Source organism: Polypterus senegalus, chromosome 3 (genome assembly GCF_016835505.1).
Source record: "Polypterus senegalus isolate Bchr_013 chromosome 3, ASM1683550v1, whole genome shotgun sequence".
In the NCBI taxonomy this organism is placed as follows: domain Eukaryota; kingdom Metazoa; phylum Chordata; class Cladistia; order Polypteriformes; family Polypteridae; genus Polypterus; species Polypterus senegalus.
Window position 1 is genome coordinate 73,810,427 of NC_053156.1, and position 72,089 is coordinate 73,882,515.

The window sequence follows — 72,089 nt, forward strand, 5'->3', positions numbered from 1 at the left end:
AAATAAAGACATGCTATAACAGAGGTGAATTCAAATAAGGATGAAGGGTCTACATCGGAGAAAGAGAACAGAAGCCCTCCCCGCAAGAAACGTCCACTCACATATAAGAACAACGCAGCTGCACCAGGCGTAAAGGCGAAAAATGGCACCGTTTGGATGCAGCAAGAGGTCTGGCGTCATCCTGCCAGTCAGTCTGCCCCACACCTGTCCAAAGAAAATGGCACTGCTTACAGAGCTCGCCAACGTATCGGGTAAAGTCCAGTTTGTGATTATGTTTTGTGATGGTCTTTATATAAAAACATTTATATGTTACTTATATAAAATCCAGATCAAATGTTATTTACCTTGATTTATTTACGTATCTTCCTACAGCATAAAGTCACAGGTAAACTGCAGAACTTCCTGTGTTTGATCAACACAGGCATGATGAGACAGTACATGTGAACTGAAGTGACTTTAGCTGCAGGTGGAAGCTCCTATTGCACCCTACGCAACTGTGTTTGATCTTATTCAGGAAAAGATCCCAGTCGCCCCACAGGAAAACATTCAGGTCAAGCTTATGAAACCGTTTCTGGACAAAGGCAGAACTGTAACAAAAGTTGCGCCTCTTATTCAAAAAGGCATAATTCTGGGAGGAGTCGGGGTGGGGCGGCAGGCACATGCACATGTATTACATTTCACGCTGCCGTGATTTATGTAGCAGAAGAACATGGTAGTTAGCATTACCAATACCAACAAGGTTTTTCAAAGAAGTATCAGGCGTGCTAATTGATAATGTTCTGGACGTAGTAAATTCGTCATTAGATACGGGTAGTTAAACCCTTTCTTAAGAAACATAATCTTGACCCTCGGCTCTTGAAAATTTTAGACCCATCTCTAACCTGCCTTTTTAAGTAAAGTTCTGGAGAAGGCAGCCATTATGCAGTTAAATGACCATCTCAATAAACATGCTATTCTTGATAAATTTCAGTCGGGTTTTAGAACAAATCACAGCACAGAAACTGCACTCGTTAAAGTAGTAAATGACTTGCGAGTGAACGCAGACAGAGGCCATTTATCTGTTCTCATCCTCTTAGATCTGAGTGCTGCATTTGACACCATTGATCACAACATTCTTAGAAATCGCCTTAGTCAATGGGTGGGCCTCTCTAGCAGTGTCTTAAATTGGTTTGAATCCTACCTGGCAGGGAGAAAATATTTTTTTAGTTGTGGTAATTACAACTTGAAGACACATGATATCCGATAAGGCTCCACAAGGCTCTATCCTGGGTCTGCTGTTATTCTCAATCTACATGCTTCCGTTAGGTCAGATTATCTCAGGGCACAGCGTGAGCTACCACAGCTATGCTGATGACACACAGCTGTACTTATCAATGGCACCTTATGACCCGATTCTCTTGATTCACTAACACAATGTCTAACTTGTATCTCAGAATGGATGAATAGTAACTTTCTCAAGTTAAATAAACAGAAAACTGAAATCTTAGTGATTAGCAATAATGGATACAATGAGGCTATTAGAAATGAACTGGATATATTAGGATTAAAAGTCAAGACGGAGGTAAAAAGTTTAGGGGTAATTGTTGACTGTAATCTGAATTTTAAATCGCATATTAATCAGATCACTAGGACAGTATTTTTTCACTTAAGAAACATAGCTAAAGTTAGACCTCTTATATCACTGAAAGATGCTGAGAAATTAGTTCACGCATTTGTTTTCAGTCGTTTCCAGCCGTCTGGAGTTTTTTGTTTTTCTGTCCCCTGGCCATTGGACCTTACTCTTATTCGATGTTAATTAATGTTGATTTATTTAGTTTTCTTATTGTGTCTTTTATTTTTCTATTCTTTATTATGTAAAGCACTTTCATCTACTGTTTGTATGAAAATGTGCTATATAAATAAATGTTGTTGTTGTATTTGCAAATTTATCCATCTGAATTTTTTTGTGCATACACACATTTCTTTTTTGTCTGTACACCATGTTTTAGTGTAAATTCTACGCATGCCGTTATACATGAGGCCCCAGGACTCTGAACGAATCTAAATCCTATTATGTGATATAATATACTCTTGCATTTTGCTCAGTGCTTGTACTATTACTATTGTAATATTGTATTGTATTGAGGATTACTTGTGTTCTGTTCATTGTAATGTATTTACTCCATTTTTTTGACACCCACTGCATGCCCAGCCTACCTGGAAAGGTGTCTCTCTCTGAATTGCCTTTCCCAAAATGTCTTCCTTTTTTTCCCTACAGGATTTTTTTGGGAGTTTTTTCTTGTCTTCTTAGAGAGTAAAGGCTCTGAGGGATTACACGGGAACTGGTAGAAGTCTTACAGGGAAGTTGCCAAGTGACTCCATATTATGCACCTTAAGACCTCAGTGTATCATCCTCAAACTGATTCTATTGTGGAGAGGTTTAATCAGATTCTCATACAAATGTTATGCAAAGTGGTGAGGAGGTCCTACAAACCTCCACAGGTTTCTCACTTTTGAATTGTTAGTTGGGCAGGAGCCCCATGGAATATTGAGCATATTAATACTAGAATTATCAAAGCCTATGAAAAAACTTGTAATTCTGGGCCACCTTAAATCCCTTCACACCTCTCCATCAGTGTCTTTTTTTGTAAATGTGTCAATCAACACAAGCAACAAGCAGCTTACTTGATTTTTTTTATTCAGTTTTATTGAGTGTTCCTGCCCTAACTTAAAATAGGCCCTTATGTGAACACCTGCGTTAATAACTCCAGATTTATCTTTACCTTTTGTCTTACAGAGTGACGCTTTAGACACAGGTCTCGGTGCCGTGCTGAGCCAAAACATCAATGGTGTTAAACAACAAATCACTTCCCCGAGCTGGAAACTATTGGATTAGGAGACCAGGTATGGAAAGTGGTGGAAATAGAACCCTTGCCGATTAAGTGGGCTATTAAGCAGCTGAGATACTACTTCCTGGACAAAGGTACACTTCTGATAGACCATGCACTACTCCAGAGGATGGCACTTCATAAGGAGTTGAATCCACACGTCACCAGGTAGTTCTTCGAACTTCAGTCTTATCGATTCAAAGTTCACCATCATAGAGGTTTTCTCAATGCCAAAGCCAATGCTTTTTCTTGTATTCATGACCTCATGGTTCTGGCCGCTCAACCAAACAGGTATTTGCTCTGTCCTGTTACACGTGTGTGCACAGGGGACAGCTTAAGGGCCGTGGTGATTGTTATTACCCACTGTTTCAGGAATTGGCACTGTGTTCTAATGCCTTTTCTCTTCCTCCCTCTGAAGACTGGATTATTGAGAGCTGTAACATCTTTGATGTCACTTTTAGTGCCCATCCACCCGTGCCTGTCTCTTCCGGAAGTTCAGACATTTTAAAAACAGATCATTTTGGAACTTACAGCGGAAAAGAAGTTTTTGCAATTGCTGTTTGTTTTCCTTTACATTGCTGTATTCCAATTATATGGGTTCACCAGGGTGGTACCTCAGCTTTTTATCATGGTCTGTTTGTTCCCATACTCCATCTTTCCATTTCAGTATCTTCTACTACAAATTTACCTTTTAGAGGATTTACGAGGGTAAATCAAAAAGTGCTAGCAGGTTTCACTCCTTCTGCTGAAAGACACAATGTTCAGCAATGGTGTGATCCTGCAGCATAGCGTCCACCTTTCAACTGACCTTAGCTTCAACAAGACTACCAGCAGAGTGCTGTTTTGTGTTTGTTCGAGCCCATAAGCCATTGGGAATGTGGTGTATTGCATCAGCTTCTATCTGTTGTGGTTACCATGTAATTTTCAAGTTGCCTTAACTTTTTAATTTTCCCTTGTAGAGTAAGGCAACAAAATAAACAAAAAATCTGTTCTTGAAAATTTCTGCAGCAGTACATCCTTTAGTTCACCTCGACAATAACATAGCAATTACAATAAATCAGTCCAAAAACTACATGATCAGCATCTGAAAGCAAGTCAAACAACTCAAGAAAATATTTTTAGTGTCTCACTAAATGCAGCATACTATTTATTTTTGTCTGTAAATTAAGTAATGTTCCTCCTATTTGGGCTATTAGTATTGTCTTTTACGTTGTTTGGTATAAAACAGATCTGGAAAGATGCATTTGGAATATTATTTCTCAATTCTGCTGTAGACTAAATTTCTTTAATCAATAAAATAAACTATATATATAACTATAAGTATCCTTCCTTGATGGAATTGTTCTGAAATGCTGATTTTCTTTCTTTATTTTATAAAACAGCTCTAGAAAAAACTAGCAATTAATGGTTACAAATGCAATTTGTTTTTTTCTCTCCTTTACTTTTCCAAAAAATGTAGAATTATTCCTCTGACCTAATGGGAAAGCCTTTTTTTTATGAATTTATGAAATATAATTATAAATCATTTGTGAATGTATAAAAACACAAGGATACAAATTTCTAAAATTACTAATTAAATGCAAATCACCTGACACTCTGCATTAAAAGTAATGAGGTTGAATTTGTATTAAAGTATGTAAAAAATATTTCCATTCTGTATTGTTTATTAAAAGAAACACAGCTACAACATACTCATATTAAATTGTGCAAAATAAATAATTTCAACAGATCAAGTCCCAGTCACTATATGTCTAGGTTTTACAATTCTCCCCTGGGTCTTATTGATAGTTCTATGGAGCACCCAAAGTTGTTTTATCTTAACTGTTGCAACAAGTAGTATTTTTTTCTAAGCAGAATATTTTTTTAAAAATGCACTTTTGTACAAAGCAGAAGTAAATCCATAGGCAGAGCACATCACTATAGGCTAGCTAATCAGTTTAAGGTGCACTCCGTGTTAAACATTAAATGTTTTCAGGAAAATCTCGAAGACACAGAAAGCTTTCAAATGTCACTTAGGCAGTGCTGAGGCTGGCAAAAGAATCCTGGTTTCTGGAACTGAGAACCATTAGCATTATGCAAAACAGACACAGAAAAAAAGTTAAAACATATGTTCAATAGTTTACATTGTTTAACAGCAGTTTATTCATCGTAAAGTTTTATTGAAGAAGAATTACCATCAAATATTTTTCCATGTATTATTATTTTAAGGGCTTTTCTAAACCAACTATAGAAGAAAGCATAGATTAAAGGATTAAATGTTGAGTTCATATAAGCAAATAACAACAGAAACTCTATAACTAAAATGGGAGCAGAAAATGTAATGAAAGGATTAAGTGTATACCAAAAGAAAACAGGAGACCAGCAAGACAAAAATACCCCTAAAACTATTGCCAATGTTTTTGCAGCTTTTCTTTCTCTTTTTCTCAGTCCTACATCCCCATATTCTTTACTCATTTCTCTAATAGATTTGGATTGTTTTGATGCTACTAAGTAGATCTTTATGTAGATTCCAACCATTATAAGCCCCGGCATGTAAGTTGTAAATAAAGCAGAAACTAAATTTGAGACTTTATTCTGTACAAGGACACAGCTTCCTATGCAATAGTTGCTTTCATCATATAAGTTTATGGATAGTCCAACAAATATCATTCCAAATCCATACATGGCTGATAAAGACCAGCAAAAAAAAACTAATTTTGTGATGAGAACCACTGTAAATTTAGACTTGTATCTCAATGGATGACATATTGCAAAATACCGTTCAACTGAAATTATGAAAATGTGTAAAAGAGAGGTCATACAAAGCATGGTGTCAGCACTGCTGTGAAATTTACAATAAATGTCCCCAAGATACCAGCATGTTTCAACAGTTCTTATCACAGTAGGTGGCATTAAAATGCCTCCAATAAGAAGATCAGTTATTGCTAAAGACAGGATGAGATAGTTGGTTGGTGTATGAAGCTGCTTGAAATGAGAAATTGCAATGATGACAAACATGTTTCCCAACACAGTGAATACAATTATTGCCCACATAATTATATACATAATAATTCGGAAAGTCAATGGATAAATGTGTTTTATGCACGAATTTTGTAAAAATCTGTAGCAGAAGTGGGAATTTGTTAAAATTCCACTTTGATTAAAATTCACAGCCCTCATCAAACAGTATATCTGATTTCCTAATGATGGGAAATATTACGTCTTATAATCCTAAAATTAGAAATGTGCAAAGGAGTTTTTATGTTACAATAGCATAAATAATTTAGTCTTTTTGGTTATATATAATCTACTGCTACTTATATCTACTTGTAACACTCTACTGCTATGAATATTTATAATGTATGACTTGATCCTTAATACACAACATGGAATTTTAAGAGCAGAATGCAAGAAATAAAATGTATTTTTAACATCAATTTTCTTTGCTACAACACATATAATATAATCCAATTTCACTTCAAGAGCAATTTGTTACATTGCTGTATGTCCAAGTAACTGTAGTATTGATATTCTTCAGCAACTCATTCTGGAAATCTGCAAATAAAATGAATCATTATAAAGCAGCCTATATAATATGTCAGTGCTATAACTGTAACAGACTTCACAAAGACTGAGACGATAAACAAAAGATGCACTGACTGCATCAATTATGATGATTGGCAAATTCAATAATAAATATATTACTTAGTTTTCTATAAATACTTAGGTATTTATGGTTAGGAAACTAGATCTTATTATGCCACTAGAAGTAAAATTATTTGAAAATTATATAAAATCTTAAGATATATAAAAATTGGAAAAATATATTGGGAACATTTGGATCTTAACTTGCACTTTTTCTCAGTCTGCTGGGTACAATTGAGGACCCTGGTCAGCCTTACCCTGCAACAGCACATGAAAGGCAGACATCAGACTTACACTGACACTGCAATTTCAGACTATTAAGACCTTTCAACACCCAAGTGTTAAATATCTCAGTAAGCTTTGCTACACACAATGTTGTGTTTATTTTTAAGCATTGTGCTTGGTAGAGTATGAACCAGCTGATCCCAGCAAGAAAAATATTTAGGAAAATAAAAAAAATATGTCTAATCAACTCTGGATATTGTCTTACACTTTGAAACTATGGAGCAGAAAGAAACAAAATTTAGTTGACAACTCTAACTTGGATGATGAAAACAAAATGCAGTAGAACTTGATAAGACAGGGAAAATTGTTCTATGGAAGCAGTGAAGAAGAAGTGGAGGAACCTTTCAAAAATGGAAATCTATCAGAGAGTACTACCTGAATTAAACAGGTCAAATTTAAATCCAGTGACAGCCTGCTGGAAGTGGTGCTGCTGACCTTTTTAAGCTTCCTTTAAGAAGGAATTACAATAACTGTGACATATGGTTCACAAACCACTATTCTGTCAGAAATCTGTTTAAATGCAGAGTATACAAAATCAGGTACAGTACTTGCTGTTTTGTCATCAAATTGCACAACTCCTTGTAAGCTGCAGCCTTCAGTTTGAAAAGCCTTAGTCTAACGTTGGAATATGGTTTCTGATCATGACAAAATGGTTGAAATGAAATAACTTGTTTTGGTTGTTAATTAATTGCCTCATATGCCAATAAAACAAATATGTTTCTGAAACTATTAATTTTTACTAAATGAATTAATTTGCACCACCAGTTATTTTCTCCTAGAAGCATGAATCCAGATAGAAATGTTAGATATATAGTCAGAAATAGTATAATAAAGAATAGATTACTAGTTGGCAAAGATAGGAATTAGTATTTTATATTTTATTCTTAGTTTTATATAATTGAAAATAATTAGTACTTTAAGAGAAAATTCACTATTAGAATATTGTCTTTTTATATTTAAAATCAAATTTGTTAATACTCTAAATGTATAAAGTCTTTATCTCATAATATTCTCACAAACAGCACTCACCAATGTAAGTTTTCCAGAAGTATTGTGAACCTGAACTCACTTCTAGGGTTTATATACAGCATGGGTCACATGTCTCATATAACTTTGAAGGAGTAAGGAATTGTACAGTATTTCCCATAAGGAACATAATAATGCTAATAATAGCTCACAGTCTCAGGCTAGTTTCCTATCCTTCAAAATATTTAATACTCAAACCACTAAACCACATTTACTTAATAATTTTAGAAACTTGCTTTCACATAGCATTAAACAAATTGTATTAGTTAATATACAGGAACATCTTCTTACAGTACCATTAAAATGTATATGTTTAATTGGGTAGTTGCTCTTGGAAAGCTAAGGAATTTTTCATACATAACAAATAGCATATTTAATACTGCAAACACTCTTTTGTGTTGTTGCTTGCTTAAGTTTTGGGGGAATAGTTTTAAAAAAAGTATACAGAAAAATGAAAAGCTTTGTCTTAATAGAGTATACGGTAATATCTTAGATGATCTGACTAACTGTCCAGGGATTGTTCCTGCTTTGCACCCCATGTTTGCAGGGTCAGGAACTGGCTTTCCCACAGCCCTGCCCTGGATGAGAAGCTTAAGAAAATGGATGGATCACATTACTAAAAGTCTCTACAAATGCCCTTTAGCCTCTGGAGCTGTAATAACCCCCACTCTTTTCTTTTGCCCTTCTTCGAAAATAAAGCCTAAATTCATTAGTCATTCTGCAATTTTATTTTGTCCTACTGTAGTTACACTAATACATAAGACACCTGTAGTGCATTTTATCAAGGTTGATTTAAATATATATATATATATGCTTAATTTTCCACATTATTAAATCCAATTTAATGTGTTTAAAAGTATTATATGTACAATAATAATAAATGGTTTTGCTGATATTAATATTTACTTGCATCAATTCTGGTGCCCCTTCAGAGAGGTGACATTCCACGTCCCAAGAGCCAGTTTCTGTAGCCGAGGATCAGACCGCCAAGGTCCCCGCCTTCGGCCACCACCCAACTCACACTGCACCCAACCTCCTTGGCCCCTCCCATAGGTGGTGAGCCCATGGGGAGGAGGACCCACGTTACCTCTTCGGGCTGTGCCCGGCCGAGCCCCATGGGTGCAGGCCCGGCCACCAGGCGCTCTCCATCGAGCCCCACCTCCAGGCCTGGCTCCAGAGGGGGGCCCCGGTGACCCGCGTCCGGGCAAGGGAAAACGGTTTGTTGAACCGCTCTTTGTCTCATCCCTCACCTAGGACCAGTTTGCCTTGTCACCTCTCTGAAGGGGAAGGAGCCTGAGCTAGTGCGCGAGGTTGAGAGGTTCCGGCTAGATATAGTCGGACTCACCTCGACGCACAGCTTGGACTCTGGAACCAATCTTCTTGAGAGGGGCTGGACTCTCTACCACTCTGGAGTTGCCCCCGGTGAGAGGCACCGAGCAGGTGTGGGCATACTTATTGCCCCCCGACTCGGAGCCTGTGCATTGGGGTTTACCCCGTGGGCGAGAGGGTGGCCTCCCTCCGCCGGGTGGGGAAGGGTCCTGACTGTTGTTTGTGCGTATGCCAACAGCAGTTTGGAGTATCCACCCTTTTGGAGTCTCTGGAGGGTTGCTAGAGGGCATACCTTCTGGGGATTCCCTTGTTTTGCTGGGAGACTTCAATGCTCACGTGGGCAATGACAGTGAGACCTGGAAGGGCGTGATTGGGAGGAATGGCCCCCCCGATCTGAACCCGAGCGGTGTTTTGTTATTGGACTTCTGTGCTCGTCATGGATTGTCCATAACGAACACCATGTTCAAGCATAAGGGTGTTCATATGTGCACTTGGCACCAGGACACCCTAGGCCTCAGGTCGATGATCGACTTTGTGGTGTGTCGTGGACTTGCGGCCATATGTCTTGGACACTTTCGGTGAAGAGAGGCGGAGCTGTCAACTGATCACCACCTGGTGGTGAGTTGGCTTCGATGGTGGGGAAGATGCGGTCAGACCTGGTAGGCCCAAGCGTGTTGTGAGGGTCTGCTGGGAGCGGCTGGCAGAGTCCCCTGTCAGAAGTAGCTTCAACTCCCACCTCCGGCAGAACTTCAACCCGTCCGAGGGAGGTGGGGACATTGAGTCGAATGGGCCATGTTCCGTGCCTCTATTGTTGAGGCGGCTGACGGAGCTGTGGCCGCAAGGTGGTGGTGCCTGTCGTGGCGGCAATCCCGAACCCGTTGGTGGACACCGCGGTGAGGGATGCCGTCAAGCTGAAGAAGAGTCCTATAGGACTTTTTGTCCTGTGGGTCTCTGGAGGCAGCTGATAGGTACCGGCAGGCCAAGCGGAGCGGCTTCGGTTGTTGCTGAGGCAAAACTTCGGGCATGGGAGGAGTTTGGAGAGCCATGGAGAGCGACTTTGGACGGCCGAGGAGATTCTGGTCCACCGTCCGGCGTCTCAGGAGGGAAGCAGTGCAGTGTCAACACCGTATATGGTGGGGATGGTGCGCTGCTGACCTCGACTTCGGGTTGTGGGTCGGTGGGAGGAGTACTTCAAGACCTCCTCAATCCCACTAACATGCCTTCCAATGAGGAAGCAGAGCCTGGGGACTCTGAGGTGGGCTCTCCCATCTCTGGGACTGAAGTCACCGAGGTGGTCAAAAACTCCTTGGTGGCAGGGCCCGGGGTGGATGAGATCGCCGGAGTTCCTTAAGGCTCTGGATGTTGTAGGACTGTCTTGGTTGACCGTCTCTGCAACATCGCATGGACATCGGGACAGTGCCTCTGGATTGGCAGACCGGGGTGGTGGTCCCCTCTTTAAAAGGGGACGGAGGGTGTGTTCCAACTATAGAGGGATCACACTCCTCAGCCTCCCTGGAAAAGTCTATTCGGGGTTCTGGAGAGGAGGGTCCGTCGGATAGTGAACCTCGGATTCAGGAGGAACAGTGTGGTTTTAGTCCTGGTCGCGGAACAGTGGACCAGCTCTTCACCCTTAGCAGAGTCCTGGAGGGTGCATGGGAGTTTGCCCGACCGGTCTACATGTGTTTTGTGGACTTGGAAAAGGCATTCGACCGTGTCCCTCGGGAATCCTGTGGGGGTGCTCGGGAGTATGGGGTACGGACCCCTGATAAGAGCTGTTCGGTCTCTGTACAACGGTGTCAGAGCTTGGTCCGCATTGCCGGCAGTAAGTCGAGCCCGTTTCCAGTGAGAGTTGGACTCCGCCAGGGCTGCCCTTTGTCACCGATTCTGTTCATAACTTTTATGGACAGAATTTCTAGGCGCAGCCAGGGTGTTGAAGGGGTCGGTTTGGTGGACTCAGGATTGGGTCACTGCTTTTGCAGATGATGTTGTCCTGTTTGCTTCATCAGGCCGTGATCTTCAGCTCTCTCTGGATCGGTTCGCAGCTGAGTGTGAAGCGGCTGGGATGAGAATCAGCACCTCCAAATCCGAGAGCATGGTCCTCAGCCGGAAAAGGGTGGAGGGCCCTCTCAGGGTTGGGGAGAGATCCTGCCCCAAGTGGAGGAGTTCAAGTATCTCGGGGTCTTATTCACGAGTGAGGGAAGAATGGAGCGTGAGATCGACAGGCGGATCGGTGCGGCATCCGCAGTGATGCGGCTCTGCATCGGTCTGTCGTGGTGAAAAGGAGCTGAGCCGTAAGGCAAAGCTCTCAATTTACCAGTCGATCTACGCTCCTACCCTCACCTATGGTCATGAGCTATGGGTAGTGACCGAAAGAACGAGATCGCGAATACAAGCGGCTGAAATGAGTTTCCTCCGCAGGGTGTCTGGGCTTTCCCTTAAAGATAGGGTGAGAAGCTCAGTCATCCGGGAGGGGCTCAGAGTAGAGCCGCTGCTCCTCCGCATCGAGAGGAGTCAGATGAGGTGGCTCGGGCATCTGATCAGGATGCCTCCTGGACCCTCCCTGGTGAGGTGTTCCGGGCACGTCCATCCGGGAGGAGGCCCCGGGGAAGACCCAGGACACGCTGGAGGGACTATGTCTCCCGGCTGGCCTGGGAACGCATGGGATTCTCCGGAAGAGCTGGAAGAAGTGGCCGGGGAGAGGGAAGTCTGGGCCTCTCTGCTTAAGCTGCTACCCCCGCGACCCGACCTCGGATAAGCGGAAGAGGATGGATGGATGGAATTCTGGTGCCTTACAAAAATTTGACATAGATTTTGAACTAAACAGGGGAGAACATCAATGTTGTAATCTGAAACTTTTATTATCCTGAATGGATTTACACAATTTATACACTGATGTAGTGTTTTTTAAAAGTTTCTCATTAGCTTTTGATTTTAGGGTAATTTGAGGAAGATGAATATTTTTCCTGTTATTCCATCACTGTCATAGCAATTCTCCCACAATTCCCAGTTTATATGTCACTTTAAACATCTATAAAGTGTCCAAATTTTACAAACAGACATCATATTCAAAACTCTTTTTTTTTTTTGAATACCTGGTGTCGCATATATGTGCATGGCAAACAACTTCAGGGCTAATGCATCCCGTGCAAAGAGTTGTTGCTGTCTTTCAATGCCTCTCTTCTTCCTTTAACTACAGGTTAGAAGACTGACAACTCAAAGACTTTGGAGGATGTGTTAGCTATTATGTTTAAGCTCACTTAAAGTTACCAGTGTGTATATACTTATAAAAATGTGTGAAATGGGTGCTTTGGGGCAATTAGTTGTTTAATTTGCATCTCAGAATTAGCTTAACATTACTTCAGATTTCTAGGTTAGAAAAGACCAAATGTCAATTGTCAGTCGTCTCATTTTTACTAAAATTAATAAATTAGAGTTCTGAGGCCACAAGGGGAGCTCACTCCAACCACTTACTCCAAACATACACATACATGTAGTGAAGGTACACTTACCTGGTACTGTATGTGCAAATCTACGGAAATAAATTATTTAAATTGTTTGTTTTTAGCAATGACATGTGCCAATGTTATGAAGTAGGATATTGGCATGTTATCACATCATCCTTCAATGAAGTGTGTCTCGATGCCGTGGTTGCTTGCCAGCCTAAATCCAGTGATATTTACATGTAACAGTAAACAGTCTTGCAACTTTTAGAGCAGAATCAGTCTGAGGCTACAATGCCCAAATTATCAATCATATGCCTGACACAATGGTTTTTGGAATTTATATTCTGATAGCCTGTATATCATATAGAGACAAAATAAGTTTGTAATGTTGTTCCCTCTTTGTTTTAGGCATGAACTATGCTTGAAGAAACACTACATTTAATCTTAACAAAGCAGTATAGTAGAGGTGTAACTATGCACATAGTATGCCTAAAGAGTAATTAGTGCTGTAAGCTGACTGTATAATTACACAATACAATACAAAACAATTTATTTTAGTATAGCACAAAATCACTCAAGAAGTGCTGCAATGGGCCCTGCCTCTTGACAGCCCTCCAGTCTTGACTGTCTAAGAAGACAAGGAAACCCCCAAAAAAAACCCTTGTAGGGAAAAAATGGAAGAAACCTTAGGAAAAGCAGTTCAAAGAGAGACCCCGTTCCAGGTAGGTTGGGCGTGTAGTGGGTGTCAAAAAGAAGGGGGTCAATACAATACACAGAACAGAACAGAAGGAATCCTCAATACAATATAATATCCATCCATCCATCCATTATCCCACCAGCTATATCCTAACTACAGGGTCACAGGGGTCTGCAGGAGCCAATCCAAGCCAACACATGGCGCAAGGTAGGAAACAAACCCCGGGCAGGGTGCCAGCCCACCGCATACAATGTAATAGTAAAATAAAAATATTATAAGTACAGAGCAGAATTTAACAGTAGATGATATCACATAATACGATTTGGATTTGTAAAAAGTACACCCGTACTATTGGGTAAGAATAATTATTACTGAAACACCAAATATTTTGTGCATTACAAAAGTCATATCCATCGCATCTCTGAGTGATTCTGTCAGGCCATGAAATCCAGAAACTGGCATTAGTCTTTGGAATCCCAGGGACAGTTAATAAACTTTACTCTGCAGTTAGAGCTGCAATTGGAATTTCTGCCTGAATTACATGGATGTTGATTTTTGGTAATAAACATTTCTCATTACTTTCAACAACTGACATCAAGGACAAGGATGCTATCAAGGTTTTATACATGCAGGAGACCTCTTTATTGACCTTATCAAGAGTGATCAGCTCTTTCTCAAGCTTAAATGACAGCACTGTTCAACCTTGTGAATATGCCTGCTCATCTGCATCTTCCATTGATACATTGCCAGTTTTTCCAAGAAAGCTCAGCACAATAGTCAAAGGGTTCACCCTCTGAATTTCCAAACCCCCGTTTCTTTGTCAACATACAGCTTCTTCTTCAGTCAGGCAATAAAATGTTCCATAAGGATGGGACCCTTTTCATCACCAAAGACCTTATCTCAGTACTACCAGACATTCTTAGAAGAGTGGCTGAAGGCATTTATGATTGTACTTCCTGTCCATCAGGTGCACAATTAAGTCACAGAGACTCAGATTAACAAGCACCTGTATTTCAAAGAAATAGGCTCCTTAAATGAATGCTATGGATGGATACATCAGCTAAAACAGATAAACAATTTCAGATCCAAACGTCAAGGTATTGGCTGTCCTGAAACTGAAGTGAACTCAGTTTAAGAGGAAAGCAACAGAGGAGCAGACTCTTACCAAAAATGTCTGTGTGGACCTCTTATGTAAAGTGGTGAAGACAGATAATTTCCTGGTGGTTACTGAGAAAATGGCTAAGTCCATCTCTCTCTGCAGGCAGAAAGCAATTTATCAGGCATCTGCCATTAAAGATGGTCTGATTTTTTGATGCAACACAGATGAGATTGTAATCTCATATTTAAAATTTAAAGTCAGATTTTTGTTTGGCATGTTTTAAGCAGTTAGTTACAAAGTGTTTTGAATCCAGCCGAGTATAGTAGTTTTCTGCACAGAAGAAGAATACAGGTCCTTGCAATGCCATTTGAGTGACATAACGATTGATACTAAATACTAACACAGTGCATTAAATGATACATGCCTGTGTTTTGGAGGGTTGCATTCCTGGTTTAAGGCTACATTTTCTGTTAATCTCCCAAAAGTGAGTGTAGCTGGCACTAAAGACCAGTCAATAAGATCAAGCTAAAACTCAGCCTAGTGTTCTGGTAACTTTAATTATGTGACAAGAATTCAAAAGAATAATCCTATAGGATGAAGATAAACAGAAAATAAAAGACTCACATAAAATATATATTTTTGTTATATGGCAATAATAATGATAATAGCAGCACACTACTGAAAGGGCTAAATACAGAGAAGATTCAGGATTTGAACCTATTTACTCGCCAATGCTAAGTGATTCGTATTCCACTGCACCAGCTCCATGATGGAGCAGGGATACCATTGTAACATCTAGCTGAAAATGAAACACGCAAACAAACACGTATGGGAATGTCTTTTATTTTGTAACGAATGATAATTGGGCTTCAGAAACATGTCAATTGAGTAATTTCTTTTTCTTCAGTATTATTTTTGAAAAAAAAAGCATACTTGTTTTGTTACACCTTTTGTGAAAGTGTTTCTTGGATATTTGGACTTCACACATCCTACACTTCACTTCAAAATTATGTTGTTATTAATATAACATATGAATACATATTCTGTTTTAGGTGTGAGTTCAGCATTTCTTGCCTCAAATTCCCTCTCTCATTCTATATTTACACAACTCATTGTAGACATAGAACAAACATGAAATGAAGGTATTTCAAATTATGATATTTCAGTTACCCATATAATTCCTTACAAATAACCAAACAACCAAACATTTGCAAAACTAAAGCAATGTATTAGCCCAGTGAATAAGGAGCTACAAGCTTCCTGGCGTACGTCAGTAAAATTTAAGGAGTTCAGGGACATTGCCATGCTGCAAAGAAGTCTGACTGCTCTCCTGGTACTATTGCTCACATACTGAAGTGTCAGCATGGCACTGCCAGATATAAACATTTGCATGAAGAGTTGCTTGCATACTGAAATGTCTATAGGTGCAGGTGGAAGCTGCCGTTGCACTTCATGTAACTGATCTTTTCCTAAATAAGGAGTGGCATTGCACAAATACTTTGTCAGTATGCCTATGTCGAACAAACACAGAAAGCTCGGCAGTCTACTTGTGACTTTATGCCGTAGGAAGATAAATAAAAAAATATAGGTAAACAATATTTGATGTGCCATTTAAATAAACAACATATACAGTAATCCCTCGTTTATCGCAGGAGATAGGTTCCAAGGCCGGCCGCAATAACTGAATTTCCGCGAAGTAGGGACACCATATTTATTTAATAATTTAACTTGTATTTGGACGTTTTTAAACCCTCCCTGTACTGTTTACAGCCCACCCTTTACTCTATTAATAACAGGGACAACTGTTAAGCAATATGAAATCGGTAGATAAGTTTACAGTTACTGTATAGCGAAGTACACGTACCTATATATGACGTGATGATGGTGATAAATATGCAGTGCAGTAAAAATGATGACGATGAAGGTGATGGTGACTTTTACTGCGAAGCCGATGACTGTATTTTATGTCTCTTCAAACGGCGGTGCCATTTCCTGGGGCACCTCTTCCACGGTTTCCGAAAGTGTATCTGTAGTAGTAGTAGGAAATGTCTCTTTTTTGCAAGGCTGCAAAAACATTGTGATCTGCAGCTGCTACCACTGCTTCTTTTTCCGGTCGAAGAGCAGCTTGTAGGTGGTCATGACATTGTCGACCTTGTTGCAAAATTGGACCGATCGAACCATATCGTCATCCCATTCCTGTGACCGCTCCTGCAGATCCTTAGCCAGTGTGCAGCCACAGCCGCGAACGTTCTCCCTTCCTTCAACATATGCAGAAGTTTCACCTTCTCAGCGATCGTCATCATTCTTCGTTGGCGTTTAGGCTCAGCACCAGCCTTGGAAGAAGGAGCACATTTGGGAGCAATTGCAGGGGATGAAAACTGAAGCGAAGTTCAACACAAAGAAACCACAAAAAAATCACACACAGTACAGTGTAAAGTAAACCACACAGCGAGAAAGCTTGAAGCGAAATGGCCGCGACAGAGAGACAAAGGGAGGTGCTGTGGGATCTGGGCATCAGTCAAAGCACCAATCACGTGCCCGATTAGAAAGCGGGAAGCTGTGATTTGTCGTCTCCCTCCCATGTACCAATCACAGCCCGTGTTACAACGCACTTAGTCACCCAACTTGTTTTGTTGTTCTTAGACTAGGAAATACTACTACTATATTTAAAAACCCGCGAAAAGTGAACCGCGAAGTAGCGAGGAATTACTGTAAATGTTTTCATATAAAGACCATCAAGAAACATAATTGCAAACGGAACTTTGCACAATACCTTGGCGAGCTCGGTATGCCCTGCTGTTTCTTTGAATGACATATGTGTGGCAGATTCACTGGCAGGATGACGCCCAACCTATTTCTGCATCCAAACTGTGCCATCTTTCACCTTATGTCTGGTGCATCTGCATTGTTTTTATGTATGAGTGGATGTTTCTTGCGGGGAGGGCTTCTGTTCTCTTTCTTCGATGTAGAACCTTCATCCTCATTTGATGTCACCTCATTTAGACTTTAGTATTCACACATTATACACTTCATGTCCAAATTTTTTTATTAGTACTATAACATGAAAAAATTTTCTGTTCAATATTTCTTGCCTCACATTTCCTGTCATCCTATATTTACTTAGATTGTTGTAGACACAAAACACACATGAAATCCATGTGTTCCAAATAACGATATATTACAAAAATCATGTTAAATTATTTTTTTCCTCAAATCAAACAACACCAAATACACCATAACGACAAAGAGAAATTTCAGAAGTTTTTGCAGATTTAATGAAAATTAAAAACTGAAATATCACACAGACACAAGTATTCAGATCTTTTGCTTATGACACTTGAGATTTGGCTCAGATAAATTCCTTTCTATTGAACATCATTTTAATTTTTTTAACACCTTATTTAGACTCCACCTGTGGTCAGTTAAATTGATTGAATGTGATTAGAAAAGGCATGCACCTGTTTAAGGTCACACAGTTACCAATGTGTACCAGAGCAAAAATTAAGTCATGAAGTAGAAGGTATTGTCTGCAAAGCTTACAGACAAGATTGCATCGAGGCACAGATCTGGGGAAGGCTACATAAAATTCTGCAGCATTGAATGCCCACAAGAGTACAGTGACGTCCATAATTCTTAAATGGTAGAAAGTTTGAAGAAGCACAAGTCTTCCAAAAAAGGCCATGGTAAAAGAGGTGGCCAAGAACCTGATCATCACTCTGGCTTTGCTCCAGAGAACCTGTGTGGAGATGAGGAAACTTACCAAAGGACAACCATCAGTGCAACACTCCACCAATCTGGATTTTATTACAGTGTCCAGAGAGAAGCTTCTCCTCATTAAAAGACCGAAAGAAGCCAACTTGAAGTTTGTAAAAGGAAGCTAAAGGACTCTTGGACTGTGAGAAGTAAGACTCTATGGCCTGATGAAACAAAGATTAGTATTGTGTCTGGAGGAAATCAGGCACTGTTCATCACCTGCACAATACCATTCCAGCATCAGGCTCTGGGGTTGATTTCAGTTGCAGGAACTGGAGATTAGAAAGGGTTGAGGGAAAGCAAAGAACAGATATCCATAATGAAAACCTGCTCGAGACATCAGACTGGGCCAAATGTTCAAGCATAACAATTGTTTACGGACAACTCTGGGAATGAGTTGCCCAGCCAAAGCCCAAGCTTGAACCCAAACTGAACATCTCTGGAAGGACCTCAAAATAACTGTCTACTAACAGTCTTTATTAAACCTGATAGAGGTTGAGAGGATGTGCAGAGAGGAATGACAGACAATCTCTAAATCAGCTAGTGAAGTCTGACACATCATAGCTAACAAGACATGAGGCAATAATTGTTGTCAAAAGTGCTTCAACTAAATATTAAGTTAAGGGTCTGATTACTTGTGTCAGTGTTGTATTTCAGCTTTATATTATTAATAAATATACAAAATTTTATAAGATCTTGTTTTTGCTTTGTCATTTTGGGGTATGGTTGTGATGCTTCACTATAATAAAACAATTAAATGATTTTATCACAAGATTGCAGCATAACAAAATGTGAAAAAAGTGAAGGGGGTCTGAATACTTTCTGACCCATGCATACACAAAATCATGAACAGTTGCCTTATATTTCAGACGTACAGTTCTAGCCCTTAATATGTGTCCCTTCATTATATTTAAACATAAATGTACTTATAAATTCATGTTACAGGCCTAGATGCTGCTCTAATGCATAGCAACAAAACAAGGGGCAAATGTGCTCATTGCAGCTTTGTTTATTATAAAATATGCCGAACATCTTGGAGAACTAACTCTCTTTGTACCAACTGGTTTCGCTACAGTAGTCACAACTTAGTTTCTTCTACAATGACATTAACTTGTTTGGTTTGAACAATGCTTAAGTTTGATCTCACTGGTGACTGAACTTCTCTTAAGAAACATCAGCATGTACAGTATGTTCAGTATTGCTCTGTCTAATAAACTAAATTCTTAAAAGTCTCAGTTTAGGCAAGCAGCTTTCCCAAAATGACTAATATTAGTCCCTATCCTAAGCTCCATGGTCCCTTTGTGGCTCAACCTGTCTTTCTCTCATTCACTATTGTGCTATCATCATTTTTATGCCTCAGTGTGTGTTTTTTTAACCTTCCTTCCTCATTCAAATTTTACTAACATTTTCCTTTCTCATTTTTTTCTTCAGGTTAGTAATGTATTACTTTATTGTTTTAAAGAGAGTTTACTTTTCTTCCTGTGAATTACATGACAGCTGACATCAGACAAGAGTATGCACAAGTAATAGTTTAAAATGTATTAATTTATCTGTGTCTATCCCTGCTCATCCTGTTTAGTTTTGCTGGAGCCACTTTTTATCAGGGAAGAAGTGGGCATAAGTTTGGGCTTCATGTCAGCCTATGAGGAGTAAGAGTAAAATATTTTTTATGTATCTGCAATAGTAAAAATGTTCATGTCCATAGCATTCACTGCCTCTCTCTAAAGCAGACCTACTGATAACTTAGGATGATGGACTAAGTTGAAATCTGACAATATCACAAATCACAGCTTCTGGTTAGTAACTTATCACGTTAATGTTAAATGGGCCTCAGCTCAAGTTTTCACATTTGCACTGTTGGTGTCACCAGTCTAAATCCTTCACCACTTATGCTTCTCTTTGATACATGAGTTTCAGTCTCCTGAATCACAGTGTCCTATAGTCTTTATAGTTTCATAATCTTACCCTGGCAAATAATTCAAATGTGTTTGAAGTGTAAGAGAGAGAGTGCTACGATGTGGAATGAGTTTTTATTTTTTGTCTGTTAATTAGATAAGTAATCTTGTCTTGTGTATTTTGTTATTGTTTGCAAAACATTGCCAATGAGCCGAAAATGTAAGTGCTCAATTCACAAGACAACATGCAGCTTCTTTATGTGAAGAAATTGCTAGGCTAGACCAAGATTAACAAGCAAATACGCTTTAACAGAGCTCCACCTCACACATAGCTACACCAACATTATTCAATGACACAATCACAAGCTGCCTCTATTTTAATGTCACCTATTTGGTTGCAGTAAATGTGAAGAAAATAAAAAGTCATACCACTTTTATTATTTACCAACAACAGTACAGCATATCTTGTAAATAAATGTTTCTAACAGTAAACATGCCACATTATTACATAAAAACATAATATATTCTTAACAAACACTTTAAACATTTTGTATTGTGATAAATAGCCATTAACATTTAAAATGTTTTAGTCTCTTGGGTAACCTGCAGTGCTCTCGATCAATGACAGTATTGTGTTCTCGAACGACCATTCTGATTTATGATTTTTAGGATTTAGTCACCATCTCATAAACTCATTATCACCCCTCACTATGTATTTGAAAATTTTTCAGCAGGGAATTTTTGACACATGATAAATACTTAAACTTATTTCTACCATGAGACTCTTGCTTAATGATCAATGTAAAGTGTTGTTTACCAGTGAGATTTGTTTGATCCCTCAATGCACATATGTTTTCCACCCTTTGCATACTTATGATAAATCTCTTCTGAAAAGGCTAATATATTAATACCAAAAATATTCTTTCCTGCTTTTGTTGGACTCCAATGTAGTGCACTATATATAAATGACAGATAAGCTATGTCTCGTCACAACAAGAACAGAAAACGAGTCAAGGTACGTAAAGTATGCTTTTACTTTGTTTTTACTTTGTTTGAAATACTTTAAAATAACACATTTTTACAAATGAATACTTTTTTTTAAAGTTTATATTAATAAATAGTATGTTTTTAAGGGAAAGCTTATGACTTCCTGATTTCTTTTCATTGTGATAATGATTGTTATTATTCACAGAATATAAAATTAAATCAATCATTACATTTTACATTCCCAGTTAAAAGGGTTTAATTGCAACAGATTATTACTTTAAAATGTACTCTTATCATTTAACATTATTGACTGATTCTAAATCGCTCTAAATATACTATATGCAGTCACATAATATTTTATTTCAGTAGACACCAAAATCTACAGACGCAAATGCAGTAGTTCCCAGTATATGTCTTTGATCTGCTTTGTTATTCTTGTATTTGCAGTTTTTGAAGTATATCCTTCATTCCCTCAACATATTTCAGAAAAAAATAATGAAATTGGTTTGTATAGATAATATCACTATACGCTTATAATTTTGTTAAATTTCTTTTTATATAAGCAAAGTAAAAAAAAATTAATTAGTACTTTGAAAATTATCGTCAGGCTGCCTTTTCAAAAAAAAATAATTTAAGTCAGTAGCATTATGAAATGGTCGATAGTTCAACCTTTTCATGGGTCCAGAAATGGGCGGCATATTGTACGAGTCAGAAACTTCATAAATGGATGGAGAAATTTCAATCCAAAGAATAATTGTACAATTACAACTACCTGTTCATGTATGAATGCTCAATAACCTTGTTCATTGTTAAGTAATTCATGATTTAAAAAATGTTTAGCTTCTTTAAATTGATTTATTGTTTCTCTGCTTCAGCATTAGCTGAGTAATTTAAATGATCCTACAATAATAATAAGTGGTGTGATTTTAAGGTAATTTGTTTCAAACATCTCAAGTCAGATTGACTGCATTCCATTTTTTAGAAGCACCAGTTTTGAACTCTCTGTCTAAATAAGCATTAAAGCCTGTTTATTTGGGAAACAGCCAAAGGTTTATACAGTAAATCAGAACATAGGAACCTTTATTTTAATACCTTTTTCACCTTAACATATTCTTAGCTAATCACCAATTTTCTATAAAATGCATAAAAACAAACAAGTCACATTTTAATAAGTTGAAAAGGCAATAAACATCTATGTGTTTCAATTACCATGTTACAACATTGCAAATGTGCTGTTTCTTATTTCCAAGATTAGGTGAAGAAACCTGCAAGTACTGCATAAGTAAAGATAGCAATTAAAATTAATGTCTCTGATTAATTAGAATACACACATACTACACACTAAGTATTGTAATACAAAATAGGTAGGTGTATGCAGAGCAGATTAAGAAGAGATATACCAGGAGAATTTAAAAATGCTTGTGACAAAGTATTGAAATAAACAGATTCTGATAACAGAATTAATAAATTGGTCTGTATGGTTGTGGTCTACACATTGCTGGATTATATTTGGAGTTTAGATGATACAATTAATCTCTTATAAGCACATATTTTAAATGTTACAAATTGCATCTGATAGTAATTTTTTAGGATAAAAGAACATAATTGTATTTAGCCATTGTGGAGTTGTTAACAAAAAAAGGAAAGTAGACCCCCGTGACCCTGTAGTTAGGATATAGCAGGTTGGATAATGGATGGATGGAAGTATCGAAAGAGAAATAGTAATTTTATAATATATAACTGTTGGAATTTTTAGCATTTTCAGCATTTACACATGTCACCAAACAACTTGAAAAATGATTTGCTTTTCATTCTGTCTTTCCTTGTGATGCTGATTATAAATGCTCTGGAAAAAAAAAGTTGTTTAGGTTACAGTGTTGTTTTGGGAAGTCTTGTAAAATGTACAGTAATTCAAGTCGATTTCTTCCAATATTGCATTAGTTCTATATTACATTTGATTTCCACACCAAATCCTGCTGCATGGATCACTGAAACCGATATCATGGTTACCCCAGCATATACTGAATCTTGTAATTAAACTGTTTACTAATACAATGAGCCGCCCAGTGCCAAAAGAAATGAGTTCTGCTATACTACAATGACACATTATTATTTTATCAATTTAAACAAGTTTATCAGCAAAATAAGCAGAAAATAAAGTTTTATAAGAACTATGTAATACTTTTGTGTTAAGAATAGATGAATAGATTGTATTGCCTTGCTAAAAAAAACTATAGTACATTTATCATTAACATTTAATGATTTTGTTTTTCTTGTTTTTAGAAAAGGAATATTTCAGCTGCAGCTCAGAATAAAATGAATATTACCCAAGGTGGGATTTCAGAAAATAAGCAACTGTGTTATGAATCTGTAAACAACTCATGTCACAAAGGAATCTACTCTGTTCATGCTCCTGTTATAATTTATAGCGTAATGTGGACAACAATTGTTGTGACTGTTTGTGGAAACTTGCTGGTTATCATCTCAATATCACATTTCAAGCAGCTGCACACACCTACAAATTTCCTTGTCCTCTCACTAGCAGTTATTGACCTTTTGCTAGGAGGATTTGTTATGCCACCAATTATGGCTCGAATTGCTGAAACCTGTTGGTATTTTGGAGAAGTCTTCTGTAAGGTTCATCTGAGCTCTGCTGTCATGTTCAGTACTGCTTCAATTATTCATCTGTCATTAATCTCGATTGATCGCTATTTTGCTGTTTGTCATCCACTAAGATATAAGACAATGATCAATGCATTTCTTACAGTTAGTTTAATATTAATAAGCTGGATTCTATCAGCAATACTAGGATTTATAATTTTATTTCTGGAGTTAAATTTAAAGGGGCTAGATGAAGAATATATTCAGAAGATAAAATGTGTAGGCAGTTGCTTTCTAGTTCAAAATGAAATATCAGGTCTGCTTTCCTCGTTATTCTCTTTCTACATTCCAGGTTTTGTTATGATATGCATCTATATGAAAATTTTTTCCGTAGCAAGAAGACAAGCAAGGTCTATTAGAGATACAGCGCATCAAACAACTGAAGAAAAAAGGAGTGCTGCTTCAAGCAAACGTGAGAGAAAGGCTACTAAAACATTAGCAATTGTCTTAGGAGTCTTTCTGATCTGCTGGTTGCCATTTTTCTTGTGCAATGTTATTAGTCCCCTGGTAAACCACATGATTCCTTCTGTGCTAATTGAATTTTTTACATGGATTGGATACATGAATTCCACTTTTAATCCTCTAATCTATGGTTTTTTCTACAGCTGGTTTAGAAAAGCTCTTAAGTTAATTGCTTTTGGAAAAATTTTTCAAAGTGATTCATCCAGGACAAAGTTATTTACTGACTGAAACCTCAAACCTTTGTCATTTTTGTATGATAGTTTATTGATACTCTATTTAAATTAATGTCACAGATGTCACTTTAAGTTTAAAATATTGTACATCCTAAAAGAATGTTTTAAGTAAATGTTTTATTGAATAAGGAAAATGTCTCCCATGGTATCAATTTTTTTTAAGTTTATTGATTAACTGGAAATATTTGCAGAACGTTTAAAATTCTGTGTACAAAAGTTATAATTTTGGATATATATTATGAAATTATATATGTTTTACAATTACATGTCTGGGTAGATGAGAATAAAATTGCTGTTTTGGTTACACATATGAATAGAATAATTGTAAAAGTATTTCATAGAGCCACGTAAGGTATTACATTTTTGCATTATTAATCACTGTTATTCACAGTGTCTAGTTTTGTTTATTCTAATAAGTTTACATTATATGTCTATTAATGTAGTAGTACATTCATTTTTGTATTAATTAAAATATTTCTTTACTAAAAAGGGTTTTTGGGAAGACACCTGAATAGTTAAAACTCTTCCAACAAATTTAAAACATGGCAGAACACAGTATGAGCTTTATTTTAAATATAATGTGAGCAGTCTGTTTAGATTAGGTCACATTGAAAACCATTTTAGCAGAAAAAAAAAATCATTTCTTTTTAGAAATAATAAACTATTAAGTTGTGACAAACATATGTTTGTTACTGTATAGGGTGCAAATGAAAGTCAGTATTGCTGTAAATGCTTTTAAAGGCATCTTTGTTTCCTTTGAGATCCAGTAGTACATTTTATAGCAGTCGTGGTGCTTAGATGTCATAGTACACTCAAACTGTTAACATTTTTCAACAAATAGTACATTGGCAGGTTATGCCACTTACTTAGTAATATAGTGTTTCTCTAACATTTTGGATTTACATTATAGACTGATGGCTTAACCTCTAGATCGTCCCATCTAACGACATAGTAAATTGTTCTCATCTTTCTGATATGCACTTGCATTATATGGATTGATGGATGAATATATATTGTTTACTACTTCATTGTAATGGCATTGTATAGTTTTACTATATATCTATATTTTGTCCTAGTGAACAGAGACTGATTACTTTTAAAAACTGCAGGTAACTTACATCTGAAAATAAACAAAAGCTAATACAAACCATACAGATATTCAAGATTACAAGTGTATACATTTTCTTTGTATTACAACTTTTCTGGATCTGCTTTTACCACTTTAGGTGCTGTGTATCAATATAGTTTTTCTAATTAAGCCTAATAAATTATGAAAATTAAACCTTAGCATTCATTATCTATGTGATTGATACCTTGGGCTTAAAGCAGAAGTAGTCACACAGACCTATTCAAATCAGTTTAATTCAATAGCTTCTTACTAAGTGCACATTCCTTTTAAGAGTTGAGTACTATGTGAAAACTGTATACTATACTAACAGAAAACATAATGATGGAACATTAACAGATAAATATCACACAAGATAGACTGAAACATATTCAGTGTTTTTGGATTTCTATTGTATTTGAACAGCTTCAGCAGAATGTAATTATTCTTAAAATACTGTAATTAAAAATATGTTTCTAACCTTTTATATCTGGATTGACCTATATTCTAATACAGTTCTTAATGAACTAACAGAATTAATGTGATCCTTCATGAAATACTGTAATTCACAAAACACTTTTACATTTATGAAACTACCAGTACTGTATTCATTTTTTAGTTAGACCTCACTTCATCCATCCATCCATTTCCCAAATCCTAATATACTGACCAGGGTCATGAGGAAGCCGAAGCCTATCCCAACAAGCATCAGGCACAAGTTAGGAACATTCTCTGGACAGGACGCCTGTTAAAACCTCTCTTTTAGATATGAATTGTATCATCAAAGTTAAGCATACATCAAAACAGATAAACTAATATCATATTTTTTTTTTGATTCAGCTATTTTCTGATTTTACACATTTCAATTCAGGGATTTAAGTTTCCCTACCACAACATTTTACTGCATGGCACACTTAATGCATGGATTGCCAGTAATAATGAGACGCCAGATAAGTTAATTTATTTGAAGGAGATCAGCTTGCAAAATGGAACCTGAGGGCAAAATATTATCACCCAGAGGTAACTATAAATAAAAACATGAACTCCTCATCTTGTAGGACACGGATATTACAGCAAGATAAGTCAAGTGAGTTTATTGCATACTCAGAGTGCTGTAAGATGTTCGCAGGTAAAATAGAATTACAAACTTCACAAATTACAAAACACACACACAAAAAAAATCATATTAATTTTAAAAACACAATAAACAAAGCTACTTCAAAAATGGTTATCAAAAAAGATCCTAATAGTACATGCGGGGCAGCACGGTGGCACCGCTGCCTTACAGTTAGGAGACCCGGGTTCGCTTCCCGGGTCCTCCCTGCGTGGAGTTTGCATGTTCTCCCCATGTCTGCATTGGTTTCCTCTGGGCGCTCCGGTTTCCTTCCACAGTCCAAAGACATGCAGGTTAGGTGGATTGGTGATTCTAAGTTGGCCCTAGTGTGTGCTTGGTGTGTGGGTGTGTTCGTGTGTATCCTGCGGTGGGTTGGCACCCTGCCTGGGATTGGTTCCTGCCTTGTGCCCTGTGTTGGCTGGGATTGGCTCCAGCAGACCCCCATGACCCTGTGTTTGGATTCAGAGGGTTGGAAAATGGATAGATGGATAGTACATGCCCATTACTGTTATTGGCATCAAAGGAGAGGAAAATCTCAATTTGATTCAGCAGAATCCCTAGAGAAAATAAATCTCTCAGTAATCCCAACTAAAAGTCATAACTAAAAGTTAAGTCAGATGCAGTTTTGGTACTGGAGACAAATACCAACTAGCTCTCTTTAGTATTACATAAGTTTGTGCTGGGCAGTCTAACAAGATATCCAAATCCTTTCAGCCTTGGACTCTAAGACTCCCAGTATCTCAGGTGCATTTACAATGGACAGGAAAACAGCTTGGAAGTAGAACAGTGGCACCAAGTGCCAAAGCAGGTTACAAAGAAGAGAAACAGGATAAAGGAGGGTAAATAACCATTTGTAACTGTTGAAATATGTATAATGTGTAAAATGATTAACAAACAGAAATGCCCTTAAGATGTGCTAATTAGCCGCCTTTAGTCTTAGTATGCTAGATTAGAGTAAGGAGTTTTCAGACTGGATTTAAAAGCTGACTTTTAAGGGAGAATACAAGTATGTAGAACAATCTGTAATTATGGTGCCCCTAAAGTTGAAAACCCGTTCACCCACTTTTGTTTTACTAATCTTTGGAATCTGTAGCAAATTTGACATCTTTAAACAAATTTTGGTTTGTAGGTAAAGGTAAATTGAGGTAGGTAGGGCAGAGTCTATTTAAGGCCTTATAGCTGTATGTATAAGGTTACAATAATCGATGCAGGATGTGATAAAAGCATGGACAAGTTTCTCAACATTAGAAAAGGAGAAGAATGAGTGAACATACAATATGTTATGGAGAGGATAGTAAGAAAGTTTCTTAATGTGGTTTACGTGGAATAAAAATGAGAAGAATCAAAGATGACACCAAGATTCTTTGCATTAGAAGTTCATATGAGATCATTGTCAAGAGTGACTGAAAAGGAGCTAATTTTCTTAAGTTACGCTTTAGTACACTGCAGGAGTTCAGTTAAAATTTTTCTGTTAAATTTAAGGATTTCTGCACCATCCATGATTTAATTTCATTGAAGCAATCTGTGAGCTGAGAAAGTGTTGACAGAGCCGGCCCTAGACAATTTCGGGCCCGAAGCAAATGGGGCCCAACCCCTGCAGCTAGGGGGTCTGGGGCAGAGCTCTGGCCGCCAAGCGATTTCCTGCATTCTGAGCTGCAGAAATGCGTTTTCCCAGCATCTACAACCATCACTTTTTGACGATTTCCATTTGACACTGGCAACCATAACCGTAACACACTGACAGGAGCCAAATTTGCAGGCTGTCAGCACAGACTGCCGTACAAGGCCCTGAGTGAAGGGTATGAGTGATGGAGGTTGGATTGGGCCCGTATAAATGTCTTTAGCGATGATACATTAACAGATAAAGCTACATTTTAGCCAGCTTTTGCTGTTTCCACCAGGCAGCACGTGGAGGTAAATAGCTAGGCCAAGCTTCGCAAGTAATTTTTGATAAGCTTGAGTTTGGAAAAACTCCTCTCCGCTGAAGATACCGTTATAGGCACAGTCAATGCTGTTCTGAGAGCCACAACAACATTAGGCATGGCAGTTGCTAACTCCTTCTCATACAGATATTCCAGTGCTTGCATGGCCGATGAGTTGCTAGGAACTAAATTGGCAAACAGGCAAATTTCACTGCATAGTGCGTGTGGATCAATGTCTGATTCATTATTCTTCGAGTCAGTTAATGCAAGTTTCAAATCCATAGAGTATTTCATCAAGGTATTATCATTCATAGATATTAACTGATAATTGTGCAGAAATCCAAAATTGTCGAACTGCTGTTTCATTTCATTAAACCTCTCATTCATGGACATGATTGCTTGATCCAGAAGGACAAGAAAGAATTCTGTGTGAAACTTTCTTTGGATCAGTTATTAACTCATCCCGGACTTCATAATCGAAATGGCGATTTGTTTGTCTCCTGCGTAAACTGGTTACTGCAGGAAATGTGACATCCTCGGAAGGCATCTCCAATTCATTAGCGAACTCTCTGGCTGTAGCTTCTGCTAATTCTAGTCCATTTTCTCTGTACGAAACCAAATAGTCAGAGACACTGTTGATGCATTTGAGAGCAACATCATAGTGCATATTTTCATTTTGCAAAATTTTGCTGGCTACATTGATCTGTGAAAGAATGTCTTACCAAATCAATAAGGAAACAAGAAATGGAAAATTTTTCAGCTGCTTGGCTAATGCAGAAGCTTCACTTCTAGCCTTAGGATCTCTAGAATCTTCAGAAACATCTACCAGCGCGTCATACACAGAGCCTATTTGTAATCTGACAGCTTTAACACTCTCAATCCTGCATTCACATCTAGTGTCACAGATATGCTTCAGAGTGAAATTATTGATGTGCTTCTCCAGAATCTGCCAGCGTACTGTAGAAGCACTAAACAGCAAATAGATCTGATGTAACGTTCCAAAAAGCGACATGGCAGTTGGTGACGATTTAGCCATGTCTCCAACAAGCAAATTAAGGCTATGACAACCGCATGGGATGTAGAATGCTCGTGGATTTTTATCCAGTATTCGTTTTTGAACGCCACTGTGTTTGCCTTTAATATTGGAACCGTTATCATATCCCTGTCCCCTACAGTTACCTAGGTCCAATTTCAACTCCGAGAGCATCCGTAAGCTTTGGTCTGTGAGATTGGAGCCAGTGCTATCATCAACGGCTATGTACCCTACAAAATATTCTCGAACTTCCACTGAGGAGTCATCAATATGAATGATCCTTATTATCATCATCATCTGCTCTTCATGGATTATATCAGGAGTGCACTCAAGAATGATTGAGAAATACTTGGCCTTATGAATATGGGAAATTATTTTCTCTAACGTAGCATTAGCCATCAACTGAATTATTTCATTTTGCACGTTTTTGCCCAGAAAATGATCGTGGATTTCATTGTCTGTAATCCTTTGAACATGCTCTTGCATGCACGGATCAAATTTGGCTAACAATTCCACTAACCCAAGAAAATTGCTATTATGCGGGGCAAATATACGATCGCTAGAACCTCGAAACGCCAGGTTTCTTTCACCCAGAAACTGAATAATAGCAATAATTCTAGTTAATACATTGCGCCAATGCTCAATTTCTCTTAGCAGATGTTCTTGTGCACGCTTATCAATGGTATATCCTGCCTTCAAGCGATTTTGAAGTTTCAACCAATCCTTAAAGGCACATATATGGTTGGCAGATATTTTGTGACTGCACACATCTCGGGACAAATTTCTAAGATTACTGCAACCATCAGTAGTCAATTTGATCTGGATATTCAAGAATAACTTGCAGCAGAAACAAAAAACGGCATTTTTGTTCTTTGTGTAAACAAGCCAGGGCCTGTCAAAAAATTCCTCATTTGGTAATTTTCGGGAATAAAAGGAATCAGAAAAATGGCGCCCATCATCATTCATCGGATACTGAATCCCGGTTTCACGAAAGGTCCCCTTTTGGACAAGGAAGACACGTTCCTTGTCGGTGATTGCTGCACCCCACAAACCTGGATCTCCCCAGCTAAAGGAATCGAAATCATTATCAGCCTTGTCGTGATTTTCATCTTTCTGGTTAGAAACCGAAACGGCTGGCAACGTTGCTGAACCTGACGAAAAATCATCAGCTTCTGACTCCTCGGAGTTGGATACAGGTTTGTGGGGCTTGGACGGCGTTGCGGTATCTTCAACTAATGGAAGTTCAGTCCTGGTGCTAGTGCTGCTGCTGCTAGAGCTGACTGTTTTCGTTAGGAAGCGTTACAAAGCGCCTTTTTGGGTAGTGAAGAATTCATCTTTCGCTGCTTTTTCTTTATGTTTTTGAGCACATGATTTATATTTCTTTGGCGGTGGAACTGAAGACATTTGGAATACAATAATTTCAAACTGTGGAATTTCGGCAAGGCCTAACTACTATCTACAAGACGTTCTTTCTAACAAAATGGAAATATATTGATATGAAGGACAGTGATGGCTTTACGAAGAGAAGGGCCCCTTTTATGCTCTGTCGAGAATGCAGTGCGGTGGAGCGGCCCTGACTGAAGCATAAGTGGCCGCCTACTGAGGACAGAGGCACAGATGAGCCGTGGAGGTGGCAACAGGCGCGCAGGCCTGAGTGAAGCGTAATGAAGATTGGACTGCCGAGTGGAGATGTCCACGTGGAGTAATTAGGTGATGGAATATATTGCCCATGAATTATATATATAAAAAATTAGTAATAGAGGTTGGAGTGAAGGAGTCTGTTGCTCCATTGGGCACTGCGCAGCAGCGTCGCATCACAGGAAAAAAAAAATACCTTAGAGCAGTGGGCCCCCTCCAGCTGTGGGCCTGAAGCGGTCGCTTTGTTCGCTTCGCCCTAAGGCTGGCTCTGGTTCTGATGAAGTTCCACTTTTAACACTGAGATAGAGTTGAGTATTGTCTGCATAAAAATGATAACATAGTCCATAGCTATGAATGATTTGGCCAAGGGGAAGCATATAGATACAGAAGAGCAGACAACCAAGGACAGAGCCTTGTGTGACTGGTACTGAGCTGGATCTGCTGTTGCCAAGACTAACTAACTCTTGCCTATCAGTCAGATAGGACTTATTAGGGCTGGAGGGCAGTGCCAGAGGCATCCAGAATGTTCTTCATTCTGGATAGTAGAATATCATGTCTGACAGTGTCAAATGCTGCACCAAGATCTAACAAAACGAACATGCTGGTTTGTCCAGAGTCTGCTGCCATAAGCAAATCATTAGTTACCCAAAGCAGAGCAGTTTCACAATTGTGCTGTGCGCAGAAACCTGACTAAAAGGGTTCCATCATTTTGTTAGATGTTAAGAAATTGGTGAGTTGAGCGGCTACGACATATTGAAGGACTTTTGACATAAAAGGTAAGTGAGAGAAATTTATTAAGACTGTCAGAATTAAGATCAGACTCTTTTAACTTTGGGGTTACAGAAGAGAATTTAAAAGTGGCTCGCACAATGCCAGAGTCAAGGGATGTGTTTATTATTGTTGTAACAGTCGGGATTATGGCATGAAGGCAGGATTTAAGAAGTGTGGTGGGGATGGGCTCCAGTACACAAGTAGTTAGCCTCATCTTACAAAGCAGGTCATTAACAAATGCAGATGTGAGAATTTAGAAAAGGGTTGCTGACCAGGATCCCAAGCTGTTTCATCATGTGGTGGGTGTGGTGACGCGCTGTACCAATGCATGCTTCCCAACCTGACCTGACCTGAGAGTGAGTAGGAAGTCAAAACAGTCCAGTAAGCACAGGAATTTATTCTTCATTTTACATATCAGAGTGTCAATATGGATGTTGAAATCTCCGAGAAGAACGACTCTCTGGGAAAGCAAACTTAAGTGGATAAAAAGTTCAGTAAGATCAGTTAAGAAAAACCCATTTTATTTTTGGGGAAAATAGACAACAGTAAGTAGGACAGGGCCAGTTTTTGTAATTAGTTTAAGACACAGACACTCAAAAGACAATGGGCAGTCAGTTGGGGTTCTTTTGATGTTTAGTTCCACTCTAATAATTACTGCAACTCCTCCTCCTTGTCTTGAGCTACAAGCCTCTGAGAAGTAAATGTATCTGGGAGGTGTTGCTTCTGTGAAAGATGTAAATTCACTCAATTTTTGTCAGGTTTCTGTTAAGCATATTACGTCAAGGTTGGAATCTGTAATGAATTCTGATATCACCAATGCTTTACTATTAAGTATTAAGCAATGCAATATTAGCTACTGAGGGTTTGGTGTTCACAGATGCACAACCAGATGTTATTTTAACATATTGAGAATTTGGCACACTGACACTCTTATTTACAAAGCCATGAGTAGGACGGTGTATTCCTCACCAGATGCTGCTGATGAACTTTTCATTCACATCCCGGCAGTGGCAACTACCTGACCCATGATGTAAATATTTTGGGTGCCGCACAATGCCAGTGTCTTTTAGGACATTCCAGTCTGACCACTTGATCTGAACTGTTTAATGTGAAGGAGTTTATCACAAGAGCATTTTAGCCTAGTTTAGAGTAATACTTCTCTGACAGCAGCAGAAAAGCAGTAAAGCACAGTGGGGAAGATGAGACAGGTGGGGTGGGGTGGTGCAGATGAGCAACAACAGCAAAGCAGCAAAAAAAAAAAAGAAGCATATTAAAAGATATTACAAGATGTACATGAAAGGTAGCTTCAAGAATTTGGAGGATCCAACATACAACCACACACAAATAACACATATGACATATGACAGGTGGCTGCAAACAACAGATTACTTCTCAGTCATTCCCAGTAGAAGCACGTATAAAATAAATCGAGAGCAATCCAGCATATCTATTATGATCAAGGAGACAGAACATCCCCAGGTCCTAGATCTCCACAGTGCAAAAAAAAAATTTGTACAACAGAAACATTCATTTGTCCACGAGACTGTGAATCCAATCAAGATGAAGTCCATAAAAATAGATCCAAATTCAACTGAATTGAATTGATTGCATCCATGAACTTAAATTCAATAAAAGAAATGAAGAAGTGGGAAAAGTGCAAGGTTAAAGCGAATTTTAATGAAAAGTGTTGTTAACAGGGAGGAGCAGAAGCAACATTCATGTTTCATAGTGTCCCTTCAAAGATATATTACCAGGAGTGAATTTGCAACGCACACAGACATTCATCCACTGGATCTTAAATCCAATGCCTTAACCTTAATAACTCAGCCATCCTGGTTGATTGATCATGGAATAATCTGAAGGGTTCCACATATTTAAATTTATGTAAAAAATGTCCATAAGCATGGTCCTCAGCCGGGAAAGGGTGGAGTGCCCTCTCAGGGTTGGGGGAGAGATCCTGCCCCAAGTGGAGGAGTTCAAGTATCTCAGGGTCTTGTTCACGAGTGAGGGAAGAATGGAGCATGAGATCGACAGGCGGATCGGTGCGGCATCCGCAGTGATGCAGGCTCTGCATCGGTCTGTCGTGGTAAAAAAGGAGCTGAGCCGTAAGGCAAAGCTCTCAATTTACCAGTCGATCTATGTTCCTGCCCTCACCTATGGTCATGAGCTATGGGTAGTGACCGAAAGAACGAGATTGCGAATACAAGCGGCTGAAATGAGTTTCCTCCGCAGGGTGTCTGGGCTTTCCCTTAAAGATAGGGTGAGAAGCTCAGTCATCCGGGAGGGGCTCAGAGTAGAGCCGCTGCTCCTCCGCATCGAGAGGAGTCAGATGAGGTGGCTCGGGCATCTGATCAGGATGCCTCCTGGACGCCTCCCTGGTGAGGTGTTCCGGGCACATCCAGCCGGGAGAAGGTCCCGGGGAAGACCCAGGACACGCTGGAGGGACTATGTCTCCCGGCTGGCCTGGGAACGCCTTGGGATTCTCCCAGAAGCCGGGGAGAGGGAAGTCTGGGCCTCTCTGCTTAAGCTGCTGCCCCCGCAACCCGACCTCGGATAAGCGGAAGAGGATGGATGGATGGATGGATGGATGGTAAAAAATGTATACAGCATCTATGACATCAAAATATTGTTTACATATCTGAAAACTTCCGGGTCAGGGACTATAAAAAGACTGTGACAGCTCTGTGTGTTGGATGAGTATAATAGAGGAGAGGAGGAGAGGGTGCTTTGTGCACTGTGGCATATAAATAAAGTCAACTATTGGACTTTTATCTGATGTCTGGAGTCTTGGAAAGGGGTTCAAGGGAGCGAGAGCGCCCTCGATCTGTCACAATGGCAAAAGTACACATTCAGTGATGTCCATCCATTTTCCAACCCACTGAATCCGAACATAGGATCACGGGGGTCTGCTGGAGCCAATCCCAGCCAACAAGGCAGGAACCAATCCTGGGCAGGGTGCCAACCTACCGCAGGACACACACTAGGGCCAATTTAGAATCGTCAATCCACCTAACCGGCATGTCTTTGGACTGGGGAAGCAAACCGGAGCGCCCGGAGGAAACCCACGCAGACATGAGGAGAATATGCAAACTCCACGCAGGGAGGACCCGGGAAGCAAACCTAGGTCTCCAACTGCGAGGCAGCAGCGCTACCACTTCACCACCGTGGCGCATTCGGTGAAGTGTCATCAAAAAATAACAATAGAAACTCCCAATGACACTCTTTAGATTATCAAAAAAAAAAAAATAGTTTTGTAACACGAGTCCCTACCTTCCTTTTTGGTCAATGCAAAATTAAGAAAAAAAATACGAATTAGACTATAAGTTCAAAATCAATATGAATATACAGTACATTTGTTTTTGAAGTATTATGTCTGTACGGAATTTAATATGTATAGCTGCTTCATTTTCCATGCTAGCAAGTGAGAGTAGATTGAACATGCTGTGGGTTGAAGAGCACATTGCTGGAAATAGATTGTACAGAATTATGTAGGTGTTAGGCAGAAAAAAAATACACTTTAACAAATTAATAATCCGTTCGAACAATTCAGTAACTCGTTCAAACAAATTACAGAATTTATTTGAACAGATTATTTTTATTTTTTTTTCTTATTTCAGTAGCTATTTTTTCTGGTATGCAGTTGAACTGGAAGAGTATAGCCAGCCAATAGTTTTAGTCTATGCTGTTCAGTGCCATAATCAAATAGATTTTAAACTTACCTTTTCGTCTATTAACATTTTCAACCCCTGACTTTAGAATATCACTTTCTCAGAAAGAATTCCACAAATCCATTCTCGTAACCTCAAACAAACCATTTTAGCTGCGGTGGTCTTCAAATTATTTCCTCTTCTGGTTCACTGATTTTAACACACCATACAATTTACTTATGGTTCTCTGAACTGTATACCAGGAAAAGTATACAGGGTTCCATAATAAGAACTGGACTGCAAGAGGGAAAAATAATAATAATCTCTTTATACTAATTAATATGGAATAGGGCTCTGTACTACTGAAATAAGAGTCGGTGGGATAAATATAAAATGTCTGAACAAATTATGTAACTCATTTGAAAGGATTACATTTATTTTTGTGGCTTTGGAAGATTATGCTAATGAAGCATGGAACACTGCAAAAAATTATTGTACCTTTTTTCTTATTTCACATTGTTTTTATTTGTTTAGTCAACTTAAAATGATCTCATTTGTTGAGACAATTTGAATTATTATATTTTTGTGGTCCGGACTTATTAAAATTGCGTAATTGTACTGGAAATATATCTGTGTAAAGCTGAACCAGAAGAAATTTGCACATATTCTGTAAAATCACACATTCTCATTATCTCAACTCGTTTCAAGTGATATTTTCCAGATGTTGTTAATGAGAACAGCATGCGTGTGCCATGTTCAAAAGACAAAGAGAGTGAGAAACTAACCAATTTATGGTTTATTTTGATGAAAATGTGAGTTTATTGTGTATTTAATATTTCACTTTTTTTTAACTCAGATTAATTATGGCATTCACATATCCTTTTTTAACCCTCTTATCCAGTGTAGCACAACTAGAGTCCTAGTATTCCTACATAGTTGTATTTATTACTACTGTGGCACTATACTGAAATAAGATCCTTTTTGAACAATGACTTGGTCCTCTTGTATCTATATGTGCATTTACATTTACTAATGGGGCTGACTTACAAAATCTGACATACAGTTGATTACATTCCTTTTGTTTATCCAAATGGAGCACAGGCAGGTGACGTGACTTGCTCAGGGTCACATAGTGTCAGCAGTGGGATTTAAAACCACAACTTCAAAGTTTGAAGTCCAAAGCCTTAATTTCTACACAATACTGTTTTGCATAAAAAGTTTACAGTTATTAAATAATATTATATAATTTTTTTTTTTAATCGTGGCATTTATTGTGAAACCAGTAATGAATACACTTGACTTGAGCATTCATAGTTTTCATACTCTTTCTCTGTACATTTAGCATTTGTTTGCTAAGAGGTTGATATGCTTGCTGCATCCTGAGCAGCTCTTCTTTCGTCCATCCAAGCGGCCCGTTTCTTCTCTTCTTTCATCAACACCTTTTCGCGTTAAAACTTATCAAGTCAGTGTTTGTGTTGCAATTACATAATATGTTTTCTTTAATTTTTCACTTAAGCTGGCCCTTAAGTCAATCTGCCTCAAGATTGATTTAAGATATGAAGAGGTAGGGGAAGTGATGGCGAAGGTGGTAGGGATGAGAACGGTGCCCGTATGCATGCACCGCATGGCTGTCCTGCTGGACGCTGCCGAGAGTTGATTCTACAATAAAATAAAAATAAAAAGTGGAACAACCTTGGAGGTCATAAATCACCCTGGAAGCGGATAGTAGGTGTCACGTTCAGGTCAAAAGGTCTAACGGTTTGTGAGCTACGGGTTATTTAAAATCCTGAACAGACAGACGGGCAGTCACGGTAGCATATTATATAAAAAGATATGCTTCCTTTATAAACATGTCAATTTGTATCACAACTACAAAATTTTATACAACAAACACAAAAAGAGATATAAAGAGGAATTTCCATCTTCTAGAGGGGGTCTTCTGTACTGATGGACGATACTGCTGATTTCCTTTTCGATCTTATACCAAGTGATACTGAGGCCAGTATTGCAGATGCTGATACCAGTACCAATACTGATGCAGGCAGAGTGTTGTCTTGAAAGAATGGTTAATGTTCTGTAAAAACATACAGTATGTGTGGACAACAAAAAGTCACAGTTTAAAGACTTTACATTAAGAAACTATTACATATAGTGTCAAAGATCAGACTTATTTGCCTGTTTATTAACAGAAATCATCAAACATGTTCAGTTCTTGTAAATGATCTGTGGAACAACAATAAATTTAATTAATGGGAATTAAAGCTAATGTCAAGTAGTAATTTATTTAGTTTTTTTTTTTTTTACAAATTAGACAATTAATATAGAAAGTCTGAAACTTGGCTTGTTTATTAGCAGAAATTATTAAACATGTTCAGTTCTTGCAAATGATCTGTGGGACAACAACAATCATTAGCGTTAGATTTCTCTCAAAAAACATAAAAAGCATTGCATTTTTGGCTCAAAAATTTCACAGAGCATGCAGCACTGCTCTGATGACTCTGAGATGCAGTCTGTACAGTTAATCAGCAGCTCTAGTCAGGATATGCTAAACTGAAGTAGTGAGTCTTCAGCTGGGATTTAAAAGCTGAGACCGAAGGGGCATCTCTTATTGTAGCAGGCAGACCATTCCACAGTTTAGTGGCCCTGTAACTAAAAGCTCGACCTCCCACTGTAATTTTATTAATCCTTGGAATCCTAAGCAGACCGGCATCTTGAGATCTTAATGTGCGCTCAGGTTTGTAAGTCATGATAAGTTCAGACAAGTAAGCCGGACCTTGGCCTTTTAATGCTTTATATGTTAAAAGGAGGATTTTGAAATCTGCTCTAAACTTAACCAGGAGCCAGTGTAAGGATTTAAGAACTAGAGTTATGTGTTCGTATTTTCTTGTTCTTGTAATAATTCTTGCAGCCGCATTTTGGATTAACTGGAGGCTGTATAGAAAACAGTTTAAACATCCAGTGAACACCACATTGCAGTAGTCAATCCTACTAGAGAGAAATGCATGAATTAATTTCTCAGAATTCTGTTTATTACGAAGCTATGTCCTTTTATTAGCCTGGAGACCAAACCTGTACACAGTACTCCAGGTGAGGCCTCACCAGGCATTGTAAAACTTGAGCATAACCTCCTTGGACTTGTACTCCACACACCGTGCTATATAACCTAACATTCTGTTTGTCTTATTAATGGCTTCTGAACACTGTCTGGCAGATGATTGGGTCAAGCTCAATACGACGCCTAAATCCTATTCATATGGTGTATTTTCAATTTTCACACCTCCAATTGTGTATTCAAACCTAAAATGATTACACCCTCATGTAATACTTTACATTTACTTTTGCTACCTAAGTCCCTCTGTAATGATTCAATGTATTCTAGATTATCTGCCAGTCCACCTAATTTGGTATCATCTGCAAACAGCCAGCTTCTTACTTATATTCCTATTCAAATCATTTATATAGATTAAAAACTAGCAAAATACCCGTGCTTCGCAGCGGAGAAGTAGTGTGTTAAAGAAGTTATGAAAAAGAAAAGGAAACATTTTAAAAATAACATAACCTGATTGTCAATGTAATTGTTTTGTCACTGTTATGAGTGTTGCTGTCATCAAGGATTTGATTATCATTATTTCTTTCAATCAGGTGCGTATTTGGAGGACGGGTTGTTTTGAAGTTACATTCCATGTTGGTCAACCATTGTAAAGATAACAGGTTTCATTCATCAAAGTGTTCACTACGCAAATCGCTACTCGTGAATGCAAGATGTTTAACAGGCATTCCCGGTATTAACTTGTGCTAAATGTACCATGGTGTGACGTAAGGGGAGCTGACTGCAAAAAGGCAAGGAGGCGTATATTTTGAACGAAAAGGGAGAAGACAGCGAAGGAGCGAAAAGTGAGAAGGAAAACTGTTTAAATAAAGAGGTAGGAAGGTGAATGGAAAGAAGCAGCCAGCGGTAAAGCAAGGAAGACTTCGTAATAAAGACGGTTGGGTGCACGTAGAAGGTGTAACAATAAGATTGTTAAACCTTATGATAATGTTCCCGCACGGAGGGTTAAGAGAGACGCACTGGGAGAAGTATAATCTAAACCTCTCTACAGTTTCGTTTATTTTTGGGTTGTAATGTTAATCAAATTTATGTATCATCTGGTGACGGTGGTGGACCGTTAATTTCACACCTAGGCCTTCAGTAGTGCTCCGTCTGAATCAACCCACCCCTCAAAAACTTATTTAAGGTTATAAAAACCATCTTAATATGCAGAAATACAGTATAAAGAGCTGCTGCATCGCAGACAGATAACTCCTGTAGCCACAATAAATGCCTTTATTGAATAGACAAACCAGGGGTGAACAAGTTCCTTTCTACTGCAGCTACAGCCACTACACACATAAAAAACATCAATAATAGCTCATAAACTTGCAATATTATTTAGGAAAATCGCAACATTTTACCAAAAATTCTGATTATTTGTAAACAAAATCCATCCTCCTCTCTTTCCTCAAAAATAGTTCAATTACTCTGTTGTACAGATTATCCGTGCGCTTCAGTTCCATCAAAAAGTCCCTTTCTATCACCATCGAAGCTAATGCTGAAAGTCAAATCTGCCCTGTCGTATTTCTGGCATAAGTTTAATTCGGCTAAAAATGTCCGCTCGACAGAAGCAGTGGACACGGACATGGTCACCGCCAAATTTACCAATGTGTACAGCTGCCCCATGCTCTCGTTGAGATCAGTGGGAGATTTTCCTTCAAAATCATCCATGGCATACATTAAAGTCAGTTCTGTTTTTAGCCAAGACAGATCAAAAAGTGCTCCATGGCTCTGTGTTAAACTGGAGAGGGTGGCATGCGGGAAATTTTTCTTGTATTCCTGAAACTTCTGGGGGTCGAGGAGCGTGGCAAACTTCAGTTTTTCCTGGTCTTGAAATCTCTTCTGTGTCTGGCAAATAATATCGTCCAGAATCCTGCCATGGAGTTGGCAGTAGTGCACGCGAGGATCTTGCGCTCAGAGCACCTGCAGTGCATTTAGTGGCCTCGTAGTATTCCTCATATTGGCTTCTGTTCAATCAAAGGGTCTGAATACGGTGACGTTGCCGTACGCCTGCTAGAGGGCCCTACTGACACCAACTCAAAATCTGATTGGTTGAAGCAACAGTTTAATCAACATTTATTTTTTGTTAGAGGGCCTGCAGAACGGATTGTGAAGGCTTCTCTGCCTGGCAACAAATGATGGCTGAAATGTGATTGGTTAAATGCTTTAATACGAAAATACATGTCTGAAAGCAGCACAACCATCGGAAAAACTATGTCATCTTCGTTTGCATAAGCACAGCCCTTCACCAGCAATTTTAACTCCGTTAGCAAGTGATCAAAAGTCTCGTTTATACCCTGCGTCCTCTCAGTAAACTTGTATCTCGCGAATATTGTATTCGTCGTAGGCATGACAAACGCCACTGGAAGCGTGTCTATGAACTTAATTTAAACTTAAGGCTTACACAGTGCTTTGTTTCCACAGTAGCTGCACTTATGATAATGCTTGTATGTGTCACTCGCTTCATATTGTTTTGCTGCCTTCTCAATTGTGTAATGCGTTTTTTGAACAGGTTTCATTCATCGAAGTGATCACTATCCAAATTGGTACTTGTGAATCTAAGATGTTTCATAAGCATTCCCGGTATTAAGTTGTGCATTTGCCTGCGAATATTTACCGGCAGCGTGTCTTTGAATGTAATTTAAACATAAGCTTTACACCTTGCTTTCCTATTGATATGTGTACAAAGGCTTGTTCAGCGTCAGAGGGTTTCTGCAGTAGCTGCACTTATGAATATGCTAAGCACAGTCTTTCACCCGTGAATATTTACCTTATATGGGCAGGCACTCAATTACGTGGAAGGCATGATGATGTGAGACACAACTCCGCCTTACACGGCGACCAAGCTTCAGGCTATGGCCGTATACAGTATATAGATGAAAGTAGGTTCCAGTTATGACCGTTACGCATTGAATTTCGAAATGAAACCTGCCTAACTTTTGTAAGTAAGCTGTAAGGAATAAGCCTGCCAAATTTCAGCCTTCCACCTACACGGGAATTTGGAGAATTACTGATGAGTGAGTCAGTCAGTGAGGGCTCTGCCTTTTATTAGTATAGATAGCAGCGACCCTAGCACTGACTCCTGTAAAACGTCACTCCAAACGTCAGACAGTTCCTCGTATAATAACTCTCTGCTTCCTGTGCCTATTTTGCACCCAAACAACCCCCTGGATTCCCACTTCTTTTAGTTTGAAGTCTTACCTCTCATGTGGTATTTTATCAAACCCTTTCTGAAAGCCAAGATAAATAATATATGCTTCACTTAGATCATGACCTTTTGTTACTTCCTCATAGAAATCCAGCATATTGGTAAAAAACAACCTCCCTCTTCTGATACCATGCTTAAAATTAAAATTCATGCTCTTGCCATGTGTTGCTCTGTCTTCTTAATAATTCCTTCCCTTAATTTACCTGTCATACATATTAACGTTACTGGCCTATAGTTGCTTGGATGTGCCTGGTCACCCTTTTTATATAATCTATACTAATAAAAGGCAAAGCCCTCACTGACTGACTGACTGACTGACTGACTGACTGACTCACTCACTGACTCACTCACCACTAATTCTCCAACTTCCCATGTAGGTAGAAGGCTAAAATTTGGCAGGCTTATTCCTTAAAGGTTACTTACATAAGTTAAGCAGGTATCATTTCGAAATTCTACATGTAACGGTCATAATGGTCGACAACGTCCGCCATGTTGAACTTTCTTTTTTATTGCCCCATCTTCATGAAATTCGGTAGGCGGTTTCCCTGCGCTAACCAAAATCGATGTACGTACTTATTTCGGTGATATGACACCACTGTCGGCCGCCATATTGTACTTTCCAACGGTCTTTGTTACTTATGGGCCCATCTTCAAGAAATTTGGTACGTGGGTTCCCAACGCTAACTGAATCCTACTTACGTACATATATACATCCATAGACTGCAGCTTGGTCACCGTGTGAGGCAGCGTTGGGTCCCCCATCCTCACACGTTGTTGGCTGCCTGCCTATATAAGGCCGTCCGTCGCTCCGGTCTCTACATTCCCTTCCTTGCTTCGCCACAAGATTCACGTCTCCCTGCTGATAACTGCAGCCTTTTTATTTAATCCACGGCTTCTCGGCTGTTTTATTGTTCATTTATTATGATTATAGTTACTTATTGTGTAGGTATTTTAGACTTGCTTTACATTGTTCAGGTACCCATTTCCTTTATTGTTCCAACCATACCCCCATTAACATGTCTATTGAGGTGATCACCATCGATCAAAGAACTGTCACTTACCAAGTGGTTTCCATGCCCGGAAGTGGCACCTGCCTTTTCCATTCTCTTTGTTACATATTGCACGGCCATATCAGCCTCACTCTTGATATCTGGAGGAACATTGTGTCTTATGTATTGAATGACTGGGAAAGGTTCAAGGTGTGGACTGATGACGGTACAGGAGATAATTATACTACACAGAAGCACTATAAGAGTGAAATACTTAAGCCCTTCACCTATGGTTCTGCAGGTTGATGACTGCCGCTAAAATTGTTCAGTTGTCGCTTTCAGGTGTACCGAAATGGCCAAATATTTTACACCTTTCGACAACCGCCAATACCTCTTAAACATCTTAAAATTTACAGGTGACGATTTCAGTAGTGGACACTTTGATGTTTATGAATGGTTAAACTCTCAAAAGCTGGATGTGAAGTTATCGATGAAACCAGTTGTATGCTTACAACGCTTGACAGATGCCGAATGTCACTTCAACAAAAGTCCTGCAAATACTGTCGTAATTGAAACAAACCATGAAACTCAAACCGATTGTGACTAGCAATTCAAGCTGTGAGATTTGAAACAAGATTACTTTATCAAAAGTTAATACTCTGGTAGTTAAAACCCCTATAACTACAGTATAATACCCACTATAAACTTGTCTTTTTAATATTACTAAAAAGATGTGCATTGTAATTATTGACTGGATTGGGCAGTCTATAATACACTCCTAAAATAAGGTCACTTTCCCTAATGCTTTCCAGAGGAAGCCACATATTCTCATTAAGATGGGGCTCCTCGTCCAACTGAATAGGACTTGCGTTTAAATTCGGTTTTACATAAACAGCAATCTCACCTCATTTTCTGTTCTGTCTATCCTTCCAAAAAAATGTGTACCCCTCTATGTTATACTTAGCCCCATCTTTTTTTATTTAGCCAGGTTTCTGTTATTGCTATAACAATTATGCATTGCTTCATACAACTAACACCACACATTTTCTATTTGATTCTTCTAGCATTAAGGCAAGCTATTTTAATATGTTGTTCATTTTGCTTGGCTATTTAAAGTTTGGGTTACTATGCTTTGCCTGGCCTGTCCTAAACTCCCTGTCCACCTGACCCCCCCACCTTCATACCTTAGTAGAGTCAGGTTTACTAAGACAGGTTAATATAACATTGTTCATCAAAGCAGCTTTATTTCCAAGAGAGAGAATGTTTAGCAAAGACTAAACAGCCTGCTACGGTAATATTACTGAGAAAAATGGGAAGAGATTTGAAAGAGAAGTGAAAACTTCCCTTGCTTTCCCATCCTGCATGGCAGATAGCTAGCCCTTCCTGGCTACAGTCTATTTAAATTCCTTTTTCTAGGTGGACATTTTAGTTTTATTTACACCAAAAACCTATCAGCACTGTAACCATTTTATTCCCAATTAGGTTTTTGAATTTTGGACATGTTGTATTAAATATTTGACCATGATTATGTTTCATAATTCTTATTTGCTCTCTGCAGTACTGCTATTGTTGTTATTGTAGTATTTATGTTGTGATACAATTATATGTAACGATAAGCATTGTTCACACCTCCTATTGGGAGTAAAAGTACTTTTCATTTATTTTTGTAAACTTTGCATTATTGTATTTGCTGGGTTTTGATAGTAACTTTAAACTGTTCGTGTGGTTTGCTGTTGTAGAACTTGGCAGCTGGCCTAAAGGAAAAACCACTGGTTGTGTGGGATAAAGCTTAAATTAAAAATACTGCTATAAAGCTGAAAAACTAAAGACACAGACTAATTGAGAACTACAAATAAAGTGCAACAAATGGGCACAAACTAGCTATAAGTAAAAAAAATATATAATAATGCACTCACAGAGTTCCATTCTTGGAGCAAACATTGGCCAGGCCTTGCAGCAATGACATGGGACTGGCTTGTTCTGTTGTTTGAAGTTGGATCTCTGAATACAACTGTAAAGGGGTTAGCTGTTGTATTCAGATTGTGACTGAGAGAATAAAAATGAAAAAAAAAAAAAACGCTAACTTTTACAAGTCCTATAAATTTACACTGGCTGTTACAGACACAAATCAAATGTATGTTTTTAATGTATAATATAAACAATAAGAGTGGCTCACTACTCAAAACGGTAGTTTAGAACTCACAACCTCAGGATTATAAGTCATCAGTTCTAACCGATGCACCACGGAAGCTGTTGTGTTGCACTTGCACCTATTGTGAAAGTGTTTATTTGATATTTGGATATCAGCCTTCACACATTATACAGTTCATGTGTACATCTCGTCATTTATTACTAAAACATGAAAAATGTTTCTGTTTTAACGATGTGTTTACATAGATTGTTGTAGACACAAAACACACATCAAATTATTTCCCCCTTACAATTCTGGGTACCTCACTTGCCCGTTCTGAGGCGGTGGGGAGATGGTATAGCAGGCTGCTTGGGCTTATTGATAGATTTAGAAGACAAAAGATGCTGATGGAGAGGGGTTAAGGGATTTAAGGTGGGCTGGATTTACAAGTTTTTTCATTAGCTCTGGTAATTCTAGTGTTAAAATATGTATTTACCACAGCCATGCCGATCCTTTTTGCAAAATCCACTAGCATCTGACCTTCTTCATTCCTCTCCTTGACACCATAACTACCCATCACCTCGTTTCTTCTGTTCCCTTCACCAAGATGTCCATTGAAATGCACTCCAATCACCACTTTCTGTCCCTTGGGTACACTGTCCATAACCTCATCCAACTCACTCCAGAAATCATCCATCACATACCCAACATGTGGGGCATATACACTAACAACATTCATCATCACACCTCCAATTTCCAGCTTCATAATCATTACTCTGTCTGACACTCTTTTCACTTCCAAAACAGTCTTGACATACTGTTCCTTCAGAATAATCCCCACCCCATTTCTCCTCCCATCCACACCATGACTGAACAATTTGAATCCACCTCCAATCCACCTGGCCTTATTCCCCTTCCATATAGTCTCTTGCATACACAATATATCAACCTTCCTTCTCTCCATCATATCAGCTAAACACATGTTGCTGTATTTTATGTTTCTTTTTTACTCCAGGAAATGAAGAGGAAAGAATAGTACAGAGAGGTCAGTTCAGTCCTATATACAATCATCAGATTCAAATGTTAACAGTTCACACACACACAAGGGCCATCCTTCTTACAATTACGACGTGTATACTTGTTGCAATATACACACTTTTCTCTATGCTGTGGTTCCTATTACATTGAAAGGGCACCTGAGACTGACTCAGTTTACTTTCCTGGGGAAAGCAGCTGTCTTAGAACAGAAGCTTGTCAATGTTGCATCCTCCTTTTCTTTTACCATCGCCTTTTCTAGTAAGATGCGACGACGAAGTTCCTCTGCATGGTGAGCCACGAACACTCTTCTTTTCTCAGTGGCCCCCATGCATGCCTTGCACAGTACATGTGCGTTGATAGCCGCCACGTCAAGCTTGTTATAGCACAAAGCAACTGGCCACCTGCATGTTCCTGCTCTAGCATGTCTTTTCCTGAAAGGTGCCTCATTTGGAGACATGGTGTATTCTTGATGTATTCTTGCGATCTCTCTGGTGCCTTCTTGGAATCAAATTTATTTTTATAATAAAGATATGAAATAATCAGATTTTCACAAAGTATCCCTGAGTAAACCTCACAGGATACATTTGTCTCTAAAAAATAAACAATTTGTAAAGTTCACATCTGCTAACAACCGGGGGTTAAGATGCCAGCTATGAAATTAATGTGTAGGGCATAGTGAGTCAAACTCCAAAGTCAGAGTGGCATGATCAAAGAGAACAATAGTGTTATACTTACAAGATTTGATAGTGTACAATAAATCTATACTAATAAAAGGCAAAGCCCTCACTCACTCACTCACTCACTCACTCACTCACTCACTCACTCACTCACTCACTCACTCACTCACTCACTCACTCACTGACTCATCACTAATTCTCCAACTTCCCGTGTGGGTGGAAGGCTGAAATTTGGCAGGTTGATTCCTTACAGCTTCCTTACAAAAGTTTGGCAGGTTTTATATCGAAATTCTACGCGTAATGGTCATAACTGGAAGCAGTTTTTCTCCATTTACTGTAATGGAGATGAGCTTCAACGCCGTGGGGGCGGAGTTTCGTGTGACATCATCACGCCTCCCACGTAATCACGCAGTACATAGAAAACCAGGAAGACCTCAAAAGCGCTTAAGAAAACATGCATTCTATAATTGAGAAGGCAGCGAAACAATAAGAAGCGAGCGAGTGACATATACAACCATATTCATGAGTTCTGCTACTTCGGAAACAAAGCACGATGTAAACCTACACTTTAAATTAAGTTCATAGACAGGCTGCCGCTGGCGTTTGTAATTTAGTGCCTGCCCATATAAGGCCGTCCGTCAGTGGCAATCCAATAGCAAACTGCCACGGGTAAATATTCACGGGTGAAGGACTGTGCTTATGGAGAGGAAGATTAGATGGTCAGGGTGGTGTTTGACACAAACTCAGCGAAACTGCGAGAGAAAGTTTTAAGTGCCAGGACTAAGGTAACATTAAATACAGCCATGGACATAGCACGAGATGGCACCAGCACAGCTGGGAACCTTCGATGCATGTACACCGAGTGGCTCACGTGAACTGACGCAGTGCACAGATAAAAGGCAACAGTTCCAAAGAGCGCTGAACAAAAACCGAATTACACAATTGAAAAGGCAGCAAAAAATATGAAGCGTCTGATAAGCATATTCATAAATCCAGCTACTGCGGAAACAAAGCACACGGTGGAAAAAGTCAATGTCCCGCTAAAGGAAGACAGTGTAAAAACCCGTGCATGCAGTGTGTCAGGTCTCAGATAAAGAAGAAGACGAGCTGTTTATTGATGCAGTAAGAAACGAATCGATGAATGAAACCTGTCATCTTTACAACGATTGACAAACACGGAATGTAACTTGAACACAACACATCCTACAAATACGGACCTGATTGAAAGAAATAATGATAATCAAATCCTTGATAACAGCAACACTCAGTAACACTCACAAAACAAATACTGTATATAGACAGTCATGTTACGTTATTTTAAAAATGTTCCCTTTTCTTTTCTACCTTTTTAACACACTACTTCTCGCTGCGATACGCTGGTATATATATATGTATATATATATATACCGATCTACATACTCGAATAATGGATACTTTATTCGCCATCAATGATTGTTTTGGTAAAGCCATACTCAGTGTATTCATTAGATGAACGGTAAAAAGTAAGAGCGAGGGAGGATGACTCATTGAGGCAAGCAGGCTGTAGTGCGTCAACTCTATCTGAATTGCGCGATCACATTTGAAAAAATATATCTTTTCAAGTTCTATTTAGTCCATATGTGTCAAACTCAAGGGCCGGGCCACATCCGCCTGGCGTGTAATTATATCCGGCCCGCGAGATCATTTTATATATTGTATTATTGTTATTAATGGCCCGGGTATATGAAGCGCTGGTAACACAATAAACTACAGATCCCATAATGCAGCGCTTCAGCTGCCTTGCCAACACTTACCGCGTTAATCAAGTCTACCTTATGATGCTGCAAGTTATTGCGAAGCTAGAGTTATTAGCACTGAGTTTGCACGGCGCTTTGGTGACTTTGAAGAACAAAAAAAGTCCGTCTACATGCGGCTCGAACCTTGTGCATGTTTGGTAGCACATATCTGTGTGAGAAGCTCTTCTCAGTGATAAAGACTAACAAAACAGCACACAGGAGTCGCCTCACTGATGAGCACCTGCAATCCATCCTGAGAATCTCCACAACACAGAACCTCACACCAAACAGAAACGAACTTGTGGCCAAAAAAAGATGCCAGGCGTCCAGCTCTAAAATGACATATGAGCAAAGACAACTGAATGATTTGATTTGTTATTGCACGTAAGAGCGGAGTCAACCGTTTTAACAAACAGCGTATTGCACTGATACTGAAATAGCTGTGTGTGTATATATGTAGATATGTATGTATATGTATATATATGTTTATATATGTGTGTGTGTATGTATGTATATATATATGTATTTGTGTGTATATATGTGTGTGTATGTATGTATGTGTGTGTATATATGTGTGTGTATATATGTAGGCACATATGTTTATGTGTGTGTGTGTGTAAATATATATATATATATATATATATATATACTAGGTTTTTCTATAGTGGGTGAGCTTTTCTTGAGACCTTTGACATTACAGCTTACAAAGTTTGATGTTTGGTTAGAGAGACACTGCTTCTAACCTTTGGGGAAATGTTGTAATCTTAAGTAAAAGCAGTGTGTTGTTCCATAAATTAGCTTTAATCTTGATTTGGTATTAATGCCAGGTATTATTGGCACTTACAATTTTGCCATTCTTATTGCTATGATTACTAGATATACTTATGCTAATTGTAGGTTGATGCTCCATTATCCATAAGAAATTAAAATTCACATGAAAATTTACACTATAAGATGCCGTGAGCTTGGGAATTGTGCTATATAAATAACATTTATTATTATTATTAATATTAATTATCAAACACATGCACACGGGGGACAGTTTACAGGATCAAATAGTGTTATTTGTCAGCCAGACCAGGTGTTGGTGCTCTCACCTGATCCTCTCTCCTCTTATACCTCTGCAGCCCAGCCAAAGACCCTGACTCTTAATGACATCACCGTTGATCCACCCACTGTTGACATCACTTCCAGTTAACCCTGATGACATTAATTCTGCTACCCAGAATTCCCCTTCCTGCCACATCAGTTCCTGTTCTGGCTGTCCTGACTCCACCTTTTCCTTCTACCCACCATATTTATAGAGCAGTCTCAATCTGTTAGTCAGTTCAGTTGTCAACTCTGCTTTGTAAAACATGTTTTCTTTGCTCTGCTGTTTTTTCAGTATACAGGGTGGCCATCCACAAATCTTTTTCAGTCAGCTGCCTGGTATTTTTTCACTTATTATTATTATTATTATTATTATTATTATTATTATTATTATTATTATTATTAAAAATGTCACTGGTGATACTTTCCAAAATTGCAACATATTGATGATGGGTCTTTGCTTTTAATAGCTGATTAAAAATTATCCACTGCTTATTTTATGGTTTCTAGGCTAGTTACTACAATCTGATCCCTCAATACTTTTTACTAGCATTCTGACATGAAGAACTGTTTAGTGGAAAAGGCTTATTAAAAATTTATTGCTGTTCCTGATCAGCAACATCGTTCAGACATACACTCCTTGTACCAAAGGATCTAAATGTATTTCACAAAAAACCTGCTTTAAATAATTTCCGGCGCCGCATCCGAGTGGCAGCCTTTCCAGCAGCTCCGTATACGACTTTATCTTTTTACCTTTTTATCTCTATTTTCTCTATTTCACTGATCACTTCTACCACTTTCTTTTATGTGGAATTGCTCCCTGGACACTTTTTACACATTTTTACTATTTTACTATTTTACTATTTGACATGGATTGTTACACTCCGAGAATCGCCTATTCAAGAAGTCAGCTTAAAGCACTGAGAAGAAATGCTTATGCCGGTGTGGTTCCTTATTTACCTGACGAGGTAAGAAGACGATATCGGGCAGCCGAGCGGCGCAAAGATAAAAAATAAGATTAAATCGAGAAAATGGCGTTATAAACCGTCGGTGCCTTCTGTGATCCTGGCAAATGTAAACTCACTACAAAATAAGATCGATGAACTGGCTGTGCTGGTGAAAATGTCAGAACCTACAGAGAATGCAGCTTGCTGTGTTTTAGTGAAACATGGCTAACGTCTATCATCCCAGATGCTAACGTGGAGCTACCCGGGTTTAGCACAGTTAGAGCGGACAGAGACGCAAGTACCTGTGGAAAGAAAAAAGGAGGAGGACTCGCTCTCTATGTCAATACAAAGTGGTGCAACTCAGGACATGTAAACGTTAAAATCTCCACTTGCTGCAGGGACATCGAACTGTTGGCCGTAAGTCTGCGGCCCTATTACTTGCCCAGAGAGTTTGGATACGTGATTGCTGTTATTGTTTACATCCCCTCAAGCGAACGCGAGATGCGTGTGACATCATCCATTCCGCAGTTGCTAAGTTACAAACGCAGCACCCTGAGGCACTTGTGCTAATCGCTGGAGACTTTAACCATGTAACGCTGGATAAAACATTACCTGCCTTCTCCCAGTATGTGGATTGTAACACTCGGGAAACAGGACTATTGACCTACTATATGCAAGCGTTAAAGACGCATACAGCGCCACCCCACTGCCTGCGCTTGGGAAAGCAGATCATAACCTGGTTCTGCTTCAGCCTCACTACAAACCAAGAGTGAGGCGCTACCTACAACCACACGCTCATTCAGGAAGTGGTCCCCTGAGGCCGAGCAGGCTCTGAGAGACTGCTTTGGAACTACAGACTGGGATATATTGCTGGATCACATAGTGAGAACATTGAAGAGGCTGTTGAATGCACAACTGATTACATCAACTTCTGTATGGACATTGTAGTTCCAGTAAGAACAGTATGCTGCTATGCTAACAACAAGCCATGGATTACAAGTGACATCAAGGGCCTTTTGAACCAGAAGAAAATGGCTTTTAAAGGTGGTGATAAGCATGAGCTGAAGTGCGTGCAGAAGGAACTCGAGTCCAGCTCAGGGCGAAAGAGCAGTACAGGAGAAAGCTGGAGCAGAAGTTGCAGAACAACAGCATGAAGGAAGTGTGGGATGGGATGAAGATTATCACTGGCTGCAGCTCGAAGCGGGTGCCGCCATCGAGACAGGCGTGGAGAGAGCAAACCAAATGAACAACTTCTTTAATAGGTTTGATCACAGTAACCCACTCTCACCTCGAGTACTGCATCCTCCAACCATCCTTCTGCTGATACCAGCATAGGTGAGACATCCCCACCCACAATTACAGCAGCCCAGGTGAGCAGAGAGCTGAAAAGACTTTGTGCCAGCAAAGCAGCGGTCCAGATGGTGTATCGCCACGATTGCTGAAGGCCTGTGCGTTGGAACTGGGGAGTCCTCTACAGCGCATCTTCAACCTGAGCCTGGAACAGGGGAGAGTCCCAAGGCTTTGGAAAACATCTTGTATCACTCCTGTCCCAAAGGTATCACGTCCTAGTGAGCTGAATGACTTCCGGCCTGTTGCTCTGACGTCACATCTGATGAAGACCATGGAGCGGCTGCTGCTTCACCACCTGAGGCCACAGGTCCGCCGCCCTCGACCCTCTGCAGTTGCATACCAGGAGAAGGTGGGAGGGAGGATGCCATCATCTATATGCTTCACGATCCCTCTCCCACCTGGACAGAGGCAGTGGTGCTGTAAGAATTATGTTTTGGACTTCTCTAGCGCCTTCAACACCATCCAACCTCTGCTCCTTAGGGATAAGCTGACTGAGATGGGAGTAGATTCACACCTTGTGGCATGGATTGTGGACTATCTTACAGACAGACCTCAATATGTGCGTCTTGGGAACTGCAGGTCTGACATTGTGTGCAGCAATACAGGGGCGCCGCAGGGGACTGTACTTTCTCGGTCCTGTTCAATCTATATACATCAGACTTCCAATATGACTCGAGTCCTGCCACATGCAAAAGTTCGCTGATGACACTGCTATTGTGGGCTGCATCAGGAGTGGGCAGGAGGAGGAGTACAGAAAGTTAATCAAAGACTTTGTTAAATGGTGCGACTCAAACCACTTACACCTTAACACCAGCAAGACCAAGGAGCTGGTGGTGGATTTTAGGAGGCCCAGGCCCCTCATGGACCCTGTGATCATCAGAGGTGACTGTGTGCAGAGGGTGCAGACCTATAAATATCTGGGAGTGCAGCTGGATGACAAATTGGACTGGACTGCCAATACTGATGCTCTATGTAAGAAAGGTCAGAGCAGACTATACTTTCTGAGAAGGTTGGCATCCTTCAACATCTGCAGTAAGATGCTGCAGATGTTCTACCAGACGGTTGTGGCGAGTGCCCTCTTCTACGCGGTGGTGTGCTGGGGTGGCAGCATAAAGATGAAAGACGCCTCACGCCTGGACAAACTTGTTAAGAAGGCAGGCTCCATTGTAGGATTAAAGTTGGACAGTTTAACATCTGTGGCAGAGCGACGGGCACTAAGCAAACTCCTGTCAATCATGAAGAATCCACTGCATCCACTTAACAGTGTCATCTCCAGACAGAGGAGTAGCTTCAGTGACAGACTTTTGTCACTGTCCTGTTCCACTGACAGACTGAAGAAATCGTTCCTCCCCACACTATGCGACTCTTCAATTCCACCCGGGAGTAAATGCTAACATTAATTTTATTTTAATTCTTTTCATTTTTATTACTATTTAATTTAATATTGTTTCTTTGTATCAGTATACTGCTGCTGGATTATGTGAATTTCCCCTTGGGATTAATAAAGTATCTATCTATCTATCTATCTATCTATCTATCTATCTATCTATCTATCTATCTATCTATCTATCTATCTATCTATCTATATTATTGTGTATTGCTACCAACATCAGCATTGTAGAAACTGATATTTAACTTCTGGATTTTTTTTTCATTTTATTGCCCTTTTTTCAGCTTAAATCAGCATTCATCAAACTAGGTCATGTTTTTCCAGCCTTTTAGTGTTTGAATGCTTTGGATTACAGGAAAATATTATTGTCTTTTTGCAGTTATAAAGTATGACCAATCTATGTGTTCTTATGTCTTTTTTTAACAAATCCATTACAGTTTTTCTTAACTTTTAGCACAGTGACTGTTGCCTGTCTTAAGACAAGTGGTGCTAGTCATTCCAATTATTAGTGGTCTATTTCTAACAGTCCTTTAATCAATGGTCCATTTCTATTCACAGAATATCTAGAATATTACAGTAGAAGTGGTATTTTTATACATGAAAACACAGGCATTGTTGCTTTTCTGGTGTCCATCACCTTGCTAAGTTCATTTACATTTACTTATTTGGTTGATGCCTTTATCTTAGCAGTAGAGGGACCACTGACGGCACCAATTGCCGTTTTTAAATATTTAATTATTTCATTTGTGTACGTATCCTAAACTGTTGCACTTAGTGTTGTTGTAACTCTGTAATTCTATACAGAAAATGTGATTGCTGATATTTTCCATTGCGTTTTTTTAACATGAATCACCTCTTATTACCACCACAAGCAGTGCCATGAGATATTATATGCCCAACAGCTTTGCAACCCTGAAAAGTTTTTTTAAAATGCAGGCTAACATAGAAAGTAAAAATATATGTGAACAATATATTTTTGTGTTCACTCAGACTGTACTATTTATGCAGGCTATATATCATTTTTGGGGGTACAGATAAGTTACAAGGACACTGGGCTAATGGGCCAGTGGTGAGAACAAAATGATTCAGATGTCACTTGGCGTAGCCTTGGCAATCTCAAAAAGTGTGTAGTGGTTCTAGTGTTGCATCTTTAGTTGTATCTATTTTTCCTCTCAATTAAATACACATATTCAAATTTGCCATCCTACTTTTAAAATAGAGGCAATTTTAAATACCCGAACAGTCAGTTTAATCAGAGGAGTGCTTAAGAAATTGGCCATTATGTGTGTAATTTCAATACAACTTTTATGTTATTATATTACAGCATTCCATATGCAGTATTGCTGTAAATGATAGATTGGCATTAAAATCTAAAACATTCATAGGGTTATCTGTTTGATTATTGTCTTTGTTGAAAAAAATAAATAAGAGTGCAAAATACTAGGTAATAAATGTAAATCCCCCTTGCAACTTATCAACTCGATCTCTGTTAATGAATATTACTTTGCTTTCCAAGGGGAACTGTATCCCTTGAGATACTCTATGATATATAACTTTACTAAGTAAAATAAATTAGCAATTCATCACTTACATTTGGTGGTCAAGTCATACAGACAAACAATGCAATTCAAGCTTACCATTATGGATATGGAGGTATGAGAAGTTTTTTTTCCAGTAAAATAGCCAGGAAGATGCTTGGAATTATCAGTTGTTTGTACAGTATGATATTGGAAATATTTTACATCAAATAATTCATATTGTGTTTATTGCAGTCTAACAAATTAGAATTTACAGGTGTGCTACATGTCTTCTACTCTGATGTATTTCATCCTAATTTTACTAAATGCATTTCTTAAATATAATAATATCTGCACTTTAAAGAATGAATGTACTATACATTTGTGTGGTATTAATAATCCTACCAAAATGGCACTAAAACCAAAAAAAAAAAAAAAAAAGCAATTTAGTATCTGTTTTCAAAAATAAAATGGTTGGCTTTTTTATAAATTCTTTTCCTGAAACTTTCAATATGCATTTACTGTATTTCTAATAGCATGCAATTTTGGTGGAAAATGTAACACTATATTATAAGTCAGTATATGCTGAAATATAGAAATATTTGGGGAGTTTACAAATACTGAGAGAAAAAATCATTGTGTTTGATCAAATGGGAAGGACAGCAAATGTTGCAACAAAATTACTTTGACAGTGTGCACACTTAAATGGACCATTCTCTGCCTCTCTCTATTAAATCCACATTAGTAAATTCAGTATTAAATTTACAATAGTTTAATTGATTATTTGCCAATAAAAAGTAATGATGTGGACAAACTTTCCACACACAAGCAAAATGACTAAAGACATATGAGGCAGATATGAAATAGTGGGTAAGAATTAATTAAAAAAAGAAGTTATCTTTGTACTAAACTGTATGTGTATGAACATAAATAACCAATATAAATGTTTGAATTAAAAAAATGTAGAAATAAAGGAAAGTATAGTTTTTTAGGCACACATTTTCAAGATTGCCCTAAGATATCCGTGGGTTGTGCTACAGTACCACTGACTGATGTTTGCTCGACTATGTTGACCTGTGTTGTAGGTTACTTTGGACAAAAACATCTACTAAGAGAATAAAGGTAAATGTACATATCAGTACATACACACAGATTGAAGAAGATATTAAACATGCAGGCAATCATGGACCTATTGATCACATTGTATTTTTACACCTTTGTTATTTTTACAGCTTTGACCTGCACAGAGTAAACTAAGTGGAAGAATACAAGCTATACATGCAGTCAGTCAGTGAAAATGTCAGAATAGCAGATAGCAAGTTTATTATATAAATGGAAAATTGCATGAAAATGGTCCTCAACATGGGTCCTGAAAATGATTAAAAGAGTCAAGAAGTCTAGTTGACTGATTATATAGAAGCAAGGAAAAAATAGCCCACCAAAACAGGCACAGTACACAAAGTACAATTCTTATTACAGCTGTGCTGGGTCTGGCAACACAACTGGTTGCATTTATTTCACAACAGTTCTTCAGTAGTAGGGTGTTGTATCGTGTTATCCATGATAGATGCAGTGATAAGTCAAGCAAAAGAACACCTTTCTTTTGGCTACCTGAACAGATTACAATATGCACGCTTTCAAGGTGATTGGGACCTTCTTCAGTTAAACTTTTAACTTTTACAATTAAAAAACATTTATTCTGACATAATCAGTGGTAAAAAACAGTACACCAGCACTTTTAGGGACAGGGTATGCCCTCATTTTGTTTGCCTTTTCAGATTTTGCAGACTGCCTTAAGAGGTTTTAAAAAAACAATCACTTTTTAAATATTTAAGATTTTTTTTTATCATTTCTTCTCATTTTCTAAACATATTTTAAATTGATCTTCCATCCACTGTTTGTTTAATTTCCCTTTATTCTTTAGCTGGATGATTTCACTATTATTTATTGCCATATTCCTAATCACATGGATTCTCATTGGCACAGAGGCTGTGATATATAAAACAGCTAGAGCATTAAGTTAATGAAAAGCCCCAATAAAAAATCCAATAATTGTCACTGATGAAATTCAATACTCATCACTGTAGTGCAACATAGAACTAGGATTCAATTAAAGTAACAGTAAAGTAAATTATACTGCTTTAAATTCCCGCTTCAGGTATTTTAATATAACTGATACCCAATCATTAGTGACTCTGTAATGCACTGAAACAGTTTAGAAAATAAATTACTTAGTGAAGTTTGCTATTCAAACTTTGTTTTTAGAAATATTATACTTGCACCCAACATCTTTTCAACTTTGTTATAACTTTACATTCTTGTAAACATTTAAAAAAAAATCAGTTTGACCTAGATTAAATTAGAATTTAGCAGATGCTTAACAGTATGGAGTTCTAGTCATGTTTAAATATCTTTTAACATATTACATGGGTATTTTAGTCTAAAATTAAAATCAGATAATGGAATTATTCATAGTATGTAGTTAGTTATAAGGAAACTCACTAGCAAACATTATTATTATTAAAAGATACTATAATCTGTAAAAAAAATTATATGATGTATAATTTTACTTGTAAATGATTTTAATATCTAGCGACTATTTTCTCATTTGTACCACAGGTCAAGAGCATAGAAACAGTGGACTACAACAAAATGAATATTGACTACATTTCACCTCCAGATATTGTTCATTTTTGCTATGAGTCCATAAATAACTCCTGTTATAAAGAATTACGTCCTCCCTACGTTCCAACTTTGCTATATACGGTCATGTGGACAGTAATCTTGCTGACTATTTTTGGAAACCTCCTGGTCATCATTTCTATTTCACATTTCAAGCAGCTTCACTCACCGACAAACTATCTGATCCTTTCTTTGGCCGTAACAGACTTGTTAATGGGTGGATTTGTAATGCCACCCACTATGTCCCAACTTATTGACAGCTGCTGGTACTATGGAGATTTTTTTTGCAAATTTTATTTTGGTACTGTCATTATGCTCTGCACAGCATCAATTATTCATCTTTCTGTTATATCTCTTGACCGTTATTACGCAGTATGTTATCCCTTGAGTTACAAAGCTGTAATTACTGTGTCAGTCACACTTTATGTTATTTTAGTTAGCTGGATTTTGTCAGCTTTGACAGGATATATAATTATATTTTTAGAATTAAACATGAAAGGCATAGAACACATATACCGCAACAGGTGCATAGGCAGTTGCATTCTAGTACAAAATGAAGCTTCTGGACTGGTTTCTTCTTTGCTGTCTTTTTACATTCCTGGATTCATTATGATATGTATTTATCTTAAAATTTTTAAAGTAGCAAAAAGACAAGCTAAGTCTATTAAGGATTTGTCTCAACACATCCAAACAAATGAACAAAAGAAGGATGCAGCTTTGCAAAGAAAAGAAACAAAAGCAGCCAAGACACTTGCCATAGTTCTTGGGGTTTTCCTTGTTTGTTGGCTCCCATTCTTTTTGTGCAACATCATTAATCCAATTTTAAACCATCCTGCTCCACCAACTATGACAGACGTGCTAGCATGGATTGGTTATATGAACTCTACATTTAATCCACTTGTTTATGGGTTTTTTTATACCTGGTTTAGAAAATGTTTGAAAATAATTGCATTAGGAAAAATCTTCAAAGCCGATTCGTCCAGGACAAAACTGTTTGCCGACTAAAAAAATTTAAATAAATATTATTTCATGATGTAGTCTTGAGTAGGAAAAAGCAAAATTCTTTTATTCTTTTTATTTTCTAATGTTCAAAAATAAAATTTAGCAAAAGATAATACAGTGATGTTTGAAACTAATTCATAATGCACATTAATAGTTATTTGAATATTATGCTGGAGTATTATAAATAATATAATATCATAAACACCATATGTTATTGTCTTATATTCTGTCTGAATGGTTTAGCTTTCTTTTTGTCTAGTATTGTAAAAGTCATTACTTCAAAGGTGTAATATGTTTTCATATCTGTTAAAAACTGAGATAATTCTTCATGGCATATACAGCGAAAATTATGTTAAAATGTTACTGATAATCTCGTGATAAAATGAACTCTACAAGAATGAAACATGTATCTTTTGTAATTTATATACATATAGTTAAATAATAATAAAACCAAAGTAAACAGATGTCCTTTACAATAATGCATGCTTCTTCATAATACTTTAATTAGTGTGGTGCTAATACTTGAATCTTGACCTTTGTGAAAGGATAAACTCAAGCTCACAGCAGCCCTACACTTGATAAGTAGGCTTAGAAAGGACAGGACAATGTCAAATCTCTGTCAGAGTGCTGGCGTGTAATCAAGATTGACATTAAGAAGATTGAGGTGTTCCACAATAACTGCCTCAGTAGAATTTGTCATATCATTTGGCCAGAGATGTTAAATTATATAAGAAGATCAGCTCTAACAGTGTGGTGATGGAGATCAAGTGCCATAGAACGAAATGGCTTGGACATGTCCTCCAGATGGACCAGAACTGTATCCCAAAAGTAGTTATAAATTGGACACCTACTGAGAAAAGAAAGCAAGGAAAGCTGAAAACAAACTGGAGGAGGACTGCAGAAGCTGAACTGAAAGAATTACACCTCTCATTGGGCAAAGCACAATATGCTGCCAATAACAGAAGAAGATGGAACCAAAACAAAAGCAGAAAAACAAAGACAAGAAAATAAATGGAGCAGATTAGAGAATTCCCTGATTGGGATAATTATGCTAGCAAGAAAGGGTTTACTTCTGTTTTTTCATCTATTTAAGGAGAATTACAGACTTAGGAATGGTTTCTCAAACGCCTCAATGGCTTACTCAAAATCAGATACATTTGCGAATATTTGTATGAATCTGTTTAAATTCTCACCGCTTCAGGATGTGGTGAGAAGCTTTCAATATAGTCTCATTGTGTTGGCAGACATCGAAATACTGCTCAACAGAGACAAAGACACATCACAGAAGCAAATTAATGGGAAAGTACGTAAGGAGGAAGTAGTAAAATATTTTGTTAAAAAAAATGAGGCAGTTACATTTATTAATAAAAAAAAAAAAAGAAAACAGATGGTATGGCATGAAGGCACATGAGTACAGTGACCCCCATTTAAAAGGAAGACCAACATCTCCCAAGGTTAACAGCAGCAGATATCAGGTTCTTTTCTTAAAGAGACAATGACTGGTACTTTCATGATTAGATACTAATCATGCTACCATAATTACGAATATGTAGTTTTTACCTACTGTTTCCATCTCATTGACATTGCTTTAACCCCTTTACAATTCATTAGAAAAGTATCCTTGGGCAATTCCACTTTTGCTGCTATAGACATTGCATGATCCTCATACTGTTGCCATTATGTAATTTCCCTTTTCCCTTACTATAGTTTATTTACACATATCAATGTGATTCAAACATCAATAATTTAATCACTGCATGAGTTTATTTTTTTGGTGTAGTTATGATTTGCATCTAGAGACTGGAGGTTACATTTCTTGTAGATTTCAAAGGTACTTCATTTACTACAATTTCCCTGAATTTATATTTTGAATGTCCTTACCGTTCTCTAATCTAACTTTCATTGTTTCTCATTGGATCCCTGTTTTAATCTGTTGCTTTATTCAAAACTTTACACAAAAACCCCTCTTAAAGGGAAGGCATTTTGAGGTGTGGTTTTTTTTTACTGGTAAGAGATTCCGGATTCTCACCAGTCTTCTCACAAGCCTCTGAAAAACAGACAAAAGATCTTAAAAGAGAGACTAGTGAGCACAGTGTAAATATGACTCTCATTGTTCATTATCAGGAATCTGGTTCATAATCTATTCCCTGTCATAGCTCTTGAGAAATTTCAAAGTCAGGATTTTGCCATCTCCAAGTTACTATATATTCTTATTAATGGTATTTCAAAGGTGGATGAAATAAAATATAATAATAATAATAATAATAATAATAATAATAATAAAGCAAAAATGTGAATATATACAAATTACAATATTCTAAATAAACACTGATTTCATAATGAAGGTGCAAACTGTATTATACTTAGATGTGATCTCAAAGGCTAGTGAAATTACATAGGAATGTAATTTTATTTGTCTTTATCTTCAACTTCATTTTTTCAGCCACTATTCATATTTTATTATGTAAAGATTTATAACAGATGGACAATAATATAGTAGAATCCACATCAATACCTGTGGTATTAAAAAAAAAGTCAGGTTATAGATTAGAAAGTAGTGAGATAAATTTGTTAAAGATCACTGCTGCAGAAAAGGATTAAGTGTCTTAATCTTAACCTGAATGTTTAAATGGCAAGCCTTTTCCACATCCAAGGTTATAATTGCTTCTGAGGTTTCCATTTTCAGGGGGAAATATGGCATTTCAAATTATACATTTAAATCTTATTTCTTTTAAGAGGTAGATAATTTAGTTCAGTTTTAACCAACATGGGCTGCACAGTAAAAGCACTGCTTCACAAATATTCCAAGGTAGACAGCTTAGTTTCAAACTGGAATTGTAATTCAATGTATGTATTTATTTTTTGGTTTATAGCAAGGTTAATTTTTCCATCCAGCCAATTTCCAACCCACTATATCCTAGCTGGAGGCAATCCCAGCCAACACAGGGCGCAAGGCAGGAACAAACCCCGGGCAGGGTGTCAGCCCACCGCAGGGCACGCACACACACACCCACACACCAAGCACACACTAGGGACAATTTAGGATCGCCAATGCACCTAACCTGCATGTCTTTGGACTGTGGGAGGAAACCAGAGCACCCGGAGGAAACCCATGCAGACATGGGGAGAACATGCAAACTCCACACAGGGAGGACCCGGGAAGTGAACCCGGGTCTCCTAACTGCGATGCAGCAACGCTACCCATTGCGCCACCGTAGATTAATTTTTATTTAATTTTATTATATCCCACATTATATAATGTTTCCAAACCTAGCCAGCTTGAAAGATGGTGATCTGTTGGTAAACTATATGGTATTACATTTCCAAATCTTTACAATGTTTTGTGTAAATTATCTCATAATGGAAAAATGATGCAGAAAGCAATAATGAATTTCCTACCCTGAATGTACAAATCAAATGAGAAAAGAATATTGCTGGAAAGTGACCAGGAGCTATATAAGATGAAGCACAGCTCTGCATCAGTGATACGGTGCTCTACAGTTTCTTCAAAAATATGTGACAGCACTTCTGTTGTTGGTCCATGTACTTTTATTTGCATGTCACCTGCTGCCATAATGACAAACCCGTCATTTTTATTCACTACATGCATCTCTTTGACATCACTTGAATCCCTTTACCATTTATGGATAAGACATCCAAGGGCTCTTCCATTTTTGTTGCTATGTAGTACAGACATTGTGTGTCCCTCATACAGTTGCCACTGCATCATTTCCATTGTCACTTACTGTAATTATTTATATACAAATAAAAATGTGCACCAACTGTCTCATCTCATTTTCTGAAACTGCTTTTGCTAGTGTGGGTCATGGTGACAGCAGGCCAAGCAGATAAGACCAGACTTCCATGTCCCCAGTTACAGATTCTGGATCATCCAGGGGAATACCCAGGTGTTCTTATATGTTGAGACATATAAACATTCCAGCATGTCCTGGGTCTGCTGCAGTGTCTTCACCCAGTGGGATGTACAAGGAGAACATCTAGGGATAGACACCAGAGGAACATCCTTACAACATTCAGATCTCACCAACTGGCATATCTCAATGTGCAACAACTCTATTCTAAAACTCTCTTGAATTGCTGAGCTTCACACCCTATCATGGATTGTCAGCCCAGCCACTCTGCAAAGAAACCTCATTTCAACCTCTTGTAATTACAATCTCATTGTTTTGGTTATTATCCACTGCTCACGATGAAAAACTGATTACAGAGATACAGACTGACTAGCAAACCGAGAGCTTTGCCTTTAATCTCCTCCTGATGCAAATGTTAACAATTTACTCACTGCAGTGTTTCTTTCTTTTTATTTTAGTGCTGTTAAGATTTATGTCTGGGCTTAAATGTTCTAGTGCATTTAATGTGTACTTCATGTACTACAATTTCCCAAAATTCATATTTTTAATGCCCCCATTATTCTATAATTACATTTTTAAAATTGTTTCTCATGTCATGCATGAATATCTGGGAACCACCTTCTAAGCTCAGAAAAGGTAAGAAATACCACCCTGGGACAAAAGAGGGTGCTGTTGCTAACAATGTCTGCTCTTTTGCTTGAGTCTAGACCAGGATTTCAAGTAGATTACGTAGTGCTCCTTATGTTCTGCCCAGAATTTCCATGCCCTTTATGGCGGAGTCGCAATAAAAATGGATGTGACCTAAAGAATGGCACCAGAATACAACCAAACATCGCCTAGGATGTAGCTTCTGACGAAGCCTTTTTGGCAGATAACAAGAAGTTACAGCAAAATAGTGTTTCTGTTGTGTTCTATTTTCATTTTGTTTTATAAATGTATTAAGAGGTATTTTTGTTGCTGTGGGTCTCTATCTCAGTCACACTCAACAGATCCCTATTTTAAACTGCTACCTTCATCAATACTTTAGACAATGATGCTTCTTACAGGGAAAGTTTTTTGAGATGTGGTTGCCTTTCACCTGTGAAAGCTTTTTGCATCTTACTAATCTTGTTGCAAGCCTTTAAGAAACAGTTGAAAGAACTTGGTGTGAGAGACTAGTGAGAATAGTGCGAGTGAAACTCTCACCACTCGTTTTTGAGAAACATGGTCTTAGGCAAAGACCGTAGTCTAATGAGGCAGTGGAATTGTTATCCAAAGGGATTGAGAAAAAGAATGCTACAGATGTAGTGACCCTATTTAAATTTTGTACTTGATGTGCTGGTCTAGGCAATCTCCTGTCAACCACAGCACAGTTCCTCTGCCTGATGGAAATTGTAGTTCCCGTGTCAGAACAGCTGAAAAGCTGCAGATGAGATGAAAAGGTGGAAGACAATGTTAATTTGCTAAACAGTTTGTCTTTTAGTGAGCAAAAAAAATCATTTTCACTTAAATCACTGGTTCATCACTAATAATAGACCAAAGTAGCCCAAAATAAATGTAAGAAATGAAAGCCTGAACCCAAAATCTTGAGAACCAACTAAGTACAAATGATAGTAGAAAATGTAAAACTCCAAAATGAAATGAACCTGTTTCCTTTGAAAAGAAGTAAATACACATTCAGACACGGAGATGATAGGGTATGTGCCAGAACAAATTTAGTTGAAAGCACAGGCATTTACACAGGGGTTGGAGTTAGTGAGATTGATGTGTGATTACAATATAAATAAAACCATAGTATTTTTGATTCGGAGGGCACGGTGGCGCAGTGGGTAGTGCTGCTGCCTCGCAGTTAGGAGACTCAGGAACGCTTCCCGGGTCTTCTGTGTGGAGTTTGTATGTTCTCCCCGTGTCTTTGTGCGTTTCCTCCGGATACTCCGGTTTCCTCTCACAGTTCAAAGACATGCAGGTTAGGTGCATTGGCGATTCTAAATTGTCCCTAGTGTGTGTGTATGTGTGAATGTGCGCGCCCTGAGGTGGGCTGGTGCCCTGCCTGGGGTTTGTTTCTTGCCTTGCACCCTGTGTTGGCTGGGATTGGCTCCAGCAGACCCCCGTGACCCTGTAGTTAGGATATAGCGGGTTGGATAATGGATGGATGGATATTTTTGATTCACAATAAGCCAGAAAGTGCACAGTCAAAAGAGAAGAGCAACCAGAATGCCTCAAGTTTGTACTATAAAAAGCCAAATACAGGTTCACTAGTCAAAAATTTGTAAGTACTGTGGACGCTGGCCCAGATACACACAGACGGACATCTTCACTTCACCACACACTGTTTATTTACACTATTTACACAGTTCAATTACATGCACCACAAACCCCAGTGCCTCTTGCACCGATTCCCCAAAGTCCAGGCCTTACAGTTCCAATGCCTTTCTCCTGACCGCCTCCAGTCCTCTCTCCAGCTCTGTCCACTTCCACCCGACATCCAGCCCCTTAAATAGGAACCCGGATGGGCTCCAGCTGCTTCCCGGCATTCCTCTGTAGCCACGCCCCAGTGTGGCGCAAGTGCCGGCTGCGCACCCGGAAGCCGTCCGGGTGTCCCCCGTCGTCTTCCCCCCAGCACTTCCTGGTGTGGCAGAAGTGCTGGGCTCCAGGGATATCCAGGCACTGGGGTGCCGCCTGGCGGTGGCCACGGGTCCCTACCGGGCTGGGCTTCCAAGCCCTTTACCCGAGGCCCCCAACATAACCAGGGTGGATGCCCCCTCGCGGTCTGGAGGAGGCACAAGTACAAATAAGTGCAAAGACCTCCCTCATGAAGAAAACAAACACATGGCAGCATATATACACATGACAGAGCTCCAGCTGTGCTGCTGTGGTCTGGCTGTTACAATTTTTATCAGGCATTGTTTTTAACATAGTTTCATAATAGACTCCTATTAAATTTTCTTATTTCATAATAACAATTTTTGTGAACCTAATGTTATTACGTACATATACATTCTCAAACCCATTTAATCCAATTTAAGCTTATGGGACAACTTATTTCTGAAATTAACCATATACTTCCTAATATCTACAGTACATTCTGAGTTTTCTATTAATTTCCTAAATACCTGAAAATTGCATAACCTTTTATGCAAAACAACCAACGAAAACAATCCTGCTATGTAATACTGCCTAACTATGTTAAATGAAAAAAAATGTGAGTGGTGTACAAAGTAATCAAGCTGAATGCGCTGTATCATATGGCAAGAAGAATATGAAATTCAGTTGTAAATAATAAAGAAATCATTCACATTGAAATACTTTTTTTTAGACTGAGTACTCGAAGTATTATATTAAAAAAAAACTATTTTTCATCCACAATTGAATCTTGTGGCGTAATTACTGCTGACTACTGACTGACTGTTATGAACTGTGTTCATAGCCAGCAGTAGCCAAGTTGACTTAATGCAAATACATTTTTCTGTACTAACATTCACGTCAATGCATGCAAATATATAAAGCAGTGGCTTGTACAGAGAGGTACTAAAGAAGTTGGCCATTATGTGTGTAATCTAATCTGTTTGACTCATTTGACATGTCAATAATCATTGTCCAATATTTGTATATTACACTGTGCAACAGTTTAAAGTTATGTTTCAATACAACTTTCATATTAACACTTAACTGTGTGCCTTATGTTATTGTTAAAAAACATTGCCACGAAATATAAAACCATTATAAGTTTATCTTATTTTGTTTTTTATATTTGAAAAATATAGAATTCAAAACTTCAGGTAATAAATTTAAACCACATTGCATGTGACCACTATAATCTTTGTTCATTTCCCAGGGGAAATAAAAACCCTTGAGATACTCTATGATATACAGAATATATTACAGAGTGAAATTATTAGCAATTTATCACTTCAGTTTGGTACTTAAGTCATATAGCCAAACAATGCAGTTCATTCTTCCCATTATGGAAAGACATCAAATTGAGGTATGAGAGTTTTTTTTCCTTTAGTTAAATAACTACTGAGTTTCCTAGAATTACATTTTTTGCAAATTCGTATATCTAAAATATATTAAAAAAATATCACAGTTTATTGTAATGTATCAAAATTAAATAAAGCTAGAAAGAAGTATAAATCTTCTTCTCTGATGTATTTCATCCTACATAAATTTCACTAATTTAAGTAAATCCTGTTTTTAAATAAATTTGAGAACTAAAATTTAAAGCAGTAAAGTACCTTGTATTGTATATAATATATTATAAATCATCCTTAAAAATATGACACTAAGCAAACCTGAAAAATTTAAATAACATTCTAGATATAGATTTGAATTTTTGAAAAGGCTTTATCAACTTTTAAATTATACACCTGTCATTCCTCATTGCTTTAGACTCAATAGGAAAAGCAAATCCTATTACTTTTGAGTTATCTGTTTTTTAAAAATGCAGTGTGGCTTTTTTCTAAATTAATTTAATAAAATTTTAAACATGCATGTATTTCTTATATGTTGTAATACTAAAGAAAAAAGTTAAAACTGTAAAGTTAGTCAATATATGCTGAAATACTGTATTTAAATAATGAGTGAAATATCATTGTGTCTGATCAAAACTATGGGAAGCACAAAACAAATACTTTAAATTGACAGTTTGCACACTCTAATGGGTCATTGCTGCCCCTCTGTCTTTAATACAGCAAGGTAGAGGTTAATAAAATAAAACTTATGAATAAATTTCAGTAGTATATTTAAAATAGTTTAATGGATTATTTATTAATAAAAAGTCATCATGTGGGTATTTTTTTCCAAAAACTTGCAACATGAGTATCCATGTTACCCAGATATGGAATTGTGGGCAAGAATTAAGGAAAAAAAGTGACCATTGAAATTTAATGTATGTGTATGAACAATCACAAAAAAATAATGTTGAAAACATCATTGCTAAAGGAAAGTATCGTTTTATAGCACGCATTTTCAGGATTGCCGAAGAAACCTGCAACTATGTAGACGCAGACTGAAAAAGGTATTGAACATGCAAGAAATCAAGTTAATACACAGAACAAACTTAATGGAAGGAATACCAACTATAAATGTTGTCTGATGTTCAGGTCAGAATGATAGAAACCAAGTTTTTTTTTACACTGGAGACAGTAGTGGATATTCATAGGAACACATTGCTCAGCTATTGTATTAAAACAGTCAAAAATACTATCTCTTGAATATTTTAGACTAATCATATTAGTAGGCAAAGAAAGCAAATGTGTGAAATTGTCTTAATTTGTATTTATCACACAACAGTTTGTCATAAGGTGTACTGTTGTGAAATATGCAGAATGTAGTAAAAAATTTCCCAGTGAAAGGTGCAACCTATTGAAGTGACAGTAAGAACATTACATCACCCTTATGATGTTTCACTCAGAGCTCTTTATATTATAACCCATTGCTAAACTTTTAACCTTTCCAATTAAATACAATTTTTTAAGAAGGAATGCAGCCAGTGCTCATTTTTTTAACTGTTTATATGAGGTAATCTGCGCTGAGAATTTTAATAAACATTTAAGTTAATTTTCAAAAACATTCCTTCCTGCTAACTTATTTTAAACTTATGTTTAGCTGTGATTAACTCTTAAGGTTTTCTTTTCTTCTGCAGTCAGATTATTTCATTCATTTCATTATTTATTGCCAGATTCCTCAGCTAATACACACAAATTCCTCTCACTGTCATAGAGGTGGTAGACTTTCTTTTAATAAATATTATTCGACCACCAAACATGTTGTGTACTTTTTTGTAATCTTAAATTCTTCTAAAGAGAAAAAATGCTCAATTTAATATAAATTACATTAGAACTTAGGAAATGCTTCACACTATGGAATGCAACTTAGAGAGCTTCATGATTAATATACAACATAGTATTCCATATTTAAGAAACATTATCTCTAATGTTATAATTAAAATCACATTATTGAACTATTTAAAGTATGTAGTTAGTCACAATGAAACTTCCCCGAGACAAAATATTATTATTAATAGATACGTTAGTGTGTAATTAATACAGGATATAAAGTGTAATCTTACTTGTAGATGATTTTTAATAACTTGCTACTATTTTCTATTTTTATTTGTACTGCAGGGGAAGAGCATACAAACAATGGACTGCAACTCCAGCTGCACCTCAGCTCCACAAACCATCCAATTCTGTTATGATTCAATAAATAACTCATGTTATAAAGAAAGCCGTCCTGCCTATTTTCGGCCCTTGTTATATACCATTACATGGACAGTAATCTTGCTGACTATCGTTGGAAACCTCCTGGTCATCATTTCTATTTCACATTTCAAACAGCTTCACACACCAACAAACTACCTGATCCTTTCTTTGGCCATAACAGACTTATTAATGGGTGGTTTTATAATGCCACAAAAAATGTCCCAAATTATTGATACCTGCTGGTATTATGGAGATTTTTTTTGCAAATTTTATCTTGGTACTGTCATCATGCTCAGCACAGCATCAATTATTCATCTTTCTGTAATATCTCTTGATCGTTATTATGCAGTATGTCATCCCCTGAGTTACAAAGTTGTAGTTACTGTGTCAGTGACAGTTTATTTTATTTTAATTAGCTGGATTTTGTCAGCTTTGACAGGATATATAATTATATTTTTAGAATTAAACATGAAAGGCATAGAATACATATACCGCAATAGGTGCATAGGTAGTTGCATTCTAGTGCAAAATGAAGCTTCTGGACTGGTTTCCTCTTTGCTGTCTTTTTACATTCCTGGATTCATTATGATATGTATTTACCTTAAAATTTTTAAAGTAGCAAAAAGACAAGCTAAGTCTATTCAGGATATATCTCAGCACATCCAAACACATGAACAAAAGAAGGATACAACTTTGCAAAAAAGAGAAACAAAAGCAGCCAAGACACTTGCCATAGTTCTTGGGGTTTTTCTCCTTTGTTGGCTTCCATTCTTTTTGTGCAACATCATTAATCCAATTTTAAACCACCCTGCTCCACCAGCTATGACAAATGTTCTTGCATGGATTGGTTATATGAACTCTACTTTTAATCCACTCGTTTATGGGTTTTTTTATACCTGGTTTAGAAAATGTTTGAAAATAATTGTATCAGGGAAAATCTTCAAAGCTGATTCCTCCAGGACAAAACTGTTTGTTGACTAAGTAAAAAAAAGCAAATATTATTTTGAGATGTAATATGGAGTAAAAAATGATAAATTCAGTAATTTATGCCTTTTTCCTATGCTAATTTAGTATTATAGTATTTAGTAAAGTATAATACAGGGATGTCTAATCGTAATACATAATGAAAATAGTGTAGAAAGTTCTGTGTATTAACAGTAATTAGAATATTTTGCTTGAGTATTATAAATAATAAAATCTTATAAACACCACATATTTGCTTACATGCTCTCTGGGTGGTTTAGTTTACTTTTTTTCTAATATTTTACAAGTAATTATTTCAAAAGCATAGCATGTTTTCATACATGTTAATGATTAATATTTCTTCATAGCATTTATGTATAAAATTCTGTTAGTCTTCCTTATGATCTTGTCATAAAGTAAGCTCTACAAGAAAAAGAACTGTAACTTTTATAAATCAAATATGTATAGTTAAATAGTAATAAAAGCAGATATCCTTTACATTAATTCATACTTCTTTATAATCTCATTGGCAATCTAGGGCTAATCATTGCATTGTGCCCTTTGGAGCAGGAGAAATTCAGGCTCACTGTGGCTCTAAACTTGATAGGGATTTGAGAAAATGGAAGGTGAAGGGGTGTTTGAAATTTTGTTTAATGAGAAACCTATATTAGTTTTTTCTTCATACGTGTATCCTCTTAAAATGTTAAATTTTTTTGGTGTTACTGACATTCATTTAATATGTAAGTATAACCATAAATTATACAGTTTTCTTCTTACATAAAACAGAATAATCAATATAAGTTAATAAAGAGCTCATATTAGAGAATACACTGAAATGGGATGGTGATGTTAGTAAAAAAAACATATTACAAAACCAAGTGTTCTTTCTATCTATAAAAAGAGAATTATAGTCGTAATCCATTACTTCCTTATAGCTCTTGAAATATTTAATAGCATTTTACCATCTCCCAATTACTAAATATTCTTAACAATAGCATCTCAAAGGCAGATGAAATAAAATATAATAATAATAAAGCAAAATGAAAGTGAACGCACACAGATGAGTACAGCTTTTAAAATACAAAATGTACATTTATTTAATATTGAAGGTGCAAACTTTATCACACCTAGAAATGATCTCAAAGGCTAGCAATATTACATGGGAATGTCATTGTGATTGTCTTAATCTTCAACTTCATTTTTTCAGCTACTACCCACAGTTTCAAAATAAAATTTTACTGTGTATAGTTGCATTTACAGCATGCAGTATACCATCCCAAGGTGCTTTAGAAAGAAAACAATGACAATACAAATGGTACAATACAAAATCATTCAACACATGGTCAAGAACAAGGATGCAAGCTTACAATAATCTAAATACTGTATGTACTGATTAGCTGATAGTACATGAGCTATAAAAATTAGAAAGATGTTTGATTTGTAAAAGATCACTGCTGTAGGAGATGATAAAGTATCTAAATCTATACTTTAAATGATAAAAAGCCTTTTCTGCATTTAGAGATATAAGTGCTTCAGAGATCTTCATTTTCAAGGAGTATTATGCCTTCTGAAACAAATTGTCTTCAGAAACAGTTATACTAAGTTAAGAAAAGCCAGAACAGTAACATTCTAGAATTTATTTCTATTAAGAGGCAGATTATTTAGTTCAATTTTAACTAACATGGGTGGCACAAATGTTCCAAAGCAGAGAGCTTAGTTTCAATCATTTAAACTCAATTTTCTTTTTTTAATGGTTTATATGGAAATAAATGTTAATTTTTATTATTAACTTTACTATGTCTCATAGTATATAATGTTTTCAAACCTAGTCAGCATTAAAGATGATGCATTTTTAAATGTATAATTTTCACAGTAAACTGAATGTTTAAGAATTATATGTTTTCAAATTTATATTTTTTAATGGTTTATATGGGAATCAAAGTTAATTTTTATAATAGTTTTACAATTACATTTATTTGTTTAGCAGATGCTTTTATCCAAAACAATTTATAAAAGAGGCCAACATATTTGAGTAAACATCATCCTGGTGGAATGTTTTGGAACGAATGTTACAGGACAAGTTTACAAAATTGATCATCATAAGTGAAGAGCTCAGAACAAAATACAAGCTAGTTATCATTCCTTGCTTATGACACCAAAGAGCTAATATCAGTTAGACGGAAATACTCCAAACAAGAGATTTTTCATATATATAGAATTTTGAATTAGGGTTTGAATTTTGTATAGTTCATTCTACTTGTAGTGTAATCAGTTTATTTCAGATTTTTTGTCACATGTGTTATCCATCAACCAGTGTTCCTCTCCTGGATGGAGTTTAAATTCTTAAAGTCTTTTTTCAGTTTTACATTCATATTTTTTTCAATTCGTTATTTATTTGCATTGTTTTGTTTTTTATTAGTTTTATGTTTGATGTTATTGCTATGTATCCATGCTGGTATTACTGTGTTTCATGTAGTTTTCATCTGTATACAGGGCCACGTGTCCATTTCCACCAAAGGACTTCCCTCAACCCTATAAAGACTGCAGAAACAAGCAGCCCCTTGTGGTTCAATTAAATGTGCTTACTCATATTGT

At 37.6% G+C, this 72,089-nt stretch overlaps 4 protein-coding genes across 4 annotated transcripts; 3 read left to right on the forward strand and 1 right to left on the reverse strand.

The window, feature by feature from the left end:
* Positions 1-5,006: 5,006 nt before the first annotated feature.
* On the reverse strand, positions 5,007-6,026 carry LOC120526519 (trace amine-associated receptor 1-like). The gene has a single exon (XM_039749684.1). The coding sequence runs from the start codon at positions 6,024-6,026 to the stop codon at positions 5,007-5,009; it is 1,020 nt and encodes a 339-aa protein (XP_039605618.1).
* A 14,969-nt stretch (positions 6,027-20,995) lies between these two features.
* LOC120526790 (trace amine-associated receptor 1-like) lies at positions 20,996-24,356 on the forward strand. Its single transcript, XM_039749936.1, has 2 exons — positions 20,996-21,033; positions 23,289-24,356. Exons 1-2 carry the CDS (start codon positions 20,998-21,000, stop codon positions 24,354-24,356), a joined length of 1,104 nt encoding a protein of 367 aa, XP_039605870.1. The 5' UTR covers positions 20,996-20,997.
* Positions 24,357-57,445: 33,089 nt separating this feature from the next.
* On the forward strand, positions 57,446-58,480 carry LOC120526520 (trace amine-associated receptor 1-like). The gene has a single exon (XM_039749685.1). The coding sequence runs from the start codon at positions 57,446-57,448 to the stop codon at positions 58,478-58,480; it is 1,035 nt and encodes a 344-aa protein (XP_039605619.1).
* Positions 58,481-68,471: 9,991 nt separating this feature from the next.
* LOC120526521 (trace amine-associated receptor 1-like) lies at positions 68,472-69,512 on the forward strand. Its single transcript, XM_039749686.1, has one exon. It carries the CDS (start codon positions 68,472-68,474, stop codon positions 69,510-69,512), a length of 1,041 nt encoding a protein of 346 aa, XP_039605620.1.
* The last annotated feature ends 2,577 nt before the right edge of the window (positions 69,513-72,089 follow it).

Coding starts and splice junctions, on each gene's coding strand:
- LOC120526790 (XM_039749936.1), top strand. CDS start 20,998: ATGTCTCGTCACAACAAGAACAGAAAACGAGTCAAG. Junction 21,034..23,288: donor AGAACAGAAAACGAGTCAAG/GTACGTAAAGTA, acceptor TCTTGTTTTTAG/AAAAGGAATATTTCAGCTGC.
- LOC120526519 (XM_039749684.1), bottom strand. CDS start 6,026: ATGAGGGCTGTGAATTTTAATCAAAGTGGAATTTTAACAAATTCCCAC.
- LOC120526520 (XM_039749685.1), top strand. CDS start 57,446: ATGAATATTGACTACATTTCACCTCCAGATATTGTTCATTTTTGCTAT.
- LOC120526521 (XM_039749686.1), top strand. CDS start 68,472: ATGGACTGCAACTCCAGCTGCACCTCAGCTCCACAAACCATCCAATTC.